At 38.6% G+C, this 71,618-nt stretch overlaps 5 protein-coding genes across 8 annotated transcripts; 3 read left to right on the forward strand and 2 right to left on the reverse strand.

Annotated features, from left to right (window-relative positions):
* Window positions 1-1,661: 1,661 nt before the first annotated feature.
* LOC145466783 (uncharacterized) lies at window positions 1,662-12,170 on the forward strand. 2 transcript variants are annotated; one of them, XM_081450496.1, is made up of 9 exons: window positions 1,662-2,462; window positions 5,307-5,380; window positions 5,795-5,968; window positions 6,605-6,979; window positions 7,659-7,716; window positions 7,811-7,851; window positions 8,330-8,405; window positions 8,947-9,254; window positions 9,733-12,170. In XM_081450496.1, exons 1-9 carry the CDS (start codon window positions 2,126-2,128, stop codon window positions 10,039-10,041), a joined length of 1,752 nt encoding a protein of 583 aa, XP_081306622.1. In that variant the 5' UTR covers window positions 1,662-2,125; the 3' UTR covers window positions 10,042-12,170. The 2 variants fall into 2 exon arrangements, with proteins under 2 accessions (XP_081306622.1, XP_081306623.1); XM_081450497.1 differs by having other exon boundaries at window positions 5,310-5,380.
* Window positions 11,227-13,831, reverse strand: LOC145466803 (histamine H2 receptor-like). Its single transcript, XM_081450513.1, has one exon. The coding sequence runs from the start codon at window positions 13,605-13,607 to the stop codon at window positions 12,549-12,551; it is 1,059 nt and encodes a 352-aa protein (XP_081306639.1). The 5' UTR covers window positions 13,608-13,831; the 3' UTR covers window positions 11,227-12,548.
* Window positions 13,832-19,521: 5,690 nt separating this feature from the next.
* LOC145466800 (uncharacterized) lies at window positions 19,522-22,006 on the forward strand. The gene has a single exon (XM_081450509.1). It carries the CDS (start codon window positions 19,884-19,886, stop codon window positions 21,093-21,095), a length of 1,212 nt encoding a protein of 403 aa, XP_081306635.1. The 5' UTR covers window positions 19,522-19,883; the 3' UTR covers window positions 21,096-22,006.
* Window positions 22,007-35,550: 13,544 nt separating this feature from the next.
* Window positions 35,551-41,264, forward strand: LOC145466802 (trace amine-associated receptor 7d-like). Of its 2 annotated transcripts, none has more exons than XM_081450512.1 (3): window positions 35,551-35,844; window positions 36,819-37,603; window positions 38,861-41,264. In XM_081450512.1, the coding sequence occupies exons 2-3, from the start codon at window positions 36,913-36,915 to the stop codon at window positions 39,241-39,243; spliced, it is 1,074 nt and encodes a 357-aa protein (XP_081306638.1). In that variant the 5' UTR covers window positions 35,551-35,844; window positions 36,819-36,912; the 3' UTR covers window positions 39,244-41,264. The 2 variants fall into 2 exon arrangements, with proteins under 2 accessions (XP_081306638.1, XP_081306637.1); XM_081450511.1 differs by lacking the exon at window positions 35,551-35,844 and adding an exon at window positions 35,859-36,705.
* An 8,381-nt stretch (window positions 41,265-49,645) lies between these two features.
* On the reverse strand, window positions 49,646-56,557 carry LOC145466815 (uncharacterized). Of its 2 annotated transcripts, XM_081450525.1 has the most exons (4): window positions 56,102-56,557; window positions 54,231-54,554; window positions 52,877-53,163; window positions 49,646-49,954 (listed from the first exon to the last, which is right to left on the reverse strand). In XM_081450525.1, exons 2-3 carry the CDS (start codon window positions 54,527-54,529, stop codon window positions 52,884-52,886), a joined length of 579 nt encoding a protein of 192 aa, XP_081306651.1. In that variant the 5' UTR covers window positions 54,530-54,554; window positions 56,102-56,557; the 3' UTR covers window positions 49,646-49,954; window positions 52,877-52,883. The 2 variants fall into 2 exon arrangements, with proteins under 2 accessions (XP_081306651.1, XP_081306652.1); XM_081450526.1 differs by lacking the exon at window positions 56,102-56,557 and having other exon boundaries at window positions 54,231-54,788.
* Between the last annotated feature and the right edge of the window lie 15,061 nt (window positions 56,558-71,618).

Here is a 71,618-nt window from a genome sequence, read left to right on the forward strand (position 1 = left end):
AGCATTCAAATGACTGACTCGTTTTTGTTCTTTGATCCTAATGCATTAAGCTTTTACCCGCCAGGAGTGCCAAGAAACAAATTTGTTCTATTTTAGTAAGATGTCCCCTGAGAACAATTCCAAAACTGAGCAGAATGCATGAAAGCATGAAAAAAAAAAAAAAAAAAAAAAGAAAGCACAGCTCAACAACGTTTGTTTGAATAGTCAGGCATAAAATTGTGAACATGTTCGGACATGGTAGCGAAACTTTTTGAACACAATAAACACTTGAAGTTAAGTGCTTCTCATTTCGGAGTAGTCACACCCCATGCAACACCCATGAAATTAAGAGCTTCTCATTTGTTCCAATGCAGTGTTTCACAGACTAAAAAAAGAACCACCCTGTTTAGCATAACGAGGGGTCAACAAACGTATTTACACATGAATACTGTCCATTACTTTTACTTTAAGGTTACTCTTCATTATTTATACCGTATTTCATCCTTATCATTAATAGACTCGAAATTTGGAACCTTTCAGTCCTATAATAATTTAAATTGTCCATAAAGCGCTGAAGCAGCACCTTTCCCAGTTTTGTTCGTTTGTACGCTAGGTGAACAAGGAGTGGCCCTTGTGACGTCGTGGGCTGTCACCATGGTAATTTGATTTTATTTTAAAAAGCTAAGAAAAACATGGTACACTCATCAATCGCCCCTGAGGGTGACATCAACAGAAGAGTTCGACCGATTTTCTTAGCGAAAATACGCGAGTGAGATAATGACATCTACACAAAGTATTATTACGATATCAATTGTAGAGAGCCACCTTGAGTGGCAAGGAAAATGTTCACGGTTTCTATTCCCCTTCCGGTTGAAGGCATAATATAAAGATGGTGACTGAAGTGATTGGGCGGTTCAAGGCCAGAGCTAGCCGTAACATGGCCAGAGAAAAATCTTGACGGTCGAAAATGGTGTAATTTAGTCAGCAATTTATCTTTTCCTGCAGTCACTCTGAGTCACTATGAATTGCTCTATGGATGTTGTGCATTACAAAATGTTTGTTTGACCATTGAAAAGAATAAAGGAAAAACTAAGATTGACGAAGAGTCAGTATTTTCGACAAGGGATCAAGTAAAGTAAACTCTATAGTTTTCTTTGTTTAGAAACCTGCTTACACATTCCGTTTAGTTTTCGACCCTGTCTTGTTTTGTGTCTTGAATAGAGCCGCAATAGGTCATGCTCTGTTTATGACGCCGATATAATTTGTCACGCAATCCACCATATAAATATGACCTCCTATCATTCAGCATCGAGTTTTGATCATTTTTCATCACACTTTAACGTACAAAGTGACCAGTGTTTCCAGTTTCAATAGCTTATCTTGAAATTGTGTGTCACTGATTTGGTTGTCAATATCTAAAATCCATAGTTGTCATATACACTTCCTTGACACTTGTTTACAATTCGTAACTTCAACAATGAGTGCAAAATGCTGTCGTCTATTTTCTTTCCTTTGATTTGTGATCAAGTGAATACCTCTAGCAGTCAACAATGCAAATAGCCAAACTGGGTTTAAAGATCTATTCGTTGAGTAAACGCCGAAATCAGTTTCTTGCGTGACGACTGAACTCATCGGCACGGCGATTTCCTAATTTATTCATCGTTTTATTTTTCTTCGTTTTTCAATTTTTATTTTCTGTTTCTAAGAAATCGATTAAATGTGGTTTGCTATTGAAAATTTCTGCCTAATATCAAAATACTAAAAGTAACTTAATTTCTATTCTCAAGTTCTTTTTGTTTTGCTCCGGAGCTTGAAATTAACATATATGCAACACGTGTAAATTTCAGGAGCGGAAGTCTCACGCTTCGCTGGGCTGAGCCAATGGGCCAAGAGAACTTCGACCGGGAAAAACCCTTTCGAATTACACATCTTTGGTTAAATAGGGTAACATTACAAGCTGGCTTTTGAGACGGACTTTACATTACCGCATGGACGTTAGAAAGCGAAAGACGTGTTCTTCGTGCTAGACTTCGAAGAAAGCGTTCCCGTAGGCCTTCCCACCGACCGCAGGATAGACCACTTGAATTTTCTGGGGAAGTAGATTCAAGGAAAGTGCAAGCAAGCTTTGCGGCTATTACCGACCGAGATGTCTGAACGACAGCGGCTGAGACCATGGTTGGAAGACAAAATCAACAGCGGAAAAGTGCCTGGGTTGAGTTGGCGAAACAAAGATCTCAAAGAGTTCCGAGTCTCGTGGAAGCACGCTGGCAAACCCGATTTTGTCGTCGAAAAGGACGCGATGCTGTTTAAGCTGTGGGCTGAACACACGGGCAAATATAGAGAAGGAGAGTCAGCCGATCCGTCCACTTGGAAAACGCGGTTCCGCTGCGCTCTGCACAAGATGCCGGACGTGGAAGAAGTGAGGGTGCCTCATAGCTTGGATGAGAAGGAGCCTTATCGAGTTTTCCGATTTAAGGATAAAGGTAAGATGAATTACAAGAGGTAAAATAAATAATATGCTGCCTTTCTGTAAACATTATTCATGAGGGCTTCGCAATTTTAGAGCGGTTGCAGTCGCATGTTCACTCGTGGATATAAATAGTTTCTGACATTAACATTTTAGACCGGCGAACTGATAAAAACAAGTTTGAATGTTATGAAACATTTCAGATGACATAAAATCACTTAAGCGGTGCAATTAACAAGTTTCGAGGGAATTGAATTGTTGTGTGACCCGCTTCCAGCAGTACCTAACCAGTGTATTCCTTTTCTACAGCGTAATATAAGCAGCGGCTTGAAAAACCTTCAAGTTCAGTTAGAACGCGTCCTACAAAAAGATAAAGATTTTTTCTAAGGAATTTTATGTGTCATGTTAAAGAGAGAGCGCCAAATACCTAGTTTAAAAAATTTTCCAACATTTTATTGTCCTTACTTGTGCCAAAAGGCATCACTTCGAAAAAAGTTAAAAGTATATATATATAATCTAGTCGAAAAAAAAATTTTTTTTTTCCTGTTAAGAGTAATTGAAGATTGCATTTCCTCCTAAGAACTAAAATGGGTATTGCTCAAAACAATTTTAGAGCTTTAACAATCGTACAGATATTGTGGGGGTTTTCAGAACAATATTCAGTGAAAGGACCCGAACTGTCAATCATCAACAGCGGAAGTTGTAGAAAAAGTCTCAAAAAGAATGGAGCCAGAAGAACAGTGACTGCAGGTAGCACGAGATATGAAAAACAAAACTCATACCATCTTTGAGGGCTTTACAAGAGTTAAAAACTCCATGGATGTAAAGTTTAAAGTAAGTTTCAGTGCGAAGCGCGAAATAAGGGGATTCCCGGATTCCAGAATGAGCGTCATATCCCATAGGTGGGGAATGATCTCAGCACTTATCTTAAAATTTTCCAGACGACTGTGACAAGTAAATTCAGGCGACAGCAATAAAAGGATCTCTTTACGAATTGTTTGCGTGTCTTTGTATATAGCTTATGATAAATAATGACAACATTGAATAAAATTAAACGCCGTTGTTCGTAATCTGGGCGTATTAAGGGGCGAGTCATTTTCTTCTTATATGGGCAAGAATAAAATTACTTTCGATTTTAACCCATAGAAAAAAATTCCCTTTTCAATATCAGGGATCTGCTTACCAGATTGTGAAATAAAATTATGCGCCTTTGCCTTTTTGTGTCCAGCGCCAAAGGACGTTAAACTGATTGTTTCGAACCTTCGTTTGAGCAGTTGAAACGAAACTCTTTACTATCGCAGCTAAATTACGCAAAACTACACAAAAAATTGAGACTACGTTCGAACCATCGTTATGAATTATTTTAAAAAGCGAATAATTAAGTTTTACAGTCACTGACTGCAAGAAACGCTTTCGAAAGCTAACTCCGAGTTTTTGTCGAATTTGCTGGAAATAAAAATAGCTGAACTTTTCTGTCTTTTTGTGATCGTGAAATAATATCGATCTACTAAGGAAGGAAACCCTTCAATTACTTTTTGTTACCTGAATAAATTTGTAATGGTAATGATTTTCTCCGTGTTCCACACTGCCATGAATATTAAACAGACAATCTTTCAAAACATTAAAGTTGTTCGTGACCGTGTGTCTTTTCTGCCGTTCCTTTGCATAAGACATATGTCAAAAGCAAAGTCTAGCCGTATGCAGAACTGAACATGTTTATATCAGAACGCCTGGCTGGAGACAGAACAATACAAGCTTTCATTATCTCTCACACTATACACAGTTGTGACCTTTAGCCACACCGCAAACTGCTTTAAGTGTGAACAAAACAATACCGAAAGTAAAGAGGGCGAGATTCGATAACAGAAAAGGCCGACACCATAAAGTCACATGAAACGCCTTCGTTTGTAGCTTTCTTCGAATGAACATTGAATTAAAACCCCGCCTCACACACCCCATCTTGTTTTTAATGGCACCTCCCCGTCGTTTTTACTGAGTTCATCCCAGTTGCTAGAGTTGACGAGTCATTTGCCAGTGGAACTAGCTCAGACCGGGAAAACACTAGTTACCAGTAACTTCTTTTCACGTGAAACAACTTCCCTAGGTAACGAACATATCTGAGCACGTGCAAAGAAGGAAGTCTTAGTATTAATAATAGTTTTAAAGTTCTCAGTTACTAGTTTCCCTAAGTTCTCGAATTGTTTACTTTTTAGTGTATGTAAATGAAAGAACGAAAGCAAATAACTTAAAAGACGTTTTGAATTCATGTTATTCGGGAAGTTAATGTATCCGTGACTGAAAGTGGTTCGATAGTTAACTGAGTGTCTGAGACATTCTTAAACGCATCTTAAATTTGCTTTACCACAGTATTTCCTGATACAAATATATGTATATGCTGCTCATTAATTTTGGCAAGACTCCCAGAGAGTTGTTAGGAGGTTAATTAAACAAGTTTTTAAAGTTTATATAGTACAATGCAAGCCAAAGATGTTATCAAGATACCGGAAGACTTGAGTTGTATTTGATAAACAAACTACTTTTTACAAACTAGCTTACAAATTAACTTACACTTACTGGTAGATAAATTTTCCTCTTCTAAATAAAAATGCATACAAAGTAAGTCACAGAGAGCCGCACAGCCGTTAACGAGAAACCACCGAAAGGAAAACTATGATTTATATCACACTGGACAAGGCAACGCAATGGAACGGAGAAAAAAATAAAACTAAAAATCTCAACTAGTCAGTTCACGAGTGGTTAGCACATGTCTGCCAACTCGTTAATTGTTTTATATCGTTTTAGCATACTAAATGATACTTTCACTGAAAAACAAAAACCTAAAAATTGTCACTTTCCACAGTAGGTAGTCCAACAAAACAAACCTCAAGCTTACCGAGGTCGGCGGACGCAAATCAAAACGGAAAACGTCAGTTGGTGAGTAAATTCTCCATTGCAAAATACCATTTAGCCCCAGATTTGTTCGCAAGAGTGACTACTTCTTACTTGTAAGGGACTAATCACTATTGCAGCTAAGAAATGAGCGACCTCCGCTCAGAAGTTAATATCTTGGTTACTTTGAGGGTTTTCGGCTTTGCGAGATTCGAGTTTTTGTTATACTTCAGCATAGAAGTACCTATTGTAAAGTTTGTTCCCATAGTGTGAACAGCGTACAAAACGAAACGGGGAGCTTCTTTAAGCCTACTTGCGGTTGTTTCAGGGTTTCTATTAGAGCAACACAAAGTGGCCTCTCTTGATTTTAAAGAGGTACTTTACAAAACAGCGTTCAACTTGTTTAGCTTTTCTGACTGATTCATCTTCATTTTACTTCTTTTTTGGTGCTGTCCAAAGAACGACTCTGTCATACGCGCCGCTCCGCCATCTAAAGAGAACTACTTCTTCAATAACTACCCTGTACTATCATCAGGGACACAGAGCTATGGCGGCCATCAACACGATTCTCCACAGCACGATAGCAGCGACAGTTCTCTTGAGGACGACATCGATCTTGACAATATCACTCCGGTAAGACGCGGCGGAGCTATGTTACAGTCCCGCCGGGACTTCCATAAGAAAAGGTCCTGGATGTTCGTCGTCTCGCGTAGGCGCGTAAATCAAGGATTTTGGTCAATGTATTTTCTGGGGTGCGCTCGAAGAAATAAAAAAAGTGATATCTTCTAGGGGGAAAATTAAGCTCGAGCCAGGTCCAGAATAGTCCCTTTTAGGAGTTAAATTCCAATTTTCCGACGAGCATCCTTGACCTTTTAGCATGGAGTCCCTGCCCGGGTTATTTTGATGTCTAGATTAACGACTGGAGTGGTTTAATTTAGATCTGCTTCATACATCTTTGGCAAGGAAGCTCAAACTTGATGGTTTGATCCTGTGCACTTTGGCTAGCTAAAGGACATGGATAGAAACCGGTATGATGTACTACATCAAAATAATGGTCAATAGCTTTAAGTCGATTGGTCACCACATAAAAATGGCTACCTAAAAAAAGTCTTGTTGACAATTTTTTTTATAGTCACAAAGCATGGCGCTATCTAGAATTTTCGTAAAAAAAAATGTTAGAACCACCTTACACGGCATAGTTAATCAGTGACACATGACAGTAGTGCCTTAATTGACGCAATATGACCTCCATTCATGGCTTGTTTGCAGACGATTCCTCCATACCCGAGTCACGCGTATGAACCAATGCTGACAGACGAACCGGCATGCGCAAATCAAGCCACTCTCCTTCCCTATACCACTTCACCCACTTTCCTTCCCTACACCAACGGCCACGGGGGCGTCTCCAATGGCAATTTCATGAACAATGGCTATATCCGACAGATCCCTTCTACCTGCGATAATTTGGACCTGAACAACATCAGGAAAGAAATCTGTGACGCGATATTCGCGGCCAATAGGCAAATGGGTAATGGGTCGGTCTTCGGTGAAAGCGGACAAGCCTTCCTTCAACATGTTATGACAACTAATCCTGCCTTGATGAACATGAAACTGTGGCTGCAAGAGGTTGTTTTGCCGGATGAGGTACGCTTAAAATTCTCTTTTTGATCTGGTACTTAAGACAAACTGTTGGGCAACCAAAAGACTGTGCAAAGACTAACTGAAATCGCTCATTTTTAACAGCTCCAGATTATTGGGAACGGGAAAGAATGCGATAAGGTCAATGCTAAATTTTCCCTTAAAGTTTACAAATTTTGTCGGCGATATATAGCACAGTTCTAGCGGATAACTTCGAGTGTCGAAAGACGAAAATTTATTTCAAAAACTAGATTAACTCCACGATTTCAAATGTTTCACAAAACTGAATTCACAACCAGCAGCACAATCAGCTCGATCAGCTAAATGTGCTGTAATTGCTGGCCCTTTAAATGAGCTTCTTATTGGATGAACGAGGATCTTTCACAATTGGTTAGAAGCCGTGCACGTTTCTCATGGACATATCACATTACGATTCAAAAAGGCAGCAAACAAGGAAATGCTTTGGAAAAATAATACCAGCTTTGAACACAGGAAAACCTTTTAAATTCTCATGACGTCGGCGGGTGTGCTCTTGTAAGATTTTGTTTAGCGTAACTCTATGACTTCAGTTGCAAATGCAGGAGCGTGGAATGGACTTGCGACCAAGGAGAGCTCTTGTACATTAAGTTGTTCTTCATCTATTATATTTCTTACCCTTCACATCACCCTACCATTTTGTTCCCAGGCCTCTGATGTCACCTCCTCTGTCAGCACTCACCTAAACATGGACAACGGATTAATAGGTAAGACTGGAACAGTTATTATTCAAATAGATGTAGAGATGTGCTTTGTTTTAGGGGTAATTACCTGACTTTTCTTGTGCAATTTTCTCTGTAGAACCAGCTGGTATGGACATGGAAGATGCCATAGGACGGCCGGTATGTATAAAACATGATGTACGGCTCTGTTCGCGACACACGTGTACACGTGCAGCGACAGTTGGACACTCAGGAACCGTCCAAACTAAGACGGAGAAAATCAGAAACGGCGTTTTAACTCCGAAAACGAATCAAATGTTTTCCGTCCACACTACGATGGAGGAATAAAACGCAACAATCACCGGTCATTTTGGATTCATGTTCCAAGGAAAACTCGGTCAGGAAAATCGCATGATCATGGTGACGTCATCGATTTCGAAAAGCTCCGTTTTTCAAAGTTTTTCCCTCCACACTAAAACGCAAAGCCGGCGTTTTCAAATTCCTTCAGTTGTTTTGAAGAACTTTTTCTTCAAACTCCGTTTTCGTCACGGTTTATTATTGACGGTAGGCCTAACCGTAGAAATAAAGCTGCGTTTTTAACTTTCTCCGGCGTAGTGTGAACCAGGCCTCAGATCTTTGTTTCCCCACTTTCTTCTAGGTCACCATTCCTCATTTGAATGAAAATGCAGCGCCTATGTTCTCGAGAAGTGGAAAATCAACTGGGGAGAACTGTGGTAGGCATCCTCAATTACAATCACCAGCGACTGATTGTTATGTGTTAAATGTTCAGTTGTGTCCTAAAATGTAGTAACTGACATTGGTGTGTCAATGAGCCATAGTTTCTTGTTCATGTATGTTTTCCTTCACACCCGTTTCCTGATTTCATGTTTTGGGAAACTCGGTAAACTAAGGTTTTAAAGAAATTGTAAGAACGTCGAAAATCTCGTATTCACGTGACGGGTGCTTCGTCTGTAAAGAATATTATAAATAACTCTTGTAAATCATTCTTCTTTAGTATATAGCCGAGATTGTGCCAATAAGACTCTGACTCGGCCCATGTGATGTTTAGAACTCACAGCTGACAAAAATAAACAGACTTAGCTACGCGGCGCGGTTAAGATACTGTGATCCGAGCGCCTATAATCATCACTTCTTAGAGTTTAGTAACCTTTTTTAAATTTTCGGTCAGTTTGAAAGTAATGTTGTAAATCCTTGTGCACTGAGCAAAAGGAAAGGTCCAGTCCTTTAAACCTTTTTTTTTTCCTTTTTATTTAGATTCCACCGCTATGCACATCCGGGTATTCTATGGCAACTGCGAAGTTTATTCCACAGACACCAGGCTGACAGAAAGCGAACGAGTCATCAGGATATTCCACGGAAGCCACCTGGGGGAGTCCCGTCCGTATGAATTGGCACTGCTCAGCAAAATTTACGGACCTCCCACAGCAAGACAGATAGAGCTACCGCTGGTCAACAACTACTCCAAAGAAACCATCAAAGTCATGGATTTCTTGAAACGCGGGATACTGTTGGAGATAAATGAGGCCCAGGATATCTTTGTTACACGGCTGTGTCTTACCAGGGTAAGGCAGCTGTGATATTTTTTTCTTAGTTTCTACAACTGTGATTGGCTGAAAGCTGTTTTTTTTTTTTTCTTTCTTTGGAACCAATCGGCAAGCATTTGGATTTGAGTTTTGTCTGAGGTCATTGTTATGTGCATTTAGTAGACAATTGGCCTTTGTGATGGTTGCTCTAATTTTCGCTGCTAGCTAGACCCAGCCAGGTCGAAACAGCTGTCGACGGTTGCAATTCTTGGTTTTCAGTTTGGACTCTATCATGTCGTTGTCGCGTTAAGTTTTATACATAGTAACGAGAGTCTCAAAGTCATAGTGAGAGTCTCTTGGTAGCAATCAGCCTTGCTCTGTTGTTATTCTCTCTCTGAAAGTCCTGTTTTCATTCATATGCTTTCAACCATTCCTTTTTGAGGACAGTGATATTCTTGTGATCTGTTGTCTATTGTCAATATAAACTCGTCATTTTTACCTTTCTTGTCCCATTCAGGTTTTCTTTTCTAACGGAAGGAAGGCCGCCAAAAAGCTTGAAAGGGAAGAACGCACGAAAGTGTTTGACTACCAAGGAAAATTTCTTCCGACTCTCAGAGAAAGCCGAAATGGAAATCGAGAGTATCCTTCGTATGAAGTCACTCTCTACCTGGGAAGAGCTGATGGGAGCCTGGTATCCATTGTTATCACCCACGTGATGGCTAAGATGAGCCTGCACAACGCAAACACAGCGGGTGAGAACTTTTGGTCTGAGCCAAATCTGAACGATCAGTTAGCTACAAATCTGGAAGAGGATTGCATGTATTAAAGTGAGCACCGTAAACACTGCTTCATAAAGTTTAAGAAATCATTTTTTTTGTAGTAGATTAGTGTAACACCACTTTTGTACTAAAATTGAGCAAAAATATTCAGAAAAGCAGGCACTGAAAAGTCTTTAAAACCGAAGTAGTAGTAGTAGTCTTTGCATCAGCATGTCACCTGCATGGGTCGTATTTATCTAGGAAGACATAACATGTTTCACCATTTTCCCAACTCAGCAAGTCGTTTATTACGTCTTCCTAGGTAAAAAGGCGACTTACATAAGATCTGTTAGCAAACAAAAATGTCTCTACAAGCCATGTTTAGCTGAAGCAAACGGATACCATTGAAATCAACTTGATAATGGTTTGTGTCAAACCGAAGTAAAGTTTGGAATTTTACAAGTCTTTTATTTTGTAACATCAAGAGTATTTAATTTATTATTTGTCTTAACACCTCTTGTGTCTAGCTTCCTCGAAGCTGCTTTTATTATGTCTTGCTTAAGGTGGCGAAAGTCGCTACAAAGTGCTTGCGAGCAATTCTATACAGATAGCATATAAAAAGAGGATTATTTGGGTAGTATCGAGTTTAGAAAGGCTGCACATGTCGAAAAACAGTAGAAGACCTCTCGCTATGCAACAAAAATGACAAAACGAAAAGGGCTTAAGCAGAGAAACCACGTGAATGTTGAGATAGCCATTGTAAGGCTTACGTTTTCCGTAGTTAATAGTCTCAATGTGATTTATTTTAAGAATCTAATTGCCCTGTGAATTCTGGCAGATTTGTTTGCATTTTTGCAGTTTCCCAGGCAACTATAGAGCAAGGCTCACAGAACTGAAAATAATTCTAAAGACATGTCAAATTTACTTGTAAACCACAAGCCAAAAACTTCACAAGTCATATCACTGACTGAGATTTAAATTTTCCCGAAAATTTTTCGATCGCTGGTAACATCAAAAATTTGTGCTATTGATAGTTCGGTTTCTTGTATGAAATTAAACCAAGGAGATTAAATGGACAGTGATTTCAATACTCCGGAAGGATTTGTAGAATAAAGTACATAGTTCAAGGCTCATATGATTGCTTCGAATATGTCAAGACAATAGGCCATATTCGTATTCCCCGTATTGGACTGGAACTAGCTTGCAATTGAGGCTAATACGGGGAGTCTTTTCAAATGCAGATGTCATTAATCTCTTTTTAATGATATTCCCCCGCGTAAGCCTCCATTGCAAGCTAGTCCCAGTCCAATACCGAGAATACGAAAATGATCAAGTCAACTCTTCATACTTGTCTCGCATAGCCATGTAAACTCTGCGAGACTCTGGTAAAATATATATACAGAAGCTGTCATTGACGTAGGAGGGGCCGGAGAGGAACCATATACTGGGAGAGATAATTGTTTCAATTTCAGTAATTTTGTATCGTTAGTTTTTAGATGGTAAGTTATTGTTACCATGGAAATATTGTAATGTTAGGACGTTTAGCTGAAAATCTTATAAGCATTGCTTGAACCCAGACGTTGAGTCCATTCTGTGTTGCATGGTCCCTTACCTATGTGCTCGTGTACATATGCCAGAATTGTGAAAGAAGATATTTTATTACAAAACAGCACTGTAGTGCGTTTATCTCAAGAACACAAGTACGAGTTTGTATCAAACTTTGGTAATGTAGATCACCGTAATTGTAACAATCACAATCAGAAGTGTCCTTAGAGCGATTTTCAGAAGACAACCGTTCAACTAAGAAACGTGATCAAATCTAGCCCAGTTTTTCAAAGGGTGAACAACGCTGTACACCGGATAAATCACTCTCCATTACGGTTTGCTTTGTCAACACTTATCCAGTGGATGGTTATTTACCGATCCGGTGGATAACATTATCAACCCTTTAAACAACTGTGGGTAATCCATTACAACAAACGTGAAACCTGATCATAGCTAAAACGTGTCACCATCAAAAACCATCGAAAAGTAGAAAGGGTTTTCATAATAAGTTTTGGCGCACTGAGAGCTAGCGGTTTTAAACAGTAACAACAACAGCAACAAAAACTGCAAAAGCACATTTAGTCAATCGAAAATCGCTCTAAAGGGCGATTGTATAAAGTGTAACGTTGTTTTCAACTATAAGCAATGTTTATATTAGACGTTTCTTTGTAACTGTTTTATTTCAATAAAAATAATACTTTTATAGCACATTGAAGTGTGGTTCCTGCTATCAATCGCGATTTGTTAGCATTGCGTAGAAACACTGAATTCCTAGCGATAACCCAATAGTATATATTATGTAATCTTTATCTATATTTTATGTACTCTTTATATCTATACTCTGAAGCTCTGCAAAGGATATCATAGAGAAAATAATTAACCGCACTCTGCTGCTTTAAAAAATATTTCTCAAAAATTAGTGCGAATCTAAACCGTCACAACCGTGTTAACATTGTCCAGGCTCATGTGAACACACCTATCGATCAATGAGAGCGCGCGTAGTAGCTCAGTTATTTTATAAACAGTAACATCACAAAGTTATCGATCGTGTGCTTATTTGTGTTTGCTCCCTTTCGGCCTTGAAGAAATATTTGAAGCAGTCATTCTTCCTTACAAATATGCGCTTCACAGTTTCTCGAAACGCTCTGTATCTAATGCAATATATGATTGGATTACACGCACTGTTTGCAAAGCCAATGAACATCGTTATTATATCTGCAGTCGACCCCCCTGCGGTTTTTCCACAGGCCATTTGCACAAACAGAAGAATACAAAATGGCGACCAACACACTACGTAAGTTCCAATAACAATGAGTACAGTTGTAACACCCTTCCTTGTGGAAGCGTTCCTCCTCGCTGCCAAGCTATTCCTTCGAACTTGTTCTACCGTAACAGAAATTCTTTTCAACTGTTTAAAAATGGCGATGAAAATCTTGAAGTAAACGTAGCACATTACTATAACCGCTGCCCCATATGTTCCGCAAACCACCGAAACGGTGAAAGCAATGGCAACTTTAGTTTGTAGCCAATCTTCTGGGAGACATTTTCCGATATAGGGAATAAAGCATTCGTAAGAACTTACGCCGAATAATGGTGGCAGGGCCCACAGTGTCGAATATATCCATAGCAATAAACACGCACTTCGAGCTCTTGCTTTAGTGACAACAGATAAATAAACTAGCGGACGAGAAATTGCGATGTAGCGATCAACAGACAACAACGCTAGATGCATGATAGACGAAATACAGAAGGCGAAGTTCCCAACGGCATTCAGTTTACCCCACAGATTCCCACAGCGCCATTTTCCCGCCAACAGAGCGTCAATTGCACACGGCATTACAAGTAAACCCACTAACAGATCAGCGACCGCTAACGAAATAACAACTTGATTGTTTGCCATATATTTCAGTGCGTCTATCTTTGTCAGTGCCACAATCACAAAAGCGTTTCCTACCAGTGTCACCACGTTAACTATAATCATGAAAACTGTTGTTAAAATCACAACGCTTGTAGGCCATGTGGAAGTCACCAAGTAGAATTCTTCCTCCACGGGTTCGTCACAACACTGGTTTGTAAAATTTCCTGACATTGCAAACTTCAAGGCTTGATAATCACACACGACGCTCGTACCAGTAGGGGGTTTGCGCTTTTTCCGTGTCTAAATCTTGAAATGCAATAGAAGAAAACGGAGTTTCACAGCTGAAAAGCCACAATTACCAAAGGAAAAACCTTTGTGTTGAAATGTTTGGCCAATTGTTCAAAAGACCAACCTTGAGAGAGTTACGCGAAGTATTTGCTCGACGTGGCCGCACAGAATCGACGATAAGTCTATTCTTCAAGTCTTCACAGACACGTTTGCCGTCAAAATGAGCAGCTCACTATTTCTGAATCTTCTAAAGAATGGTAGGCAAACATCACGAAAGTTCTTTAAAATATCTGCCAAACCACATCCAGTAATATACCACAAGAACAACGTAAAAGCCACATCTTTAGAAGCTAAATAAAGTTCCAATATACGTAGCCAAAACAAACCTCACTTGTAATTTAAATAACCACTTCTTCCTTAATGACTCAGCTAATATCAAAACTAATCAAAACGAAAATTTAAAGAAAATCCGCCTTTCATTGAAAGAACATTTTGCCAACAATACAGCCGTTACACCGGAGTTTGAAAACTTCTTCCCATCTTTCCTTATGCCTTTCCATCACTTCAGGGTTAAATGCTTTGATCAAGAGATTTCTGGAGCCACTCGGCTGAATGACACAATACCGCCATTTATTGGCATTGTTTTGTTTCCATTGTTACGAGCCAGTGATTATTTCAGATAATAGCCTATGTTTTCATCTTAAAATAGAAAACAGCACTTCAATAAGGTCGAGGTTATGTTTATTTTTAGCAGTGTTTTGCACGCTATTAGTTTCTGCCAATAATGAGCTCTGAGGTTTACTTCTAGGTAATTAGTCGATAAAAAGGATCAGAGACTCTTTGCGCATTGAATGAACTCAGTCAATTTGGCATGCTCCTTTGACGTTATAGGCTTATTAATAAAATTGTGCTGTTTTGTGGTTGAACAAGTCATTCGAAGGACCTGAACGCCTTTTACTAACCTTTAATTCTCGTAATGTATATGCTATTTAACTCAGCGTGCGGTCCCTATATTCGCCAATATTCTCCGATTCGTGCAGAGCAAGCCATTTCAATAAAGTATTAATACTAGCCTTTTTTTTAATCTGCTGACAAACTGATGCGTCCCCAAGATCCATTCTCGTCAAATGCGCGCTGGAAATGAAAGCATATCTAATATTTACGCGGACCAGTTCAGCCATATTAAAAATGTTTTCTTTCTAATTAGCAAACATTAACAAATCAAAGTTTCGTTTAAAGTATAAATAAAATAAACGACGAACAGGAGAACATAAGGAAGGCTGGGAGTTTTTTTTAAACAAGCAATGTGTTATTTCGGCTTCAATACATAATAGCAATTGTTTACTGTTCCTGAACATTTGTTCCAGTCAAACTTAACACTTCCCTTGTTAAGAGTACTACAACAATACTGATAATGTTTTTTTGAGATAAGGTTTAATTTTTCACAATCACATAAAATGCAATCGTAAGGTCTATGGCGACGCTGCATGATCGTGGGATTAAACCTAAAACAAACTAAAGCGTGTTTTGTTTTGTTAACCATCTTGAAGCACCTGTTGCATAACAATTACCACATAATATTGATCGAATGGGAAATCAAACCAACCAAATATAAAGAGTTTTAGAATTACTCAAATATTTCTCACGTGTGAGTAGTCTCACCAAGTTAACAAATGGAGTAGTCATTAGAGGTGCCGCAAAGTTTCAAATGCTGAGAGTTCTGAACTTAAAGGTAGAATTTCTCCCTGTCAATAACACCTAAAACCTTGTGGTCTACCGAAAACAAAGCACACAAAACAATGACTCTCCTGAACCGCCCGGCGACCTTCAATTGTTCCCGAGCTATCTGTGAGTATGATGGAAAACACCTAAAGTGAACTTGAACTTAATAAAAGGCTCACAATATCAGCAATATAATGGCAACTGAAACAACTGCTGCATCGACTGCCTACGGAGGATATATACTTGGACAGATGCCTTCGTATTTTTATTCAACACACTACCCTTGTTCAATTCCGTTGTGTCTGTATTTTTGTTCAGATTGAAAACTTTTTATCTACTTGGAGTGATCCATCTATGGTACGTGTTCAAACTAGCTACAACCCAAGATAAAGGCAGCGTTAGGAAAATGCTACCATTGCAAAATGATTCCGCGAAAGCAGGCCCTGGGATGGTCGTACTGCAACGAAATCATATAGCAGATTTTCAGATTTCAGATTTTTATTATTTGAACTATTAGCAAGTCTTAGACTAATAAAATTATAATATCAAGAAGGAAATATCGAAAAGGAAAAAAAAAAAAAGAATTAAAAATCTACAACCACATGTGCTCAGTGACCAAATTAGCCCAATCTTACAAACAACTAAAAGAAAAAGTGCTCTATTGCTTTTATAAAAATAATTCTCAAAAATACGCCGAATGTAAAACGTCACAACGGTGTTTACATACTCTTATCAAAACACACCTATCGACCAATGAGAGCGCGCGTAGTAGCTCAGTTATTTTATAAAAGCCTTTGAAACACTGTATATATCTATTGTCATGCAATAAAACTAGTGGCTGTTGTTCGTTAGAAACTGCATTCTCCCACAATTTCTCTCTCTCCACCCAGGTGTATAAATCGTTATCGCACTGCCGGATTAAATACTTGGAGGTGAACTTGCGATAGACTTCTCCTTCAGTTGATCATCGTCGCTTCAAGATTCTACAACCAGAGATAAGAACTGAAGAGAAGGCCCTTCTCGAATGTAGACTTGGGCTCGACCTTTATTAATCATTCATATACTGTAAAAAATATTTCAGGTTTTCGGCAGGTGTTCACTCCTCTGATGAAGTGCTGTTCAACTTACTTGGTAGCTTTTAAATTGGTTGACTTACCTTCCAAATTACCTCCGATCGAATGCAATACAGGTAAGTAATAGAGTGGAATCCTTTAAATGACTTGTCCACTAGGACCAACTGGCCTGCCTGACGTTTCAGTTTTTCGTGTCTTTGCTCTTTTTGGAAAAAAATGGAATTTATATTTGGAAGGAATATCTGGTTAATAGTAATGATTCTTTGTCACCGATTGATCTTTATCTTTCATTAGAAGGCTTGGAACTCCATCAGTACTGATAATTGATCATGGATCTATTATATTCCATTGAGGATAGTCCTTTTTGCTAGTATTTTAAGAAGCGACGACACCGCTAATAAGCTTTTGAAAGCTATTTCAGTGTCAGAAATAATGAACGTTTTCTATATATTACACTATCTATTTTGAGTTCTCAGTTCAATCTTACTGTGGACAATTAAGGATATTTGCTGAGCGCGTGCAGAGGAAGTTTCAGTTTCTAAGACCTGGAGTATACATAACTGGATGGCTACAAATCACTAAGGTGTCTTTAAATCCAAAGATAAGATCAAATTTTTCATTTTTATCCGGGTAAGAATGTAACTTTTAGATTACTGGTCATGTGAAGAATTGAGACAGTTTTCTAAAGTTACGTAACGATCGACATACCTTTCTACCGATATTCCTACTACGATAATGAGGTTAGTCTAAATAGTCCGTAAAAAATGTGCTCAAGGTAAAACCTACGCTTTGGAACAGTTCGGCATTTTCAGTCATTAGCTAGGAAAATTTATTCCTGTACATGTGTTGGTTCTAAGAATGTAGTGACACAATAAGCGGCTCAATATCCATTGTTTCTTCTCGTCAGCTGAACTGTGGCGCATTCACTGATATTGTATAAACAAAATTTGATTTTGAGAGAGAGAAAGAGAAAAAATATTTTCCTGAAATGAGCTGAGTCTAATTAAATGGAATACGAAATAGTAGAAGCCTTGCGGGTAAACTTGTGAACTAGGGCGGTATTTCCTGTTTGAAATTTATATTTAACTTCTTCGTTTCATATTATTATCTTTTTCCTCTGTGAACTTAACAGATGTCACTAAGGTAAGAGAACAGAAATGCTTTTGGGAGATGTGCATGCATAAAAATGTTTTGTACAAAGAAAATGGAGACAGTGTAGAATGAGTTACGTCAATCCGTAATCGCGTGATCCCATACAACCACACTGACTGAAACAGCCATTTCAACAGTAACCCTAATCAAATATCAAATTATAAAATTGCCTTGGATAATTTCAGCCTATGGCGTAACAACGAACAGAACATTTTTGCTTTGCTTCACTCATGCACTAACCGATGACTTCATTCCCTGGACTGTACATTACCTCAATCATTAATAGCTAACAATAGCAAACGAAACGTAAGTGGTCTCCATATTCAATCAAACCATAGTGGCTATTTGCAGTTTTTACCGGTAATGGTGGCTAATAATAGAAACGTTGTTTCATTGTTTAAGTTACAAACCAAAGGAAGGTAGAGGTTTAAGATATTCAGATCGAAATGGAATTTCAGTGGACACTATTAAGCGCCGGTTCCTGTAAATACCGAGAATGAGATGACAGTCGCGAAATTTTCGATTTCGTCATATTTTGCCCAAATAACCTCTGTAGTAAGTTGTTTTCGAAAATACCATTTAAAGGTCCTGAAGCGCTTTAGTTTTTTCGAAATCGAGGAAAGTTTGAAAATCGCCATTTTAACTGCCTGACGCCGCCGAAGATGGCCGAAAATTGTGCATTTTCTTTTCGCTCGTACAAATCAACGCGATGATATCTACCAATATACTTTGGGTAGCTCATAGTCCATGTCTTGCTGTTTCTAAAGCATTAATTTGATTAGTAAAAGCTCCAAGTTTAATAATATTTTAGGCCGATAAAAGTACCTTCATCGAAGCTCGTGAGCGAAATGGCTAATTTTAGCTAATTTCAATACCATCAAAAGCCCACTGGTACATTGAATTTGAAGTCGAAACTAAACTTTTCTGAAAGCCCATACTCTATATTATGTTGTGTGAAAGTCTCTTCCACGGCCCGAAAAAACTAACCCGTCGAGAGACATAAACGTGTGGTACATTTTTGTAAATTCGTCATTCGCGAAACCAACATGGAACTTGGCCAGCTACCTTCATCAAGAACAAAAATAAGCGAATGGAAACCTTTTTCTTCAATAAGGATACTTGTAATCTGTTTTTTTTTTTTCCTTTTAGATTGACCACATGATTAACTTTTGCAAACATTTGCAGTTAAATCAAAATAGACGCTGCTTTTGGTACATTTTAATGTTATGCAAATATATTTCGATCACCGGCACGTGCATATCGCCCGAACCTGATTTTCCTTCCGCCTTCTGTATGTTTCATTTTGAAGGTTACAACTGTAGCACACATTATTCGTTCAATATCGGCAGTTTTAACTTTTGTGGAACACCCATAGCCACAACCAAACTTGACTTCAAGTAAAAAAAAACATTTTGAAACGTGAAGTTTGAGTAAACAATCGATTACAGTTGCATCCGTCATGTTTGGCGTAAATATTCGAACACAACCATTTCATGTAAACAGGTACACTCCACTTTAAAAACAACCGTCTCATCGCAGCATTTCTTGAAATCCTGGTCTGAGACCAGGTAATGCCGATAACAAAGCGCGAGCAGTTGACGAAACTTCATGATCAACTGTCGAAACGTTGTACTTGTGGAATAAGCAAGATGATTCAAGCTTTGTATTTCTTACGGCCGTGTGCTTGCAATTCTTATGGATACAGTTCCCCTATCTTTTACCACCAGATTTATAGATGAATCGTTCGTTTCCTATCACTTAATATGGCACATACCTCTGAATAAAACATATACTGTGACATCATTTTTCTTGGAGTGTTCCAACAGGCGTCCGCCAATTGCAAAACGTACGATGGCCCAGAAGGTTCACAGTTCAGTTGTGAATTTTCACAGTTCAGTTGTGATTTTTCACAGTTCAGTTGTGAATTTTCACAGTTCAGTTGTGAATTTTCACAGTTCAGTTGTGATTTTTGAAACAGTTCAGTTGTGATTTTTCACAGTTCAGTTGTGATTTTTGAAACAGTTCAGTTGTGATTTTTCACAGTTCAGTTGTGATTTTTTGAAACAGTTCAGTTGTGATTTTTGAAAAACGTTCAGTTGTGATTCTCCGTACAGTTCAATTCTGACCTTTTGGAACAAAAGCTCCGCCCTTGGCACTTCATTCATCATATCCGGGCTTCTACGTCTAGAAAAGGCGGGAGTTTTCGAACTTAGCATAACAGCCATCTTTGAGACGTGGTTATATTTAACGGTGCTCTAGAAGAAGTTACAAAATGCCGCTACCAGTTTATTCACCATGTATGAATGTGAATGGTGTTTTAGAGGATGACCAGTTGGAATTGATATCGAGCTATTTTAAACAGGGATACAGCAACTTGGAAATGCTGGAATTTTTAAAACTTCACGGAATAACGATAAGTATATCAACGCTGAAAAGACGACTTCGAACCTTAGGCTTGTCAAGACGTCCCGCGAATATGCCTCTTGATGAGCTAAAGGGGATCATAGAGAGAGAGCTCGGTGGCAGTGGCTGCTTCGTAGGCTACCGCAGGATATGGGCCAGACTGAGAAGGAAAGGATATATGGTAAAGAGAATAACAGTCATGAAACTTTTAAGAGAGCTGGATCCAGAGGGAGTCGAGAGCAGAAAAAGGAAGAGACTTCGCCGAAGAATATACCATGCAAAAGGGCCCAACTTTGTCTGGCACATCGATGGCTATGACAAACTGAAACCTTATGGATTCTGTGTGCATGGAGCCATCGATGGATTTTCAAGGAGGCTAATTTGGCTCGAGGTTGGTCCCACAAATAACAACCCTGAAGTTATCACTAAATTTTACCTTGATGCTGTAAAACAAATCGGTGGTTTACCGAGAAAAGTGAGATCAGACGACGGAACTGAGAACAGCATGGTTGCTGCAGTACATACATTTCTGAGGTCGAGCCACAGTGACGAGGATGCAGGTCTTGGGTGTTTTCTCACTGGCAGGTCCACAGCAAATCAGAGGATTGAAGCCTATTGGTCACATCTAGCTAAGGATGGTCCTGGTTGGTGGATTAATTTTTTTAAAGATCTGCGTGACTTGGGTCTATTTATTGACTCAGATCCAGTTCATGTTGACTGCATTCGATTTTGCTTCATGTCTATTCTAAGAAATGAGCTACATCAAGTTGCGGAATTGTGGAATCAACACAGAATATCGTCAAGCAAATTTGGAAACAGCAGTGGTCCTCGGGGACGACCTGATTGCATGTTTTTTCTACCTCACCTTTACAATACAGATGACTATACAACGGATGTAGACGAAGATGACCTTCAGGAGTTCTATGATCACTCCACAATGTGCCCGCCTGACTACAGTGAGGATTTCAAGGAATTTGCTCTGACTATTATGAATGAACATGACTTTCCAGAGCCACACGATGTTAGCTCTGCTCTTGATCTCTATATGAGACTCCTCAAAGAGGTGGAAAAGTTAACATAATTTTTCTCAAAGCATATCCTTCGAACGTGTTCTTCCACAGTTTTGTAACCAAAAGCACGAGCTATTGCCATATTTCAAATTGCACCTGTATGTATGAACATTGATTTTCATTACCCCACCCTCTCACTGACAATGTAGAGTCTTTAATGGGATATCTCAGAAGGGAAGACAAGGCAACATCAAAAATTGTCTTCCATCTTACGCTGCAGGGATGGTATTTGATACACTTTTTTAAACTGAGACCTAGATGTGTTTAGTGTCGTGGTTTTCACAAAAACAAGAAGAAAACCAATACTAGTAAAATAATCTTCTAGCAGTTTGCCTGGTCTTTAAGCAGCCAACCTGTAATAAGCACTGGGGGGAAATGAGGACACAAATTCTATATAATAATAACCATTTATTTAGCAAATGACAAGTGTGTTTTTGTCTACATGTAAGCCACTCTAAATGTTAAGAACCAGAAACGCTAAATACGTACATAACTGGGTTGGTGTGTGAACTGGAATTGACAAACGCTAGAACTCAAACACTTATTATGTCAACAACTTAAAGTAAACTTTGACAATTAATTAAACAAATTGTCTGGGATCTTAACAAAATGTTGAGTGCATGCTACTTTCCCTAGCCTGAAATCTCAGCATTTTAAAATTTTTCTTGCACAGTCACCTCCTCCCAAGACCTCTTATGGTCTACCCTGAAATCAGAACTTCATACCTAAAATACAACAGACTAACACAACATTCTGCCCAGCTTGAAAACACGGCTGACACAGACCTCTGGTTCTGAGGCTGCCTTAGTTAAAACTACAACAGTACATAGTTGAGAACACACAAAAATAATGGAGATTTTAGGTCATTTCAGACACCAATTTTGTGCATTCCAATTAAATAGCCTGTTATTTACAGGGCATGATTCAACCCTGCGACAGTTAGTTTGTGACAGAAAAACATCGATCAAAAACCTAGGCCAGTAGAGTTTCTTTCATATAATATCCATTTCCCAGTTGTCCCGATTAAGAATGTTCATGAAGTCTTCCCTTAATTCCACAAAGTTAGCATATGTGGATGGAATTTCCAAAAGGGGTCCACAGGTGTGGGCAATGGGTCTTACACTCAAGCCCTCGCACTTAATGAAAGTAACTTCTATCTTCTTGTCAATCATAATATCCATAGCTGTTGTAAATCGCAAAAATTGTAGGAGTTTTGGCATCTCCAGACCTCTTACAAATCGCTGCAAAAATTTAAATGCATCTCTCTCTCCTTCACTTTGTGGATTTGAGGTGAGACAAGATAGCACCTTTTTCGTTGTAGGTTTAAGACTATCATAGAAGCCCTCAACGGCTGAAATAGTTTGGAACTGGGGATACTGCTTCAACTGCTGTACAAAAGGTTGCAAAGATGAAATCATGAGATGTGGTTTCTGAACTAGTTCCTGCTTGGAAATTTCAAGAATGACTTGGCTAAGGTTTTCAATGGTAACCACCCTTCTACACTTGAACCTTTCAAGAAAATCAGTAAATTCATCTTCATCATCTGGAAGCTGATTCTTCCTCATAATATCTACAATGAACTCTTCCTCTACTGGGGATAGGTATTTTGTAAATGAATCAACAAACATGGAATCTGGAACTTGGTTGCCAAAGAGGCAGTAGCATAAAAAAGCTTTTGACAAAAAGGTGGGAAAATAGGAGACAGACACAAACCCTTTAACTAAAATTCTCCCCACAGCCTCCCACTCCTCAACAAAGTGGTCATGTCTAACAAAGGGAACCCTTTCTCTCTCTCCTATGGTCATGGAGATGGAAAATTCACTCCAGAATAAAGTGTACACTTCACAAATTACCCCAACACCCACACCTTGTTCAAACTCTCCCTTTTCATTAATCACTTTAAAATCAATATTACAGTTCATTACATTTGGGTCTTTAAAATGTTCAATCAATTCAGTTCTTATGCATGATCTGTGAACTGTGAGAACTCTCTCTGGAAGATCTCTTGATGAAGAGGGACATGGAGAATCCTGCTCTACAGAGCCTTCATCACGACTACAATTCTCTTCATTTGTAAGCCTTGGGTAACTGGTTTCATCAGCCACATTGCTATGCGATCCTTCTGCCTCGATTTCAGCCACACCATTTGAAAGAAGTGCTACCCGCCTAGATCTTATTTCATCCATAGTTAGTAAAACTGGGTTTTCTGGTGTTTCTGGGGTTTCTGTAGTACATGAATTCCCCCCATCGGCGATCCTAGAAAACTCATATTCTCTGTTCTGCTCACATCGAATGCATTCTTCACCTTCCAAATACGTACAGCTACATACTGAACAAACAACGCGCTTACCAGCACCTGATGCTACCTGCGAAGTATTCAGGTTGACTGACCGTTCAAAATTTTCCTCCTCTGCTTCAAGTTGTGGAAAGAATGTGTCTTGGTGCTGTGATCTTAGATAGAGGTAAGTTGTCGACGGATAGAGACCATTTTCCTTTAAATAACTTTCAATAGTTCCTTCACCAGGAAATCGAATAATGGCCGTTTGGGTTGTGTCGCAGATATCTAGGAGCATGTCGTCAACAGAGCCAGCGAAAGCACTTTTCCCGTCAGGGAAAAACAAAGTAGTGGCTTTTTGCTTAAGTTCTTCAACTGTGGGAGGTTCCGACGCAGTATAAGCAACGAACCGGTTTCCGCCACCGTTCTTCTGACGAACTGGAACAAAAACTTCTGACTTCTTGTCGTAATGAATCCAGCGAACTTGGATTCGATGTTCTTTATCGGTCTTTCTTTTCTTCCCTCTTGACTGACCTCTGATGCGGTCGAGCAATCCAGACAGTCGGCTTACTGTTCGTTGGTTTGGTTCACTGGTCGCTGCTTTAGAACTCGTAGAGGCAGATTCACCCTGACGTCTTATTTCCTCTCGGACAGTCTGCCTTATTATAGCATCCATCGTTTAAAAACGCCAAGCACTGCAAAACACAAACTAGAGGACAACTTTGCCGCCTTCCAAAATGGCGGGAGAAAAACACTCGCCTGTCTCAGTTCCCGTATGTTAAGTTCCAGTCTTTTTCGTCCAACCGAAAAATCACAACTGAACTGTGAAAAATCACAACTGAACTGTTTCAAAATCACAACTGAACTGTGAAAAATCACAACTGAACTGTTTCAAAAATCACAACTGAACTGTTTCAAAATCACAACTGAACTGTGAAAAATCACAACTGAACTGTTTCAAAAATCACAACTGAACTGTGAAAAATCATAACTGAACTGTTTCAAAAATCACAACTGAACTGTGAAAAATCACAACTGAACTGTTTCAAAAATCACAACTGAACTGTGAAAAATCACAACTGAACTGTTTCAAAAATCACAACTGAACTGTGAAAATTCACAACTGAACTGTGAAAATTCACAACTGAACTGTGAGCCTTCTGGGCCATCGTAAAAACGTAAGCAGCAAGACTGATAAAACCACAGAGGCTTCTTCGTCAATCGCACTACGCTGTCCAGATTTCTTTCTTACAAAGTTTACAGACTTCGGTTTTTTGTTTTAAATTCCAAGACGTCGCCGTTCTGTTGGCCAATCCGAATAATTGTCATGGTGTTAGCTGAGTAAATTCTTGACTTCGTTTGGTGGTCCCAGTTCAGACCATATGGCAAATGTGGATTGCGTGACAAACGGCCACTTGCAAAGTGTACAAAGTGGGTGAAGATGGCGGCGAGTGAAACTGTTTGCTCGTGCAAGTAACGTGGTTCGCACTGTCAGCCTAAATAAACATTTTTGGACGAAATTGAAGGATGTAGGAGGAAGGGGGTGTTGTTTAATTCTGCAAGAGGACAGAACTCGACGAACTGACAGAGCCGTGCGCGGGTCCTGCTATCATGGCATGTCTATGTAGATTAATGGAAAGTATTACCGCGTTCACAAAAGTTGTGCAAACACCTTTCCTCTTTACCTTTAAAATACATGTTTGTCGTTCGTACTTTTTGAATAGAAATGCACCGGTGATAGAGCTGGAATACAAAAAGGACAAAGGAGGCCTAGAGGGCATCAGATCTGAGATACGCGGTGTGAGTTTACATACGTATACACTCCTGTTGCCCTCTGCTAAACTATATAGACAATAAGATGGGCGCTTTCCAAAAATCGGACACTCAGAAGAGCTAAAATTTTCCTATATTTTACCTTGAGAATTCACAATTATTGACCTAGCGAACTTCCCATCAATAATTAGGCGGTATAAAATAGTTAGGCATTACGTATTGTAGCCTTATTTTGCGCATTTCAGAGGCAAAAATAAGAGCGAAGGTATGGACTGTCCACCGGGACAAAAAAAACTGTGTCTGTTGTAGAGAGAGGAGTTCACTGTGGATAGGTGACCGTTAGTGGACGTTCGACTGTAGAGTTAATATAGGTTTAAAAAAGAACCGGTAACAGGAGTGAATATGTACGTAAATTCTCAACACGTACCCATTTAAGACTAGTGCCTCCGAGACCTTCCTTTTCCATCCCAGTCACGTCCCTGGTGCATTTCTACACCAAAAACCTGGAGCAATATACCTGTATTTTAAAGTTCAGTAGGAAGGGTGTGTTTTTTTATTAACGGTGATAAAGTCGAAACTTTCTACAACAGCCACTTTGGGGACAGAGGAAAGTCGCCGTTATGGAGCGGTATCAGTAGGGGTGAAATATGACACCGATATTCTCTTGGGTTTCAACATTTTTATCTTAGTGTAACATGTAAATTCGTAACACGATCAAAAGATATGATCAATAAGACAGAAACCAAACAGAAATAGAGACCAAAGACCTGCGGCATGGATCAAGTTTCGTGACCATGTCCAATAAAAAATGGGGTTTTATAGACAGCGTTCGTCAGTCGTTGATTAACTGGCCGTTGTGAAGAGGTTTTTTTGGCAGTTGGGACGTGTTTTAGTGGCTGTTGCTGTTGTCGAGAGGTGGCCGTTCTAGAGAGATTAAAATAAGAGTGACCGTCCGCCGGAGTGAAAAAAAGTCGCCGTTGCAGAGAGGTGGTCCTTTGTGGAGAGATGGTTGTGCAGGATCGACTGTCGTTTCCATTTTTTCAACCAGAAATAGAGAAAACACCCTGCCTACACGAGGCGAGCAAGGCGCAGTTTGGATTCCCTGTCCACGCCCCCCCCCCCCCCCCGGGGGCGGGGGAGCTCGTCGTACCTTTTAGGGCTTAAAAAGGAAGTTTTAGTAGCCCTCAGGGTGTTCAGTCTCAAAAGGTCCAGAGCAGGAGCTTATGCTATGCCTTTTAGGGTATTGAGCCGAAAAAAATATGACGCGGGGAGATAATGTGTTATGTAAGAATTGGTATCTTTTAGAGGAGAAAAAACAGGATCTTGGTACCTCTTAGGGGATTTTAGGGGATCAAAATTTTTCAGGAGCACCCCCGTCCTTCTTATATGGATGTGTCCCTCCCCTCGAGGTCCACGTCGCCACCTTCACTCACTTTGCAAAACGTCAGATATCGACTTGTTTGGTACAGTGGCCGATTGTCACGCAATCCACATTTGCCTAATTGTCCTTACTGGGACCACCAAGTACTTACTCAACTAAGGCCATAGCAGTTATTCGGACTGGCCAACAGAACGGCGAAGTCTTGGAATTTTAAAAGAGTGCGAAGTCTGGAAACTTTGTAAGAAAGAAATCTGGACAGCGTAGTGCGATTGACGATGAAGCCTCTGTGGTTTTATCAGTCTTGCTGCTTACGTTTTGCAATTGGCGGACGCCTGTTGGAACACTCCAAGAAAAATGATGTCACAGTATATGTTTTATTCAGAGGTATGTGCCATATTAAGTGATAGGAAACGAACGATTCATCTATAAATCTGGTGGTAAAAGACAGGGGAACTGTATCCATAAGAATTGCAAGCACACGGCCGTAAGAAATACAAAGCTTGAATCATCTTGCTTATTCCACAAGTACAACGTTTCGACAGTTGATCATGAAGTTTCGTCAACTGCTCGCGCTTTGTTATCGGCATTACCTGGTCTCAGACCAGGATTTCAAGAAATGCTGCGATGAGACGGTTGTTTTTAAAGTGGAGTGTACCTGTTTACATGAAATGGTTGTGTTCGAATATTTACGCCAAACATGACGGATGCAACTGTAATCGATTGTTTACTCAAACTTCACGTTTCAAAATGTTTTTTTTTACTTGAAGTCAAGTTTGGTTGTGGCTATGGGTGTTCCACAAAAGTTAAAACTGCCGATATTGAACGAATAATGTGTGCTACAGTTGTAACCTTCAAAATGAAACATACAGAAGGCGGAAGGAAAATCAGGTTCGGGCGATATGCACGTGCCGGTGATCGAAATATATTTGCATAACATTAAAATGTACCAAAAGCAGCGTCTATTTTGATTTAACTGCAAATGTTTGCAAAAGTTAATCATGTGGTCAATCTAAAAGGAAAAAAAAAAAAACAGATTACAAGTATCCTTATTGAAGAAAAAGGTTTCCATTCGCTTATTTTTGTTCTTGATGAAGGTAGCTGGCCAAGTTCCATGTTGGTTTCGCGAATGACGAATTTACAAAAATGTACCACACGTTTATGTCTCTCGACGGGTTAGTTTTTTCGGGCCGTGGAAGAGACTTTCACACAACATAATATAGAGTATGGGCTTTCAGAAAAGTTTAGTTTCGACTTCAAATTCAATGTACCAGTGGGCTTTTGATGGTATTGAAATTAGCTAAAATTAGCCATTTCGCTCACGAGCTTCGATGAAGGTACTTTTATCGGCCTAAAATATTATTAAACTTGGAGCTTTTACTAATCAAATTAATGCTTTAGAAACAGCAAGACATGGACTATGAGCTACCCAAAGTATATTGGTAGATATCATCGCGTTGATCTGTACGAGCGAAAAGAAAATGCACAATTTTCGGCCATCTTCGGCGGCGTCAGGCAGCTAAAATGGCGATTTTCAAACTTTCCTCGATTTCGAAAAAACTAAAGCGCTTCAGGACCTTTAAATGGTATTTTCGAAAACAACTTACTACAGAGGTTATTTGGGCAAAATATGAAGAAATCGAAAATTTCGCGACTGTCATCTCATTCTCGGTATTTACAGGAACTGGCTCTTAGAAGGAAAGCTAACTTCCCAATCAGTATGTCTGTAATCAAGTAGTCTTAACCAAAACTGCAGGATTTTCCATGCACTGTTTGGTCAATATAGAGCTATTGACAGTTGATCCAATAAACCTCCCACTTGTAGTAAAAAACACTTAAAATACAGGAAATTCTTTATGCCTTGCCGGCGAAATATACTGCGAACATCGGAAGAACAGTCAAAAGCTAGAAGCACACACGTACACAACGATATGCGATTCTTCCAGTCGAGAGCCAACATCTTTCATAGCTATATTGGGCTAGTAACGTAAGGAAACGCGTTGTATACCCCCCAAAACCAAACAAACAAATATTGATGGATATAGCTATAGTGGGCGACAAAAGAAGTTGAGACACAAAATGACGCTTTTCGATATTTAACCTCTTATTCGATTTCGATCATTTACATCTAGCATAATTCTCTGATAGTCCCGTCCCCCCAACTCAATGTTGTGTAGATGCTGTGGTCTGTGAAGTCTGTGAAATAGAAAAATCAACATTGTTTGGGGGGGGGGGGAGAAGGCGGGGGGGGAGGGAGGAATGTTTCCAAGACGCCAGAAAATTACAGTTTCTAATCAAAGGAAGAGAAATACTGAGTATAGTGGGGTCTACGAAACTCCGACGTACCCTCGCTTAGCAACACTGACTCACTGGAAAAACAATCTCAAAGACCCACAAATGTTCGTTCATACTCATTCGTTATTCGTTATCTTTCTCTTGCAAATTTGTCTTTCCTGTGCCAAAATTACTCATTTTTCGTTCCAATTTTTGTTACGGAAATGTCAAGATTTCAAGATTTTAATTTTTTTCCCAAGTAGCGCTTTATAAATTTCAGAAATAAACATTTGGGAATAAAGTTCAATAAAACAATCCTAGAACAAAGTCATCTTTATGTCTGGGAGGAAGCCCGTCGGCAATTTTCAGTCATTTATTTAAGATTTCGAAACATTATTGAATACATCTCAGTTTACTCCAAACATAATATAAGAGATAAGAATGATGGATTCGCTAACTGCAAACCCTTCGCTAACTGCGAACCCTTCGCTAACTGCAAACCCTTCGCTAAATCTGTCAGTTTATCGTTGGTGGAGCCAGATCAGATCTCTTCATTTCTGGAAAACGCAACGCTGAACTAGACTTAATTCGTAATTTTGTTACTCGGTAAGTGTAATCTTAAAGTGTTTCTGTATTTTTGTAATAAACAGGATACACGTTGTCCATATATTGTTGTAACAAGCAGTTGAGGTTTTTTTAATGCTAACGGTGTTAATTGATGCATTGAAGAACTAAAAATACATTTTTTACGGTCTCTTTTTAATTCTTTGCAAGAAGTTGAAGGAGGAGAGGAAGGAGATTTTTCCCGTAGTCATTTCCATTCGTAATTAACTGTTTCCTTTGTGATGAAATTGCAGGAAATCAGAAAGGAAACTAATTGGTGGAAAAAAAGGCCGGAACATCCGAGAGCCAAAAAAATTACAATGGCTCTAATCTTGTTAAAAGCCCGATCCGAGAGAAATTCTAAATTCAATTAATTACTAGGCTGTCAAATTGATTCTTGCTGTTAGAGAGGGTTTTGCATAATGGTAGTTCACATATATTGTGATGAAAACACTTAACGTAGATTGAATGGACTTCAGTACATGGCTGATCGCAGCCTGATTAAAGTATTACTTTATTCATAAAGCAGCCGAATATACCTCGGTATTTCTCTGTCGCAATGCGCTTTAAAATTCACAGTTCGCAGCGGCGACTGAGAAGTGTTGAAGGTTTAGAGATTTGATTTTAAAAAATTTCAACAAAACAATTTTCAGGAAGAATTTGGAATGTACTTGAAAATGAAGCATTCAGGCCGTGTTGGAAGTAAAACTGAAGTTATGCTAATGAACTGAATGGAACACTCTGAAAAGGTAAGGAAATTCTCTTATTGATCGATCTCAGTTGGCCACTTTATGGCAAACATGTTAAAACCAGGAAAAAAAAAATGAAATACGACGTTCCCCGTTTGCGAACGAATCCTACAAGTTAATTTTGTTCTCGAGTTCAAAAACGTGCAGAAATTCGAGACATCACCAACGTCATTAATCAGAAACCGTAATTTCAAATGATACTGGTAACAGTAGCTAACAGTAGCCACCAAACTGCCAAGAAAAACAGAATGAACTGTATATATATATACCTGCTTTTTACAAATAAATTTGCTAGTTATTTGTTCTCCTGTACAGAAAAGTTAACATTGCCATAACAAAATTACAGTATTCCACCTGTAAAAGTCTCAAGAGCTTTGATTCACTGACCAATGAGAATGGAATAGACATATTACTGCGTTACGTCGGGCCAGCTGTTTTTCGCTGTTGCAAAATCATTATTGTTGTGACAAATGGATGTTCTGAAAAGCTTTGGGTAGAATAAATCTCTGCGTCTATCTACAGGATATCTCTCTATATATAACACTGTAAAATGGATTCGTTCGTAGCTTTATTTCGAGTTGTTAGTCAATGTCGAAGTGGTAGTCTCTTTAAGAAGCAATCAAATGAATTAAAATTTTGTTTCAGGTTTGAAACAGAATTCAAGATGGCATCTCTGTGGAATTGTGGTGTACTGAAAAAAAAAACCATTTAATTACTGCCCCTTTGACATTGACTGGCAGTTTTTCTAGACCACTTCCCTGAAAAAAAAAAATTAAAAACGGTGTTAATTTTAAAAATGAGAATTCACTTTAATATGATGCAAAATTTCATTCGGTCTAGTACAGTAAATTAAGAAGCATTTTCGACATCTTGATAGGGTCTTGATACGATCAGTGTATCCAGACGTTTCTAATTAAGATGTCTTAATATCAGTGATGCGGAGAGTGGCAAATCTCCAAATGAGAACTATTTTGCGATTTATTTCTATAGAAGCTTTGAGAGGCATTATGCCAACGTCTAAGTGAACTGTTTCGTAGCGGAGGAACACGCATTTCATTTTCTGACAGTTATCCAATAATCTCTCTAAGAATCGGACGAAACCCGCCTTGAACTCAGCAGTATAAAAAAAAAAAGAAAAAAAAAAAAAACTCGAAAGTCATTTTAATTTCCTTTTAGGTTTGCAGGAGTATTTTTCACGACTCTTAGCCTCCCATCTTAATTAAATATAATCAAAGTTATATTGTGCCGTCAAAAAACCGTTACTGTCAACTAATCAAGAAATGAAATCACACATGGTTTGACAGAACGACGGAAGTAGACGGAGTACGCTTTTGAAATTCAAGGGCTTAAAGATTTCATTGCAATTAAAGAAAGGAAAGAGACATGTTTCATGGAATGGTCGGCTCAACTAATAACAGGCCTCGGCCGCAGAGAAAGATAGTCTTATCGGGAGTAAATGGTGTGACGAAACTATTTTGCGTACATGTTCTCAATGGCAGTTATTCCAAGGTAAGTGGCACGTCTTCTGATTCAGGCCTGTGTTTCTACAGTAGCTTGATATTGCAAAGAGAAGTTACTTTTTGATTAATTTTAGGAGAAAAAGGTCACGATTAAAACAGAAAGAGCTGATATTTCAATTCTATCTGCTCATCATTATTCGTTGTGGCTGGTTACCACACCGATGCCCTGATTTCCAGAGGGTCGTTGTTGTTGTTTTTATTTGCATTACCTGACAGAGAGTAAGCCGCAATACCGAACCTCTGACTGCAAGGACATACTCGTCCTCCGCTCAGTTCACCGCTACTCGCCAAAAAAAAAATAATAATAAAATTCTTGACATCTCGGGCACTATCTGCACGTACTGTTTTGTGAAAACGTTACACATCAACAGGCCTACACAAAAGTTTATCGATCCTGTGGAAGTCCTCTTGCTTGCAGCGGCGAAATGATAGGCCAAATATAGCAGATCACAGGCTTTCGGAGAAAAAAAACCTACTCTTTTAAATTGCAGTCGCTTTTCAGGGGCAGAATAAAAAGAAACTCACAATTTCCCTTGTCGAAAATTACTTTGTGAATAAAGTGGAAACTTAAGTTAGTGACCGATAAACCTTCCGTCACAATTTCAAAATACTGAGTCCGATTCCAAACATTTTTCCTGATTAAATTTTCACCAAAAAAATCTGCTCTCTAATTTTTTTATATATCTTGTCTTGGCTGTTGGTTTGAATTTGAAATTTTTCTCAGGTTTAGGTCGTTTGACAGACTTTCAACCGCCGACGAGTCGAAACACGGCCCCCAGCAATTAGAAGATTTCGAGTTAGCTCAAGAGCCCAATATTCTTTGGGCATGTACTTCACAACTAATGTATATTCAGCTTGGTTTACGACTAGTCGACTAACCCTGCGAGCGTTTAATGAAGCCCTTTATGTAAACTTTCTTTTAATGCATAAACATTGTTCACCAGATACTAAACTAAATGGTCCAGTATGATGGCAACGTAGCATGGTATGAAATTACGAATGTGCGTGTAAGGTCCAGACTATTAGTTTCTGAGGCGATTTCACTCGAACTGGCATTTTATTCACGCGTGGGTTTCGTTTTCTTTATTTTCGCACATCCGGAGTTAAAAGTTCACACAAATTAATCCCCGGAGAGGAAATATTACGATATTTCTCACCCTCTTGCCAGAGGCGACGGACAAATAAGTATTTGCGCCTGTTGTTTCCCCTACTTAGCGAAAATAACACTGAACGTTTTAATTTTGACTACAAGGTCCGTACTTGCCCGTGTTTGTACCTGGTCGGACTTAATAAAATATAGCGACAATTTAGTTTATCAGCGAAAATTTATATAGTTATAAAGCCCTCCAAAATAACTGGGCAGTAGGAATTTTTATCGTTTTGATGACTAAACCGCCATGCTAAGATATATCTGCTGAATATTTGAAGTCATTCTTTAGATCGATATTTATTCCGTTTGGAGAGGTTTCATAGCTAGTGTACCAATAAGACCTGACGTCGCAGAAACTGCCAATGATATGTTTACGTTTCGTGGAGTAAATATTTAATGATGAATTTGGTAAAAAAGAGTCAGATCAGAGTGTCAGTTCTGAGGGTCAGTTCTGCGAAAATCTGGGCGTTCTTATGTAAAGATTACGTAATAACAATTCCCGTAGGGAACAATGTGAGGAATTGTTAAAATGATATGTGTTGTATAAGTAGAAAACCTTTGCCAATCACTGATATTCAATTTTGAAGTGGATTAGCAAGAAACCCCCTTCTCACCTGCAAGAAATTACCTATAGATAATGCTCAGCTCATTTAGATTTTTATGTACCGATAAATCAACATTAGGTCGTTGTGGTTCACGTTCGGATGAATGAATACTAACACACACACACAAATTAAGGCGCGGCTTCCGATTATATCATAAGCGGCTGCAAGTCAGAAAAGTAAAAAGAACTGTAAAAAAGAAAAATAAGACATCTTTAAGTCTTGATATCCCTTCGGTGCACTCTTTGTTCGCGAGAATAAGGTTCTGGTATTACAAGAGAGACTTCGTTTTACAAGACATTTCCGTCAGACGCCATTGTTGAACGGCTAGTGTGCTCTGGAAACGCCTTATGCAAAAAGTCACGTAACTCCATCCCACTCAGTTTCTGCCCGGTCCTCACTTGTGACGCAAGCATGCGCATAAGCATAAACATAAGACGTTTATGCGCTAGTGGGGACGACTAGGGCATAAGTATAAGCATAAGCGTGAGCCTAATGCTTATGCTTTTGTCGCTGTTATGTCCAGTAAGAACATGGTTGACATAAGCATAGTTCTCGCTGATTGGCTGAAAGTCTTTCGCTTGTGCTTATGCTTATGACAAACATGTCCCTACTGGACATAACAGCGACGTAAGCATAAGAAGAAAGCAAGGTTTTGGCATTCCTATGCTTGCGCGAGCTTATATATGCTTGTGTCCGGTCGTTTCCACTAGAGCTTCTTTTATGTTTATGCTTATGCTCATAGTTGCGTCGCAAGTGAGGACCCGGCTTTAACAGTCATAGGCCATCGTGACAGTGTCCGATTGCTCGAAAGTCAGAAAAAAAAAACTAGTATGAAAGATGAGCTTACTTTTCCTGTGAAAACTGAAATTATTAAACACGGTTGTCAACAAGTACTATGACTTGCTAGACAATTGCCTGGTAGATTAATGCTTTATCGTTCGTTTCCGGCGGCATCTCCAAATAATTTATTTCTCGCCATATAGTAACAGATAATATTATGTGGAAACCAAACTCAATAATTATTTGTTGAGAATTGTTAAGACTCTTTTGTTTTCGTGTGCCGCTTATAAATGTCTACCATGCTCGTGGATTACAGCTGCAGGGCAAATAGCGACGCTTCCGAAGTCTTTTCATTTTCCCTACACATTTTTCGTTTTCAGTTTCGATATCCTTTGTTTTTAATCTAAGAAAGATGTAGATCAAAATAAATAGTGACGTAAATAGCACTTTATTTTGATAACACTTGATTGCTCTAGATAACTTGACGGTCGAGGTCAGGCTGAGCTCATTTATGTTTTGATCGTTGAAATAAGACGCTAGCGTCGACCACTTGATGTAAATCAAGCCTCCAGTGACTCCAGTCGTGCCGAAAATCAGGCGTTTTTCAAATCAGAGTCGAAATTAGGATAATTTAAACACTAGTCCGAATATTTTTCACTCTAAGTTCTAATCACTAAACGATACTTGTAAAAATAAAGCAAAAAGTAAAATGGATTGAATGAGGCAAAATTTCATTTTGGCAAAACGTCTCTCGTTATATTTGTTGCTTTAGCTTTTCGTTGTTCTTGTGTGTTCTTTATACGACTTAGCAGAGAAAGAAATGGGAAATTGTGCGTAAAAAAAAAATCCATGAAGTAAAAAGGAACATAGCTCTTAGGTTGACATGCTGTTGTTTACTCTTTTTTTTTGGGTGTAAATTGTTTCTAACTCTGCCTCTGTGTTGTTTGGAATTCAATGCAACCTTTAATTTTTCTTATACAATGGTTCATTTATTTCTATTGTATTTCTACTGAATAATAATTGGAAATTATTTTTATGCGGCAAATTAAAATTACCTGCTTCATAGAACAACATAAGAGCCATTCTAGCCGTACGTGATACAAAGGTCATCAATTGTCAAGCATCTTAAACACGCTTAAACATTTCAATGCATTGTTCCTGCTGAGAATGGAACTTAAATTGTTTTCATTATTTATGGCCACAGTAGGCGGTGTGTTCCCACATCAGATTAAAAATCTATTATTCATTCATTTTCTAGAGATTGTTATTTGTGAAAGAAACCCTTTATTTTGCTTAAAAACCATAAGAAAATCCATTTAGTTTGCGATTACCGTTTTAAAAGTGCGTCCATGTCCGACACAGGCCCAAAAACGAGCAGATTGTAAGATGTAAGAGGAAGAGCTTAGTTCTTAAACGAGCTATGACGTAATTCACCGTTACAAAACGTCATTAAAATTCTCAGCTAAAATCAGTATTTATATTTCATGACCCTCGGGGATAAATAGTCAAAACAACACAGCAAAGTCGACCTGATTGAATTAATATTCCGTATGCTATTGTTTGCCGTTATTTTACGAGGTCGTTATCGGTAAATTGTGAATATACAATCAGGACGAAAGCATACTGTCTTGTGATTGATCGAAGAAAGATAAGGTAAGTAAGTAAGTTACTTGTTCGGTGTCAGTCAGGCACTCTTCTGAGGCGTAGCATTGGTCGTTACAATTATCTGTTGTCGAAGCCAAGCGTGAATATACATGTATGGCGGTGACATGGAATTGAATCAAACTTTAGGCTTATTGATAATCGCATTTTCACCAAGCAAGGATTTTAATTTTTTTTTTTTTTTTTTTTTGATTTATCATTTCAACAAGCACGGTACAGGCAAAGGATAGGTGTTGTCACGTCTACAGCGTTATATATGTTCGTCTTCAATGAGATCTTCAATTAGCAGTCAGACACGACCGTTTTAACAATAAATGAGTCAGTTTCAGCCTGTATTGGTGGACGTACTCCCTTGGTGCTGAAGCTAGTTGAAACTGTCATACATAATGCGAAAAACAAAGACTATATCGATCGATACAAACAATAAAGCGCAAACATGTGATCAGAATTTAGAGATCAACGATCTCGATCACGGTAGCCACTTGACTAACGAAAACAAATTCAAATAATATCTTTTGTTTCTGAACGATACTTAGCGTCAAAAATCGCATACGAGCTTCAGTCCGAGCCGCCTAAGACAAGACAAGATTACAATTGTAAGAAACTTGATATCATAAGAAACATTCAGGAAACGAAATGGACAGCAGATACCGTGCATACTCGAAATCGTTTTAATCGATATACTCTACTGCCCTTACACTGTGTGTTGTCGTCCTAAACAGCCTAATGTCTGCATTCTTTTGTAACAAATTGCGGTTTGACTAAAAAAAATTAATTATCTCCAGCAGAACTCCGGATGTTGCATGATAATCTGTGAGGAAAATGCTAACCAAACGGATAAATAGTGTACAGGTATTGACAGCTTACTGAATGGGGCTTTTATAACAATACCTCGAGCAATGTAAAACATGTTTATATCTTCGGTAGCCTAAAAGTTTATTTATATCTTTTATTTGTCTTTCCAGTGAGCCAACTGGCAAAATGCATTATCTTCCCTTGTGACCGCACCATCGAGATATCAGAACAGCCGTTCTTTAACTGGATCCATTCGAACCGCTCATGGCGTCACAAGCAAATTTTCACAGGTGGACTACAACGGAGAAATCAATTTTAGCAACGACGCTTGGAATCATAATTATCTTTGGAGTTTGCGGAAACTTGCTCGTTATTATCGCTATTCTCCGATTCAAACGACTCCGTCACTCTGTAAACAGCTATTTGATATTAAATCTGGCGATAAGTGACTTCCTAACAGCTTTCCTTCTCATGCCGTACCATATGGCTACCGTGCTAGACCTTAGCATCATCGCAGACGATGGATTACTTTGCAAAGTCGGAGGAATCTTATCATATCCGTTCTACATTTCTTCCACTGTAACACTGGTCATGTTGGCCATCGAAAGACACATTGCTGTGAGCGATCCACTAAGGTACATAAGTCGTGTCACCGCGAAAACGATCGCCATCATGGTTGCTTACTCTTGGCTTCAGAGCGTCTTGTTCGTCTTACTCTTCGCCTTCTTGGGCAATATAGAGTTTTCTACACAAAGTTTAGACTGTGGTGTGGTCTGGGAAGGCACTCCGTTGTGGCTCAGTGTTTTTGCGTTATTTATGATCATTATTTTGCCATTTTTAATTCTGCTGATAATGAGTCTGCGAGTTATGGTCATCGCTTTGAGGCAGAAGAGAAGAATAGACATCGAAAGATTTGGTGTTAACCGAACAAACAGAAAAAAGAGCATATTTCCAGGTTAGTCTTTTCTTTTCCAATGAATAAATATCGCTTATAAATAATCTCTCGGGCGGGATAGTTTGTTTGATAAACATCGTGTGTATGTTTGCCATTTCCTGTAAATTGTCCCTGAGTGAAACCGTTACGTCTGTTAAACAATCATGTGTGCTTACGGAGATAGAAGTGTGCAACCAAATTAACCTTTGTGTACATTTTGCCCAGTAAAATGTACAAAAATGTAAGTTAAAAAGCTGTTAAAACTATATAGTATTACACTGAACGTTCTGAACTGAACTGGGTGTCCTTACAGCTAAGGCGTGAATGATACGTAACGCCAACCCATAGGGAACAATGTGAGTTGAAATGATTGAACTTGTTTACTTAGTTCATGATGGAAGCGTGCTTTCATCCCCATCACGCTTGCAAGCCGAACTTCAAGTTCAAACAATTTCAGTCATCATTATTTATCTTATGTTAGTGTAGGAAAAGGTAGTTAAAATTTTGAAAATGACGAAAACAAATTTAGAATAACATTCTCGTGATTTGCTTTCATTGTTTTCAGTTGTGCACATTAATTATGATAATGTGTATGAACTTTGTATCATATTCCACGTTGAAGTGCATTTGCTTAGACCTGTTTAGTATTAGATCGCAGAAGACGTCAAAATGTGGTAAGAATACCAGTGACACACTCAGCTTAAGGTTCGTGTGCCGCTTTTCTCTTAACCTCCTTGACTTCACTAAATTTGTGATCTATTGCACAGACAGACGCACAGCAGCATGCATGGAATCTATTAGTTTTGTTGATCTAAAAAGCAATGTCGGGCCATGAAGTGCCCCATGAAATGCCTGCCTGTGGTGCATCATGGTAGTTGCATTCAATGTGACATGCCTTTGGCCTAGGGAAAGCCGTTACCATGACAACATGGAGGGAACATTTTGAAACACAAATAACAATATTTTTCGATTATCATTAGGCGGGTTTTGCATTTTGGAGTGTCAAACTCATCCCGAATATCTCAGTAATCCCGGCGATTTCTGAAGATTTCAATTCTGATCCGAAGTTTTACGAATATAGGACCCGAAGACGTTCCAAGAAACATAACATAGCGATAAGAGTTCCGACGACAATCGAAGATCTCCCAATGTCTTGGTAGTCAGTTTTATTTCTCTATGTATATTTATGTAGAAAGTGAAAGAGCAATCTGTAAATTTCTGCAAATCCCTGAATAGAACTCATACAGTAGCTCACACTATTTCCTCGTTGTCTTGCAGGTCTCGAGGGCAAGGCTACCGTCGCCATATTAGTTGTGATTTTTGTTTTCCTCATTCTATGGATACCATTCCTAATCACTCGTGGACTTATGGCGGTTACCCAGATTAGCATGCCGCCAATAGTGACCACTCTAGTTGTATGGATTTTGCATTTAAACTCTGTCCTAAACGTCGTCATCTACACACTGCGCAGGTCTGACTACAGACGAGCATTTGTGGCCGTCATGCGCTGTATATCGTTATCAAGATCACGTGACATTGAGCGTACTGCGACGTTAGGAACCGATTTCGAGCTCAGTGTTCGAGGGGTCAATTCAGAACGCAAATCTGTGGTGATAGCAGATATAAAGAGCTCTGCTTCTACAATAGCGGACGTTGGGTAAAGGAACATACCTACAATTCTGTGAAGTATGACCACGGGCTCCTTTCTTGAAAGTCCCGGTAAATAACGTTAACAGTCACGAAAAGCTGTTTTTTGTTTGCCGCGTTTACGTTCAAGATCTAGATATTAATAGTTTTGAAATTGAAACGATAAAAATATCAGAAAACGAAACAGAATGGACTGGTTTTAGCTAAAACCCGCACCACTATTCCGTTTTTTCAGTCAATGCAAATTAGAAAGAAATTGTTTTACTTTCCAAGATTAACACTTTGACACTGTTTAAGCAAGTAGGTCGTTAGATTATAAGACGACGACTCTAAGATGTCTAATAAAAAAAAAGTGAATGAACATTTTACTTCCTGTCAATGTGCTATCAATTTTCTCTCTTGTAAACTCCTCCAGCCTCTTTCGTAGACTCCCTCTTTAAGTTTAATATTTAATTAACCCGATCCCTTTCTATTACATGTACGTCCACTCACTTTGTCTCTTTCACTCTAATTTCGTGCGGTGAGGTGTAAAAATCATCCCGTTAAAGTGATAGTCTCTCAGCTAGCTTTTTTGAAATAATAACCTTTTCTTCCGTTTTTTCCTCATGTCACCTCATCCAGGAGAGTGGGCTCGATACCCCTCCTAACACAGCCGTTGTTAAAAGACGAAGACACACTATATGTGAGTTTGTTTAGGGAAGGTGAAAAAGAAATTGTTAAAGAAATACTAAAATGTAGTTTAGTTAACTGCGAAGATATTTTCAAAGATGGCTTTTAAAAAAATCGATACGTACATCTGAAAAACTTCCGTCAGATCAGATGGAATAACGTCTAAATTGAATCATGAAGAGTTTCATACGTCATCACACAGGGCTGGATCCAGTATTTTTCAAAAGTGGGGGGTGGCTTGTACCTTGAGGGCTCCCAAAACGACCAAAATGTTGCAATTTGAGATTTAGAACCTAATTGAAAACTGCCAACAATAATGGAACTCTACGATGTTAATTAATTGCTTCCCTTCCCCCGTTAAAATCCTTACCCTCCATGAGAGGTGATGACTGGGACTACTAAAAATGTCTTACCTGATCAAAGTACCTAGCTCCAGAAGACCTTTTTTTCAATAAAATGTCATCCGATGGTAATAATAATGTCCTTTGTTGAGAAGAGAGTGGCAAATGACCTAACTTTGTTAAATACATTACTGCGCTCATGCTGTCGTGAGTCCATCACTAGCAGCGTGCAACTCCCATACTAAGCTTATGTTACGGCATTTTTACAGACCGGTCTATTTTCAGGCTTCTTTTCCTGCGAAATAGGTCAATTCCGGTCTACCTGAGTCTTTGTCGTCCTTCTCTTTCCAGGTGCATTCTTTCCAGTTCATGTGCGAGGAAAGCTGAGGTGATCCTGAAGTTCCACTGTCACCTTTCTCTCCTCGCTGTCCTTTTAGACCGGCAGGACCCTGGGCTCCAGACTGTCCCTTATCTCCTTTCTATTTTGCCTCCACTACACATCCGGACACACTAGACAGTGATTAAATTGGGTGCGTTGGCCAGCCAAGCCATCGTCCCGTTTATTCCATCTCAGCATATAATACAAGCTATGAATAAAAAGACAATTGGTAAGTGCACCAAAGCCGGACACGAAAACCCTAAAACCAGCAAGTGGAGAAAATTGGGAACGTGTGCCCCCGACCAAGGCAGTGGTACAACCCTCGGGGTTTTAGGGTATCCTTGGTTAACATCAGTACCGTAGAATAATAAACCTAAGGCTCTATACAGCGATATAATAGCAATAAGAGAACTAAATAAACGTACAACAGTGGATTACAACTGATGATATTATTAAAAGAAAACCAAACTTAACCTAAACACGGCAAAGGCTGGCCATAGAATGTCTCACCTCGCCAACTGTCACCGATTACAAACTCAAATCCCACTATAGACTGCGCACCTCAAACTCGTACCCAGCCCTCTGGTCCGTGCCGGCAAAATAGTAATTTATGCTAATTTAAGATCATCACAAATTACATTTTCTTCTGCACCAGTTGGACCCTGGGATCCAGTCTTTCCCGGGCTGCCCTGGTCTCCTTTCGCTCCGTCACGTCCATCACGGCCAGGTGCCCCAGGGGAACCCGGCATGCCATGCATACCGGGGATACCATTTGTTCCTGGTTGTCCACCGTAGCACACTGAGACCTGTGTCAGAAGAAAAACTCATCACAGTAAGTTCTGTGAAGGTGCAAGCTATAATAAAGTGACAGGAAAAGTCTTGATGTACTTTAAATCCTCAAATTAGCGCCTGGGGTGCTTATTTCAAGTTTAGGAGAAGGCGGAGGGCGCTTATTCGAGGGGGGCGCTTAATCGACTGAGGGCGCTCGTTTCATTTTTCCCAAATCGTAACCTGGCACTGCGCGTAACTGAACAACATAAGCTGTTTATCGACACAAAAAGCTGATCCTAAAGTTTACATCGCGGCACCGATAGTATTTGAAATTTTTTTTTTCTATATAAGCTTAACGTGTTCGCAAACTGACACAAGAAATTGTAGGATGCAACTTCGAAGAAAACTGAAAAACTTGTTTCCTGTGTTGTTAAGTTGAAAATTACTAATGACTGTATAAAAAAGGCTGGACGAGAGTGATTAAACACGACGAAAACTATACAAAAATGTACCTCCTTTGTTTTCTAATTACTCGTCCACAAAATGGGGCCATGGGAACGGCGCGCTAGGTCTTCGTCAATTTATCAGAGAACAATTTCCAGAACAATTATTTTTAGCAGCGATAATAATCATCTGTACTATATCTCGTTCATTTTTTCTTTCCTTTTTCTTCTTTCTTTACGCACACACTATATAGGGAGCTAGGCACTTTGATATCACATGGTTTGCTGCTGACATTTTTGACGGTCCCAGAAGCCAGGGTTATCAGGACAAAAATCAGTGCAAAAAAGATGATCAGCGAGCTCAGTAGTAAACAACGCGATCCTTTTGATATCGTTTAACTTGCAGCCGATAAAAAGGTAAGAGAAGTGTCAAAAAAAAATAATAGTAATAAATGGTCAGCAGCATTTAACGGTGCCATTGCGATATTGGTTTCTTTTGATGGCTTTACTCTGTTGGAGGCTACAGAAATGTATTAAGTTGTTGATTTAACCGCCAATAACAAAATAAAACTGTGACGTAACACATACATTGTTCTATAAGTTCCATTTAAGCTTTCGTTATTTTTTCATGTAGTAGTACAGAAAGAGATGCTGAGTACTAGTGGCTGTCGAGAGCTGTTGTAAGGGTTAAGAGCGATCATATGTGTTTCCGCGTTGCTTTTCTTTGAGCATGAATTGGAGTATCGGGCAAGTCTATTAGAGACTTAACAAGATTAAACGTAGAACTTGTGAAACTTACCAGAGAATGTCGAGGAAAAGGTTGTTGTTATTCATCGTGGTAGATGCATTAATAAAGTGTATTATCGTTTGTCTCACGATGTAGTCACTTGAGATGTAGATCGCGACGTTTCGACTGCTTACTGCTAGTCTTCTTCAGGCGATAAGGTCGACTGATTGCACGGTATCATTTATATCACAAAGGTCGGCTGTGATTGGGGCATTTCGATCCTCCTATTGTTCCATTGTTCCGGCGAGTAGCTGTTCCCTCAGTGGTCCGCTGTTGTACCGTTCTCCTGTTGTTGTGTTTCTTGATCGTGGGTATCCATGCTTCAGGAATTTCAATTCCACTGTCCCTGTTGATGTTGTTAGGGTGAAGTCTTATGTGAATAGCTTCCTTGACCCTACGTGTGTACCAGTGAGGATCTCGATCAATAAACTTGACCTCATTCCAGATAGGATAGTGGCCGGTCCCGTGGGTGTGTTCAGAAACGGCGGAGGTCTGGGTACGGGCGAGTCGTATATCCCTGTCGTGTTCTTTGATCCTCTCCTGCATAGATCTCCCTGTTTCCCCGATGTAGACTTTGCCGCACTCACAGGGAATCCTGTAGACAACACCATCTTGTTTAGCCGGGTTGACGGTGTCCTTTGGTCGCACTAAGTGTGACCGAAGTGTCGTGTCGGACTTAAAGACGGTGCGAATGCCTTGTTGTTCTAGGCAGCGGCGGAGAGGTAAAAGGTAAAACGGCGGTGGATTTAAATTCCGCGACAGGCTCTCTTCTTGGGGTTGTTCGTGCCTTTGTGATCTTCTGTACAAAAGAGGAGGGATATCCGTTAGAAACAGGTACAGATGACAGATGTTTCTTCTCTCCAGCGATTACTGATGGTTTGGTGACGAGACGTTTAGCCCGGTCGTACAGACACTTCACAATACCGCGCTTTACTGACTGAGGGTGGTGTGAATCATACGCTAGGTACTGATCAGTATGTGTTGGTTTCCTGTAGACGCTGGTGGTAAGGCGGCCATCCGGTTCTCTGTAAACTGACGTGTCGAGAAAGGCGATCTTGTTGTTGTTCTCGATCTCCATGGTGAAACGGATTGATGGTTGGAGGATCGAAATGCACCAATCACAGCCGACCTTTGTGATATAAATGATACCGTGCAATCAGTCGACCTTATCGCCTGAAGAAGACTAGCAGTAAGCAGTCGAAACGTCGCGATCTACATCTTAAGTGACTACATCGTGAGACAAACGATAATACACTTTATTATTACCAGAGAATGAGGATTAGGCGAGAAAGAAATATTGCTTCCTTAAATCTTTTCAGTTTCAACTTGACTAACCCAAGCAAGAGAAAATAATGCCTTTGCAGTTAGTAAAGTTGGTCGATAAAGTGCTTACCTTCCTTAAGTGTGGCAATATATCAGAACTTTTACAAGTTTTACTGTTGATGAAGCTGCATGTGAAAACACGTTTACTAGCTAACTACGTCATGCAAGGGTGGAACGTCGAGCACTCTCATTGGTCAGAACATTTTCTAAATTGATTACTGACGTAAGTGTGACATTAATGTAAATTTGTTCTGTTTTCACAAGTTTCACGTTAAATCGAGTTTTAGAACCGTCTACGTGTTGTCAACCAAAATAACACATTTGAAAAATGCGCAATGACGATGAGCCAACCTTCTCTACTTTTTGAGTTACAGGCGCCTTGAGAAGGCATCTAAAAATGATGTAGACTATTACCTAAAACCTTTTAAAATAATGATAACGATCCCTTTTCTTGGATTGTTGTTATTTTAAGGCTCAGTTTCCTAAAAAACTTACATTTTTATCCATTTAAAGTTTATTTTCTTAATAATAAGAACGCGTTTTAAGTTATAAACTCAAGCCGTCAATCTGAACCTATTATTCAGACAATTATTGGTACTAACATAACTTAGTTTCTAAATTATATTCTTTCTTTCTGCCAAAAATGCAGATACAACATCTTGAAATCACTTTAGAACAAAAAACCCTGTAATCAGTAAGCAAAGTGTTTTAAAAAGAACGAGTAGGATAGGAAAATGACAACACAAAAATTAATCTGGTTGAGACAGTTCCGATTCTCCGATGATTATAACTCTATTTCTGTTTTCGTGTCTTCTTTGGTCGCATACAAAGCATCCAAATTCAACAATGAAGAGGAAGGTTTTCTTTGAAGCGCAAAGAAGAATCGATTTTTAAACACTTGCACCAATCTTTCTTTTTACACATGGGCAGTTACTCTCCTTCAGAGCCATGAAAACTGTAGATTAGATTTTAGTACGTCCAAGGGCTTCTCCTGGACGCAATTGGAACGCCTGGCTCAGTGGGGGCAGAAGGGACTGGAGGAATTTTGTTATTGGCCTGCGCTCTAAAATGGACTAGACAGGCTTCAGATCAGATCAGATTTAGAGCGAAAAAAGCGAGTTCAGTGGGATAATTTTGCTTTTCACAAAAAGTATATCGTTCACCAAACATATTACCGCCAAATCATCGGATAACATCAATAGAACTGATCTCGTTTTACCTTGAAATATAACGAGAGTACGATTTTAATCCCACTTTGTATTAAGCCTTGCTGCTTGAAATAATAAAAGCAACTTTTAAAGAAGCGTTGATGCTTAGCTGATGAGCGCAAAATGTAGTTTTATTTGAAACCTTTGATTCTTTTAGTATTATTTTTTTGGTTGTTTGTTCCACAAAGACAAAAGCTTAAAGACACTGATATATTATGCCGTTTTGGGGAAAATAAAAGCTTAAAAATTAAAAACTCTAGCTAGACATGCAGTTAATTAAATCACTTACCTTTGAAGCAACTAAGCGTCTGTGTCGTCTGAATGGAATAAAAAGCTAAACAAGGAAAAGAAGAACGAGTGTTAGATTTCGCAATTTTAAAACAAGGAAAGAATCTAAAATATTACTATCAATTTACATCTCACACTTATACAGTCCTTTCTCCTCGACGTTCAGAACTAAAATGATTTCCTTGTTTGTTAGTCAGGCAAACTATTTTGCTTTGTTTATTGGTGTAAGGTTCGCTTAAGAACAAGTTTGTGGAACGGCAAACATAGTTCAATTATAATTTTCATTTTCACAAGCAATGCTATTCGCTAAAACTGTTTGCTTCTTGCCATTTGTCCAATGAGAAGACGTGTTATGTTTTCACATTTGCTCAGTCTGTTTACTTGTTCATATTCTTTTACGAATGAGTGCGAGTCGCAATTGTTCCTGTTTTATTTTTTTGTTGCAACTCCACGTAGTTTTTTCAGCCCAAAGGCAACATTTACTTACTTTTACTGTTGTGTTTACACTCCGAAACGAGTCCTTAGTAATATAATGGTTCTAGCACATGTACCTGTGATGGAACAAGGTCCAAATTCAGACTCTGAACAATGCAACTTCCATCTGTTTTAATTAATCTCTAAAATAAAATAAAGTCAAGCTGCGCAGAGTGTGAAGCTACTTTTATGCCTAGGCATCAGTTAATACAATTAATACGCAAAGTTTGTTAAATGAAATTAGGAAAATTGAAGGAAGGTGACTTCTTGTCGCAAAGTTTAAATCAAGACGAGTGTGTTATTATAGAGGTAGAACTACTTTGCCTTAAATCTCGGCTCAAGTGTGTGCACTGTTTACCGGAAAAGTTGAGTTTAGTGTACTTAACTGATAAATTGTTTTCCACCTGTTGAATGAGTTAAAATAAGACTAAGCTTGGTAGGTGAATCGTAGACTTATATAGTTTGCGCAATTTTGAAGTCTTGGATAAGAGTTCTGGAAAGTCAGTCAGTTATCAACTTATTTTTCGACGATTTCTCAGCTATCGGTTAAAATTTCAGCTTATTTCTCAGCCATATATGAATAAATTTTTAAAGATTACTAATCGAAGCTATTAATTAATGAGCGGGTCCTTTCTTTAGTAGTTGTTACAGACCTACTCAATAATGTGAACGATAAGTATATTTGACAAAATTAAAGTTAATTACGTCGGAAGCATACGTTTCAATTCTGCAGCAAAAATAACTTTAACACTCTGAAGACGTTGAAGGAGAATCCTTAACATGTAAAATAAATACATACATGTATGTGAACATAACTTTACTCTTTTTGAAATATTAGAAATCTATAGCTGACGGCCGCTAAATCATGTAGCATAAAAGTGCACTCGTCGCCTGTTTTCGCAAAATGCTGTCTGCAAATCAATTTATTTATATTTTCAGAATCGTTAGCACGAATTTAGAGTGTTTTTTCCCCCCTTTTCTGGTGACGTACTATTTTAGCGACATGCAGGCTTCTCAGTTAACACTAGATCATTTACCTTTGGGTTGATTTAGTCTCTGGGTCTCGTCTTATGAGCGTGCACAGAAAGCTAAACAGTAGAACAAAATAACTGACGTTAGGTTTATCGTTAACACCAGTAAAAAAAAAATTAAATCAAAAAATAGTAATAGAATTGAAACTTAGATCGCTGATTTCTCCGAGCTAGGAAACTAAGTTCTAAATCAATTAACACTCAGCGAATTTTCCAACCACACTTTTTCTCTCTTCCTCGGTTTGTTTAGCGTGGTTCTCGTCAGAACAAGTCTGTGAAACACCCAATGTGTTAGGTACATTTTTAGTTATTTTTCTAACACGCAATGCTATTAGCCATCTATGCACGACGGTTTGTTTAGCCGTGGATTTGTCCAATAGGATGAAGCTTTTTATTCTGTCAATTGCTGTAAGGCAATTTCAAACAAACCAAAGGCGTGAATCACTCTTTATCTTTTTTTGACGATAAACAAAAAATAATTGAGTCGCTGTTTAAAATAAATCGCTGCCCAAAAGTTAACGCCAGCTCAGTTGATATTTACTCAGAAATACAATGCATTAATTCCATCCGTAGGAATACTTCTTCTACAAAATCCGAGTCCAAAAACTTGATATTATGGAGGTAATCTAATTATCCGCTCACCTTCAAGTGTGTTAATATTGGGTCTTTAACGGCATAAAAATATATTCCTGGCATAGTTGTACTAGAATTAGATTTGAAAACAGATCTGCTGACCAAAAACAAACACAAACACAGTCACCTCATTGCACTGTGGATGAGGAACAGTTACCCACCACACAGTTCTGTTCCATTTTTCTTGTAGATTGATATTTCTTCAAAGAAATAATAGAGATCCAGAATATTCTCACAAATTTGATCGCAACAATCTAGCAAACACAGATACTCGCTAGTGCAGTCACTGGTGACTGTAAACATTTTTTCACAAATTTCTGTTCCGTCGCGATCAGTATTTCGGTTCTGGTGCTTCGCGTCTTGTTCGATACCAATGGAAATAGAACAGAAAACACTAAAAGCTTCGCTACTAAAAAATCAGTTCCCCTACTTAACTGGATTTGATGATAGAAATCACTTGCAGATCTATGTTATCATTGAAGAATTATATTTTTTTGCATTGCAAAGTGAATGAATTCAAGCAAATCTCGATTAATAGTGTGTGCATTCGTGTAAACATACACTTAAGATATGCTGTGGAATGGTGTAAGAACTTTTTCACTTTATTTGAATTCGAAGCGGGTGACATCGAGAAGGCGAAATATAATTGCTTGAACGCGACCGTACCTGTATCTGCTACCTGAAGTTTTGGACACATCGAACCGCCCACCTGAAATGGTGATCTTCATATCCAAACCTTAAAGAAGAATCTGATCTTGTCTCTACCTTTTCACCGTTGAACACAAACCCATCGTTTTGAATAACTTAAGTTCACTACTGACATTTCTGGCAAAATTGTTTGCGATAACTCTGTCCATAATCCAATGAAAGATGGGTTTTTTTCGTTTTGTGTACTTTTTTCACACCAAAACGTCAAGTTACTTGAAAATCGAAACTAGTAGTGAACAATGGACAACAATAAAATGCGTTTAGACCCTATTTTAGCCATTTCCTTGCTCCTTATGATTAAACAACTTTTTGTTTTGTGCGTTTGTCATCGTCAAGAATGAGATGTTATCATAAAAGTAATAATCGATACAACTGAGCAAACATTCGTCGGATCAGACGGAATAACGTCAGAATTGAACCATGAAGAGTTTCATACTTCATCAAAGCAAGTACTGACCAAAATAAATACTACCCTCTTACTAACCGAACTCGAGGGCCCCCCTGGGGAGGACGTGGTAGAAAGGACCGAGCGCAGCGAGTTCCGTACAAAAACGACCGGGGCCAATATTCCACAGTACGGCTCGAGCAAGCTAGGTTAGTAAGTCGAGATTGAATAATCGATTTTCGCCTTTGGAACGCGAGTTTTAATGAAAATAACTGCCTTTCACAGGCTAACATTGTTATCCTTTCATTGAATATCACATTTCGAGCAAAACAAATTCGAGCGTCGAGTTTAGCAGAAATATGGCGCTACGAACCTCTACGATCTCCCACCGCTGACCGCTACGAAGTCAAAACGTAGGACATGCAGATTCGTTTTCCCACGGGCTTCGACATGATGTGACATCGTTTGGATATGTTTTTGAGTATCTATCTTTCTTTCTCATACAACCAGGCACAGTTTTCAACGAATGTGCCAAAGGGTTGTTTTCGAAGAATCTTGCAGGATTTTGAACGGTTTCCGAAAGGTTTTAAGCCAATAAAATGCACATGAGACTCCCATATGTAAAGGACGGGGGTGCTCGTGGCACCTTGTAGGGTTTAAAAACGCGGTTTTGGTACCTCTTAGCGTGTTCAGCTTAAAAATATTAACATTTGCAGTACCTTCTAGGGTATTTGAGCCGACAAAATGCGACGAGAGATAGTGTGTTGTTTCAGAATTGGTACCTTTTAGGGGTGAAAAAATTTCAAGCTACGCCCACAAAACAGGATTTTGGTACTTCTTAGGTTTTTTTCTTTTTTTGTTTTTTTTCAAAATTTCCAACAAGCGCCCCCGTCCTTTTTATATGGGAGTCTCTCCCCGGGAGACAACTGCAGAAAGGCAATTGCCTCGGTGAGATTAGTTTCAAGAAGATCACCTCCAGGCCCAGTTCAGAGGGATGTAGCTGGTTGACAATCAAGTTATCGGTTATCGAATTAGAACACAGAATGGTCGTAGTCGTAGTCACGTGGCAAATGCGTTCGAGAAGTTGAAGAAACTTTAACAAGAATAAAACGTTGGACAAATGAATGTTATTATTTTCGGTTTTATTCAGTAACCTGAACTAACTTATGCACCAGCTCAAGTGTGCTTGTTTCAAATTGTAATTCTTATCTCAAACTATAATTAGCCCTTATTTTCACAGCCAAGTAAATGTGGTCCCCATCTGTTTCCAGGCTTTTTTGTAGATCTGCAAGAGGAACAGTAAGTAGCATTAATTTTGCATTTTATAAGGCGCCGCGCATTACAATGGCTCAGAGTAACACATCGGTTTATTGATTAAGATATTTGGGTATATATAGGTAGTTGCTAAGACACGAGACAATGTGACGATATGGATGCCAGAATAACGACCGCTCAACTCAACAACGGCTGGGAATTTATGCCGTACCAATGTTGTAGCATTACTTGATAAACGCTAATACTATTGATCCGTTAAAGCTTAGCTGATGGAAAAGTGCTGAAAACTATTTCCAGCCTCCTTAAGTAGCCGTTCCTTTGATCTACGTGAACGTTACATCAGAATATCGATTTCGGATAACAATTTTGCCTTTGAAAATCGACATTGTCATGACAAAAATAAACAAAAACTTGAAATCAGAAAACCTTCAATTTTGGGAGATCCAGTATTACACTGTGATAAAACACTCCGGACATATGAGAACACTCGAGAAATGTAGAAATGTTTTCTACATTACCCTCGCGTTCTCAAATGCCCGTCGTGGTTTATCACAGTGTAATACACGGCTTAGGCTTCTTTATTTGTTTTAAAATGAAGTAAATTTTGAGCCGGACATGCTGGCAATAAAGCCTCGTAAAACACACATAACTTCTTGCAGAAATATTATTGGATCGAACATACAACTAGTGTTGTTTTTGTTGTGTTTTGGCTGGTTTTGCCATTTAGGGAAGGAATAATTTTTATACAGTTTAGTTCAAAACATATAATTGTATTGTATTTACAACACAAAAACTTATATTCTTTTCATAATCTCGGCCTTGAGTTTATTCTTAAAATATTCATAAAATGTAACAACTTTTAGTGTCTTATCATGCCACACGGCAAAAACTGTTGAGGCTGATAGTTACTCATGCCCACTCCCGAGACAATAAAACATTCTTTTAAACAAACTTTAATTTTAGCACTTTTAGCATTCTTTTGAACATTCTTGATAAGTGCGGTAATTTTTAATTTATGCGAATTTCTCTCTATACAGGAGCCATAATCGGGGACGGAGACCGTAAGCGCGCGCCATTTCTAGTATTGGGGTTGTCCCCATGATATGGGACAATAATTCTATTTTCAGAACAAATTGCGCCATCGCCTGCGGCACACGCGCGTACATGCTGCGAGGATTTTTGCGGATGTCGCGCGGGGGAAATGGCGTCCGAAATTCCCGAAATTTTTCATGTTTTTCGCTCACAACTCAACGCGTTTACGTCTGTTGGAATTTTGCTTAAGTATTTTCGTCGTAAGCTGCTCCAGTTTGAGTAAAGTAAGAGAGTGTCGAATTTAGGTATGTTCCGCTGTAAGCTTATATATATCGCTGACCAAGTTGTGTTCCGACGGATGCTTCTTTTGCATGAGCTGTACATTCCTCCACTTTAAATTTCACATATGTTGAAGATTAACAGCTTTTCCATTACATAGCAAAAACTAGCTGGATATATTTAGATATAGCAGAGCTTCAGGGCTTCATAGTTTCCTAGCTCCTCTTGCCACACGCTTGCGAGGAATTTGTCAGTCTATCGCGACCGAAAAGTAAAACAAAATAATTGCTAGTTTGAGTTTCGCCTGAATTATAAGCAATGCTTGATGTTTCATCAAGGCCCAATAACTTTACGCCCGTAGATACTGCTCAGTTTTATTCGTGTAAAAATCCAGTAAATTCTCTGTTGTCGATGAATGAGAGAGCCCGCCGATGCGTGTTTTTGTACAGTCAGTAAACATCACAAATTGTACTTCCACCGCACTTTCGTGTGAAAGCGTACATCGAACTCAAACAATAACTCTATAGTTTTTAAATATGTTTAAGATTGATAAATGTTTGAGAGCATATTAAAAGCTAAGCTGAAAATATGTGAATAAAGCAGAAATAATCAGCAAATTTACTATGACGCTCTCTTTAATCGACTTTGAATAACGATTCCGATTTTGTTGATCGAGTTATCAAAACTCCTTGTCTATTTTCATTTTCGCAGCGTAAAACTTCACTATGCTTATGTTGAAGAAACACTCATGATGTTAGTAGCCTTTTTCGCGTTCGTGAAATTTGTTACAGCATCTCAGCACAAAAGATAACGAAAGAAATCTTTGTCAAGATTTGTTGACAATTGAAAACACCGACTCGGACTTGAAAGTGCGCGAGCTGCACTATGCAAATGAGCTAATTGTACGCGTCAGACTTTCCTTTCAAAAACTTTTGCAAACTCACCAAACAAGCAGAAACAATAAGAAACCGTCAAAATAGGTTTTGGTTATGATGAACCATTGTCTGAGTAACTCACAAATTAACTCGATACCAGAGTAGAGAGTTTTTCTTGCTATACTGTTAAGTCAGAACAAACGCAAAAACATACGCGTAAGCTTACAACTAGCGCGAGCAGATCTTATTATTCATTCCCAGCGCGAGATTGAAGTCTTGTTTTCGACCCTGAAAAACCCACCTTTTCCGTTAGCTCAGAGCATAAAACTACATATAAGCGCCCTGGTTCGTATTCCCTGCCTTATTCCCTGCCATCGCTGTGAAAAATACGCAAGAGAATCTCTCAACTCTCACCATTTGATCATTGTCCCGTATCATGGGTGCGCGCGAATCCCGAGACTTACGGTCTCCGTCCCCGATTATGGCCCCTGCTCTATATCATTCTTTTAAACAAGATTAATTCAATAATAATTCGAATCAACAAATTTTTAGAAACGGATTTGACTAAAAAAGTTAACGTTAAAAAACAACTTAGTCAAATAATAATAAAACTAATAATACTACTAATAATAATAACGTGCGAAAAACAATTGTCGTTGACTTTATTTACCTATTTTATCATGATCAATCCTGGTAACAGATCCGCGATATTTTTTTAAAAAGGAAAGAGTGTCGAAATAACTTACCAGTAGTTTATATCATGCGGCAGCATCTAAATTTTTCAATACAATGAAGGAAGTCACAATTGCCCTTGTAGAAACCAGTCATCAAATAGCCTGCCCTAGCACATTCGCTCCAGCCCTTACTGTCGAACGATGTAGAAACATCTTCGTCGTAACAATCTCCATATCTGTCGGGGTGCTGCTGTGGACGACAGCATCTTGCCCGTTCAATATCCATCAGCATAACCCCCATGCTGATATAGAGGCCAGACAAGTAATAACCACTGGGACATAGCGCCCAGACATTATCGCTGGAAAAAGAAAACAATAAAGTACCAAATTGCGTATCACAGAGGCGCGATTCATACTGTTTTTAACCAAATATGATAAAAATAATATCATATAGGATGAGTAAAAGCACACTCAAAAACATGTTTTTCGGTAAACAATTGAAAGTCAAGCAGAACACTGCCAAGATTGAAGCGGAGATTTACTTTGATTTCAGGTTGAGGTGAATTTTTTTCAAAGTGAGAAAACTAGTGTCCAGGTCCCTTTAATCAACCTAAACTCATGATCAACCCAATCTACGGTATTTCTTGACTGCCAAAAATTTTAACAGCGTTAACACCTCAGCATAACATCGCTCTTAATCTAATTGCTACAGAATCGGGATTGAGGCCTAATATGACACTTAATTAGTCACCAAAGAGATATGTAAAGTTAAATAGAATCAGGGAAATAATTATATGGTATATTCAACCAAACTTTTATGTTTTGAGACGACGAAACAAAATGATTACAAATCATTCCACCCACCCCTTCAACTATATCAAATTGTAAAAAATGAGTTAGCGACATTCAATGACTATGATTGGTACCAAAGCAGAGATTCTGTAAACCTCTGTGTTGAAAATTAATGTATCATTCTAATAGAAATAAAGTCATGGCCTGTATTGCCCCTGCGTGGTCCTTTGCCGGACATGCAGCAGAAATCTAAAACGCGGAACTGCGAGCTGTTGTTGATTTCAAGTTGTCTTCCGAGAACAAAAAATACGTTTCTCAGGCTATTATTTCTGTAAACATCTGAGAAGCTGTTGGGAGGCGAGCGGTCATGTCAGGTTAGGATGACAGGATACGAGAGAACATCGCAGATGTTTCCAGGTCATTTCAATGTCATTTAGAATACGTCTGATATTTATATCCTCAAGAGGTAAAAACGAGATAAATTAAGGATAAAAACGCATGCACGCTGCACTTATTCTTGAGACTCCTACTTAGCTTTCAGGAATGTTCATAACACGTATCAGTTCAAATCCAGTGTAGGGTTTCAATCAAGCACTTTCTTTAAATAATAACAAAAGCTTCCTTAAATACTCACCCATCCAACGTGTATTGCCAATTTGCAGTTAAGCAGGTCACAGTGTAAGGTGCCGAGTTGTACCTTGGTATAGTGGCTGGGCAGCATTCTGCTTCTTCAAGGAGCAAAATGGGATCATAGTCTGGTTGTTGTTCACTCCTGTTAAATGCTTTTATGAATCTGTCATATCGACAGACAGACCAACCTTGCACGTCCATGCTGTGCAACCAGTTGGCAACTTCACAACCCGTGGTTAGCGTGCTGACAGTCTGGGGCATCAATAGCATGCTGACAAGTTGAAGAACGAACACAAACTGCATATTTTAATCGCTTTCTTAGACGTTTCTGCAACACCAAACAAAGAACACGACTGGTAGTAAATTCTGAAGAAAAAAAATAAAATTGTTTACTAGTTGAATTAAGGGTCTTCTCTTGCATTTTGAGAAGCCCGGTTGCCGATTGTGAAGCATTGAATACGCTTGTTACGATTCCATTTTTATTTATGCTGGAAATGCATCGCAGGCTGAATGCTTCCCAAAGACAAGAATACATAAATGATTCCTATTTGAGAAAGGTCCTAAGCTCTAATACATCATCAGATCCGGCTGAGAAAAACATAGTGGATTAAGAACTGTTTAAGTACAAGTTCTGTTGCCAGTTTAATAAATATGCCTTCGCGTGGAAATGAAAGGTGCTTTAATTATTCTCTTTAAAGTTTGTGATTCTTAATTAAAAATTGTACTAACTACAGGGATTTCTTTGTTACACAAAGTGACTGACAGCAGGGAGAACCTTGCCTTGAAGGAAGCGTACGTGGCACAAGTACAAAGTTCAGTACAAGCGAATAAAGAACAAAGAAATTGTCTGAGAGCAACTGTACACGGAGGTACAATTATCATATATTATAAATTACCAAAAATTATTATAGAAGGACAGACCAAGCAAAATTCGGAAATTAAAACTTGAAGAAAAAGGGCAAAAAAACTCCGAAGTTGGCTTGTAGAAAGATCTCAAAATCTTAAAATATATACGTTTAAAAGTAGAATGACTGATAAAGGGTAAATCTTCCCGTAACAAGTTGTTTCAGCTGCCTAGCTAACACCTATACATAAGCTGTGCGTCGAAAACATTTTCCATGGTGAAAAGCCGATATCTTCACTGTTATCCCTCGGCCTTTGTTTTTTGTTTATTTTCTCTTGGAAAATCTTTGTTTTTAGAGAATTCCCGACCCTCAATCATCGAGAATTTATACTGCTGTTGACCTCAAAGGACTCGACAGAATTACGACTGACGACTTCTCAATATTAGGTTCGTTAAAATCTTCTCTGTCTTTATGTACAACAAAAGTTGTACTTTGTCAAAGGAATCGATCTGACGATCGGATTTCGATAGGAGCGCTCTCTTCCTCTTATGGTCGGCGTTTGGTTCAAGGAATCATTTACAAGTACAAGTACGTGTAAGCTAACGTGCATAAGGGGCGGGAAAACGTGTGCGAAGAAGTGGATCGATTTTATTAAAACAGTCATTAAGCGTAATTGCATAGAAATGAAAAAAACAGTACATATGCAGATTTCTTTCGAAAGCCAACTGAAAACCGCTCTTTGAAAAGGCCAGTTCCTTTCTTTCCTGATGTAAAAACTTTGTGTTGAGAGAATTCCTGACTCTCAATCAGCGAGAAATTGCGAGGTTGTTTACCCTAAAGTATTCGATTGACAGAATTGCGAAAACTTCTCACTGTTGCCGGGTTCGTCTTTCTAGGAAACGATCGGGTTTTAATAAGAGCTACTCTCTTCCTCTCATCGCTGGCGTTTGACTCACGGAATCATGGGCAGATGTATCAACTAGCTAACTGTTATGAAAAAATGCAAAATACGGCTACTAAGGTAACTTACCCACCAAAGTTCGCCTGTTCAATTCCGTTGAAGTCACTGCTCGAAGTATGATAATCTTAGGTTCGCTCTCCTTGAAGAAATGAAAGTGATGAATCCTTTATATCCTTTTAAGACGTCTTCAACATTTACCTTAACCACTGAATTTAATTGCCAGCTGTCATAAAATGAGAACAAATAATTTTTCAGTAACGCCTGAGGCTGCAGCTGTCTACGTAGCACTGGAGCTCAAATTAGCGCATGGGTAGCTGCATTGTCTATAGGGTAGGCTGCTCAATATTTACTGAATGAAACATGGCTGTCGAAAGACAAAAACTGGAAATTTGAACCCATAATGTAAATTTTCACGAAAGTAACACTATCCAGAAAACAGAGCAAAGACCAAATCTAATTCGTGAATCTCTTAGCTCCCGTTTAGGTTACTAGAGTGTATGAAAGTAATGCTTAAAGCTCATCATCTTAAACAAAGGACTACTACAAAATACTACGAAGTGGGGTCACCAGGCAGATTTGTCAGCTTTTACCTAGGAAATTAACCATTTGATTCGGAATTTTCTGGATCAGACAGGACTTTGAAGCAGACAAGACATGGCTGTTTAAATGAACATTAAAAAAATATTTTCTATATATCGAGATAACCTCTTTTTAAGCAGCATTTAAAATGAGTACTTTTTGGTGGGAAAGTTGTGACAAATTGGTTTTCCTCGTTTCAATCGCAGATTGTATCTTATCTTTGAAATAATTACTTTGCGCAAAGTGATTGTCATAATTACACTAAACACTAGTTTGTCTAGCCAGGAATTTTAGATATCCTTATTTACATGAAAACGCTCCCTTTTACATGAAAATGCTCCCTTCTCGAGTTGTAGAAGATTGAAGGGTCTTTTATTACATAACAGTGTAGTACTGAGGAAACTGGCTATAATACTCTGAGCTGTACTAATTTTGCAAAGTGGACCGTCAATATCAGGGTATTTCTTAATAGCTGGGCAAAATAACTAACTAAAACAACAGCTGTAACCTGATCTTTGTCAACGTCATTCTCACAACCGGTGATGTTAAAAGTAATGATATGTATGAAAATGGTATAACTCCTGGGTAGAATGTTCCCAACGAAGCTATTAACAAAAGCTCGACTAATATCTATTGTAAGCTAGCGTAGGCTTCTTAATATTCACTGACTGAAATATGTTTGTCGAAAGACAAAAATTGAATATTTACTACCCATAACATAAATTTTAAAGAAAGTAAGACTAGCCAGAAAAGGCTACAACCATTCCTGAATATTTCAAGTTAGTATTGTGCATGAAAATCACGAGTAAAGCTCACCATTTGAACTCAAAGAATTACAAAATACTACGAAGTGGAATCACCAGGCTTTTACCTAGGGAATTACCCATTTAACTTGGAATTTTGTGGATTAGACAGGAGTTTTGAGGATACAAAACGTGATTGTTTAACTAAATACTAAGATATATTCTCCATGTATCGAAAATAACCTTTTTTTGTGAATCTCAATCCCAGACATCAGTCCGATGTGTGAGATAACTACTGTAATTTTTGTTTTTCGTTTCTGTTGTATAATTGTATCTATAAAACAATTATTTTGCGCAAAGTGATTGTCATTATCAAATCAAACACCAGTTTGTCTAGCTAAGTATTTAGATAACCTGCTACTGCCCAGTGGCTGTCTGACTAAAAAGGTTCTTATTAGCTTAACAAAATACGAAGTTGACAGCCGCAAAAACTGAGAGAAAAACGTTGACAAAGATTAGATTACAGTTATAGCTAAATTTTTCTAGAGTGGGGACAGAAAAATGTATTTTTTTGCTAAGCTATTTAGAAATACCGTTATATTGCCGATTCGTCTTGCAAAAATAGGGCAGCTCAAGTTGTTACAACCAGTTTGCTACAATTTATTATTATAGATGGCTCTTCAATTCTTCTGCAACTCATAATCCATCAATAATTCTGAATGGGCGTGTAAAATTCAGACTTGCAGTTTCTGGCGCGACTTCACAAAAATGCTTTGTATTTGCACGTGGGTTTCGTTTTCGTTATTTTCGCTCATCGTTAAAGTTTGCAAAAATTTAAAATATACAGAAAGAAATATAAAAACGTTTCACATATGCTTACCATTATATAAATTTAGGATGTCGACAGGAGCGAGGCGCAAATAAGTACTTGTGTTTGTTGTTTTCAATGTTTAGTGACAATAAAACTATTTTTTTCCAATTAAGAGCGCTGGGCGTGTCTCAGTTCAATAAATGTGTTCTTCAAATGTTGTTATAGAAATGCTTTATTGGTTCCAGAACTTTGAATGCGAATCGTCCAAGTTAGAACGTAACATGATCATGAAATCTGACTCAAAATATGCGGTTGTTCTACAGGATCTATAGCCATAATTTATCAACTAGTTGATATTGAATAGCCTGTCTTAAAGTCAGTTGTTCTTAGTGATCACGCCTTGGAACAGTAGCGAAGCCAGAGGTTACTAAGTTATGATACAAAGCTTACCAGTTTTTAAAGATTAATTATTCAGTTGCCATGCCAATCTTTACCATCACAAGGACTGTAAAATGATCTAACCTCTCATTATTCTCACAACAAAATGTTAAAAATAATGTATTAAAATGGTCTAGCTCCTGTGTGGGATGCTCCCACAGGAAGGTATTAGGGACTTTAAGCAATGACGACGGCGACAACAGGGACGACGCTTCGTAAAAATATAGATTTATGTTTTACCCTCGAATTTCGTAACTATCTGAATCTGCTTATAGTATACGCCAATCGGTCTAAAACCTGCTCAAACTAAATATGTATTGCCAGCGATCAAGTCCAAAAAGAAATACGAAAACTTTGCCGTCGTGGCCTACGTTATCCAAAATACGCAGAACTTGGTCATTTCACGTTGTTATTTTGCAGAAGACGACTACGAAAGGTACAAAGATTGATCAGCGCGCATGTATACCCCTTGTTCTGCTCATTAAACCTTTTGTTTGTTGACGTTTTCGTTGCCGTCGCAGTCGTGGTTTGCTTAATCTCCCTGTTAACAAAACGCTGGATTAAAATCTACTGAAATTTTTAATAGAGCGGTTTCAATTAAGTATTACATCGCTTTAACCAGTCACAAAGGACTCTGAAAATCCAGTTAGCCAATGGAAACTCGAGGCCATTACGTAAAAGTGGCCAGACACGAGGGGTCATGTTGCAGGGGCATGATGCAGCGACATGTTGCAGCGACAAAAAACTTGTGTAGTGCAAACTAAGGCGACATGTAGCAGGGACATGTGGCGGCCACCCAACGGATCGTTTCTGTAGTTTTTGGATTAATACAGGAGCCATAATCGGGGACGGAGACCGTAAGCGCGCGCCATTTCAAGTATTGGGGTTGTCCCCATGATATGGGACAATAATTCTATTTTCAGAACAAATTGCGCCATCACCTGCGGCACACGCGCGTACATGCTGCGAGGATTTTTGCGGATGTCGCGCGGGGGAAATGGCGTCCGAAATTCCCGAAATTTTTCATGTTTTTCGCCCACAACTCAACGCGCTTACGTCGAATTTTGCTTAAGTATTTTCGTCGTAAGCTGCTCCAGTTTGAGTGAAGTAAGACAGTATCGAATTTAGGTATGTTCCGCTGTAAGCTTATATATATCGCTGACCAAATTGTGTTCCGACGGATACCTCTTTTACATGAGCTGTACATTACTCCACTTTAAATTTCACATATGTTGAAGATTAACAGCTTTTCCATTACACAGTAAAAGACTAGCTGGATATATTTAGATATAGCAGAGCTTCAGGACTTCATAGTTTCCTAGCTCCTCTTGCCACACGCTTGCAAGGAATTTGTCAGTCTATCGCGACCGAAAAGTAAAACAAAATAATTGCTAGTTTGAGTTTCGCTTGAATTGTAAGCAGCGCTTGATGTTTCATCAAGGCTCAATAACTTTACGTCCGTAGATACTGTTCAGTTTTATTCGTGCAAAAATCCAGTAAATTCTCTGTTGTCGATGAATGAGAGCGCCCGCCGATGCGTATTTTGTGCAGCCAGTAAACATGACAAATTGCACCGAAGTTCCACCGCACTTTCGTGTGAAAGCGTACATCGAACTCAAACAATAGCTCTATAGTTTTTAAATGTGTTTAAGATTGATAAATGTTTGAGAACATATTAAGCTTAGCTGAAAATATGTGAATAAAGCAGAAATAATCACCAAAGTTACGATGACGCTTTCTTTAATCAACTTGGAATAATGATTTCGATTTTGTTGATCGAGTTATCAAAACTCCTTGTCTATTTTCATTTTTGCAGTGTAAAACTTCACTATGCTTATGTTGAAGAAACGCACATGATGTTAGCAGCCTTTTTTGCGTTCGTGAAATTTGTTGCAGCATCTCAGCACAAAAGATAACGAAAGAAATCTTTGTCAAGATTTGTTGACAATTGGAAACACCGACTCGGACTTGAAAGTGCGCGAGCTGCACTATGCAAATGAGCTAATTGTACGCGTCAGACTTTCCTTTCACTGAACTTTTGCAAACTCACCAAACAAGCAGAAACAATAGGAAACCATCAAAACAGGTTTTGGTTATGATTAACCATTGTCTGAGTAACTCACAAATTAACTCGATACCAGAGTAGAGAGTTTTCTTGCTATATTCTTAAGTCAGAACAAACGCAAAAACATACGCGTAAGCTTACAACTAGCGTGAGCAGATCTTATTATTCATTCCCAGCGCGAGATTGAAGTCTTGTTTTCTACCCTGAAAAACCCACCTTTTCCGTTAGTTCAGAGCATAAAACTACCTATAAGCGCCCTGGTTCGTATTCCCTGCCTTATTCCCTGCCATCGCTGTGAAAAATACGCAAGAGAATCTCTCAGCTCTCACCATTTGATCACGCAACGTGACAACATCCACGCGAGCTAGAGCCCCGGACATGTGCGTGAATCCGCGCGGATATATGACGTCAGGATGGCGCAATTTGTTCTAAAAATAGAAAAATTGTCCCATATCATAGGTGCGCGCGGATCCCAAGACTTACGGTCTCCGTCCCCGATTATGGCTCCTGATTAATAATAATGTCTTTTTTGGTACCAAAAATGGTCAGCTATGATTTTCGGAAACACAATAAGACCTAATTAAGGCTTTGGGAACTTTAGGAAAATGGACAAATATATTTTGAGAAGACTCAAGTTCCCCTAGAATGACCGAGCACATCACTATTTTGTAGCCCAGCCTAGAATTAACCTACAGAGCCCTTCAAGTACTCCTGACGGCGTTTTAAAGCATTTGCGAGAGAACCATCGTCGGGGTCCTCTGACAACATGACAAAACGTTGTCTTTAAGGGCCCATTAACTGATCTTTTCGACCCGTTGCTAAGGGAAATTTATTCTCATATAACCTCGTCATTTGTAGTTAGTTCTGAGTTATTTCATGTGTTTTAACTTTTTCATGACCAGTAACACCAGTGATGACGTCATCAGGCCACGCCCTTGGTTATGTGACTAATACAAAAAAATGCAAAGGCTCCCAGGCAAATTACTTTATCGGGATTTTTTTCATTAATTTAATATTTTAATTTTAATACTCATTATGCTATGCATAGCTTTTGTTTTATTTCTAAAGGGTCAGATTTTGAGAGAGTTTCAAAATCTTGAAAAACTCGTAATTTTCCGATAAAAGCATCATTTTGAAAAAGGAATGCATAGCTATGTTTCCAACGTTGGCTTCAATCGAAAATCTCGGAAAAGGCTCGATTTAATGAAAAACCGCGTTTCCTTTAGCATTTAAAGAAACCGGAAGTGCGTCCGATATATATTGGAAGTTACCCTATTAGCGCGTGCGCAATTTACACTACCAGCGTACTTCGGTAAGATCAAGCAAAGACACGCGGAGTTCATTTTTCTCTTTCTTTTGCTCTTGTTTTTTCTGTTTTTCTCTTATTTTGTCTTTGCTTGTACTTTTTTTTTTATTTTGCATCTTGTGAAACACAAAGAAGCACAAAGTCTTTTTTTGTCCGCGCGCAGGCTGACGTAAGTAACTGGAAGTAAAATTGCACCTCCTTAGCAACGTGCGCGAGCGCCCGCATGAATCGGTTAATGGGCCCTCAAACATACAAAGCGTATACGTCCATACAGGTCTTTCCTCCATTATCTTGTTCAGATATATCTTTCAGATCCTCAGTGTACCACACCCTGAACTCTAGACCAGGCGCCACACTCATCGGAACAGTGAGATTATTGAATATCAGCTCGGGCGAATCAGAACGCATCCCGGGAAGTTGATATCTCTTCTCTATATGAGACAACTGCGGAAAGACAATTGCGTTGTCCTCATTGGTGAGAACTGTTTCAAGATCATCTCCTTCATCGCAGGCCCACTTATTGTACCGAGAAGCTACAGTGCGGCATGAGATTTGGCCTCTTAAGTGAACGAGCTTAAAAGACAGGATCTTGCCACTTTGCTGCATTGTAATTGAACCGTATGAATCGTCCCGAGCTCCAAAACAGACTTCCTCGGTGTTCACTTTCAACCACAGGGGAACTGAAATGAAACAATTTAAACAGCACTTATTACATCATGCAATATGAAGCCGGAAATTAAAAGCAATTTATGCATAAAATAAGCAATATTTCAAAACTAATCTGGATTTACTTTTGGCATGGATACACTGAGGTGTTTTCGATATTGGTTTTAGTGTATGAAAGAACTCCTCAATTTTCGGGCTTCAAAGTTTAAACCACCTTACTGCTTAATACCTTTCTTTTGAACAGTCACACTTAGATGCACATGCTTGTCAAACATAAACTGCTCAGTGGCTTTCATTTGAATGGTCACACACTGGGGTTTCATTCACTAAAAAAGGTAAACCGGAAAAATGACTTTTCAGCACATAGAACAGAGGTAATCAAGCATGTTATCCGTGGAAGGTACGTGTTCCACTAAATAGTTTACTAGGTGCCGGGTGGAATTTTTGAGATCCCTGAAGTGAAGATGCGTTTAACGTTGCAAAGAATAAAGAATCAAATGAAAAATAGCACCTTTTTTGTCGCAGAAAATCCCGTAATATCCGAGAACACAGTTGCACACAAAACCATGGGTCGCGTACAATGGAAGGCACGTGGACCCATGCTGGCACAATCCGTACTCACAAGGGCTCTAATCAAAAAACAAAGCAAATAAGATTAGTGCCTCGGCAGAGAATTCGGTTTGAAAAAAAAATTGAAAATTCCCAAGTTGACGTGCTACTTTTGAGCTTCCGAAAAGGAAAAGAGGACCTCGAAGCGTGCTTGGTCGTCATCGACTTTGGTTCCTGTGAAGTTCTCAGTAGGGAGACCGGATGGGGCAGTGGTGGGGGCGCCCGGGTTCGACCCCGGTCCGGTGACATACGTGGATTGAGTTTGTTGTTGGTTCTCTCCTTGCTCCAAGGGTTTTTCCCCGGGTTCTCCGGTTTTCCTACCTCCAAAACAAAAACCAGTATCTCCAAATTCCAAATTAAACAGGATTATTTATTTTATAAAAACCTGAGTATATATATTCTCGAATCTCTTTTATTGCCGTATTTATCTTCCTTGTCACAGTGTTACAAAAAGTCAATTTAGAAATGTGTTCCAGCTTGAAGTGACTAGTTACGAGGAGCTGTTGATTGTACAATTGGGAGAACATCGTTCGACAAAGCCAGATACAAAATAATCGTATCTGGAACACAAATCAGTAACCGTTGAACAAGCCCGAAATGTAAGTAAAATCTGACCAACCAATTCCAAGGGCGAGGAAACTGGGCATTGAAAGAGAGTCGCGATTCGTTTTACATAGATTGGTTATCAAAAAAAAAAAAAAAAGTGCACTTACAACGCGAATGTTTTTCTTGGAGCAAATATGAATACTCACTGAACTCCAAACAAGAGAAGCACGTGTGCACAGCCTTTCGAAACACATATGCCATTGACAGCTTAATATAATAACAATCATGTAAATATTTTTTGTTATTTTTCATTAGACTCTTTTTCCTTCGTCTCTTCTTTGACAGTGCTAAAGATCTCTTAAAACTGAAAAGATTTAAAAACCTTGAAAACATCGTAGTTGTCAACAATACCTGGGACATGTAATTATTGCACGCATTGCTTATTTCTAAAGATAATGGTGATGTTAAAGATGAAAATATAATAATAATTTACTTTAATTACATGTTACTTGAATCTACTATCACCTTTTATCAATTTGACACTCGTGCCAAATTGCAACATTAATATTTTACGATAACTGTCTAATTTCTCGCGCGCTGATTTTAATATGGGTTTTTTAGGCAGCCAATCAAAAAGCGAGAAAAGCTATTGACAATATTCGCGTCATTTTCAATAAAATTTACTTATCTTTGTTTGCGGCAAATTTACGGCGATTTTTCTCCTCATTTATTACCGGCGTTTGACCTTTGTAAAAAACAAATTGACGTATGTTTTTTCATGCGCCTGTCCTCTTATTGATTATTAAATTTCGCCATAACATTGTCCAAGTTTACTGCGGAACCACTCGCCTGCGGCTTGTGGTTCCACACACACTTTGGCAATGTTATGACGCAATTTATCATAAATAAGAGAACAGACGCATAAAAAACTGACGTCAGTTTGTTAAAATGAGAAACAGCATTTTTCACTTTTCTAAAAGGCCTCACGTTTACCTGGAAAACATGCGCACAAAATTGCAGGTGCTAATAATTCATTCATCGTCAATTTGAGTAAGGCTAGTTTCCTACTTGTGGTGTTTTTCAAAAATCCATCAAATACAAAAATTCTTGTTTTCTTTTTTTTTTCTTTTGCCTGTAAGGGGTCTAAGCAATAGATCACAGTTACTTTTATCGCATCAAGCAAGTATACTTTTTGTTCGGCTTTTAACCACCGCCTAACCATTAGGGAAGGTGTTACATTGAATTACAGCTGCTAAAAGCATCACAAAATGGTTTTCTTGTATAATTAAGAATGATAGCTCACCCAACTACTGTAGTGATGAAATTCTGCACTGGGTTCTAAGTAGGCAGAGCTTGCAATCTTGTCCGAGGCCAGTAATTCACACAAGTGTTTCCCTCCAAAGTGTGCTTGTAGCTTAAAATTGAACGAGATACATTCCACATTGACGAGACAATTCAAAGCGCACTGAAAAGTGTCATAAACGAAGTCGGTCTGTAGTATTTGCTCTGTTCTCAGATAGTGGCGAAGGGTTTCTGTGAAAGTCGCTGAGTTTCTTTCTAAGTTGCCGTTGAAAGAGTTATGACCTCCGGTGCAAGAACTACGTGTTAACAACATTAAACAACAAATAGGCCCCCAAAAGGCTTGTTGCACCGAGCATAGCCTCGTAAGCTTCATTTTAGACAACGAAATGTAATATTATTCTTTGCATGTTAGCGTTAGCAACCTTCAAGGAAGTGACGGCAACGATATAAGACGGGATGTAAATCTGCGTCGTTACAGAGCAGAGAAGCATATGCCGGAATAGGACGAGTGAAATGGGTGGAAGACAATTGTGGCACCTTTGTCAATATAACGGCTTTACTACAGATCTTTTCTGTATCCATCGTGGTGTACGACAAGGTGACCCTCTATCACCTTTATTATTCATCTTAGCTTTGGAAGTTCCCGCATGTCAAATCAGGCAGGATAAAACCATACAAGGAATAATGGTCAAAAACGTGGAGATCAAACTCACGCTTTTTGCAGATGACATGACTTGTTTTCTAAAAGACATAAATGCATATTCGCGACTTTGTACAACTTTAAAGGTTTTTTCATTGCATTCTGGTCTCCGAATTAACGACGATAAAACAGAAGTTTTTGGTATCGGCCCACATAAACTAGTACAAAATGACTTTACTCACAAAGTGCGAAAATCAATCAAGATATTAGGTACCGTTTTTGACTATCACAAACCATCACGAGACAAAGCAAACTTCGACTCAATATTCAAATCTATTAAAAAAACGCTGAGTATGTGGAAGTGGAGGGGTCTTACCCTGATTGGTAAGATTCAAATAGTTAAGACCTTCATTATTCCAAAATTTTTGAGTAAAGCGACTGCAATTTCAATATCAAACGATCTTGTCAAGGAGATAAACAGACTGATTTTCGGTTTCATTTGGAAAGGTAACGATAAAATTAAACGGACCGCGCTTATCAATGATATTGAAAATGGAGGACTAAAAATGCTTGATATTGAATCCATGATATCGGCTCAAAGAGTGATGATCTTTAAAAAGTATCTAGGAGAGAGCAACAGCACTTGGAAAACTATTTTAGATGATTTCTTTTTTGGAAATATAGGTGGAAAACTCATCCTGTTCTGTGATTTTGAAACTAGTAAACTACCGGTTCATCTTCCAATATTCTACAAAGAGTGTCTAGAGGCATTTCGTAATTTAAAAAAATTCAAGGTAGCCACCTATGAGGATGTTGTAGACCAAATTATTTGGAATAATAGGAATATTGTGATACACGGAAAATCTCTTTTTGAAAAACATTTGTTTACTAAAGGAATTGTTAAAATTGGTGACTTGTTATCCGATACGGGTAAATTTCTTGAAAGCCCTAAAGTGTTGGAAGCGAATCTATCTCCAATCCAGTACTTCAAATTAATAGGAATTGTAGATGCCATACCAAAAGAATGGAGATTAATTATCAAAGAATCACATATTCAACATCAGCAACTATATCCTCAACAGCATTTGGATACAGTGTATATTTATATCGACGAAACCAAATCGGATCTGTTAAAAGCCTCTTCAAAACTTTTGTATAAAGGATTTAAAACAAAGAAACAAACTCCTCCAACCGCCAAAAGGAAGTTGAAGGACAAATATCCAGAGGTTATAGAAGACTGGAAAAAAATTTATTCTTTACCATTCACTGTCACACTTGAAACAAAAATTAGAGAGTTCCAATATAAATTATTAAACGATATAATTTTCACAAATGAGAGGTTATTCCGTTTTAAAATGATTGAATCACCAATGTGCACCTTTTGTTTGAAAGAGGTCGAGTCCCTCGAACATTTGCTCTTTTATTGTGATACAACAAAAGACTTCTGGCGGGCTTTTTCTTCTTGGCTTTCAAACCAGAATGTATCTTTGGACACTTTGACATTTGAAAATATATTGTTTGGAGTGTTCAACAACAACGAAGACTTTATTATCCTGAATCACTTGATACTGCTAGGAAAGTTTTTTATTTATAAATGTAAATTAAATAAAATTAAACCAACATTAACAATATTTTTAGCAAAGACAAAAACCGTTTATTACATTGAAAAAAAAATAGCTACCAAAAATAACCAACTTTATAAACATTACAAAAAGTGGGAAAAACTAATGCCATCTCTTAATAATAGTTGAGCTTAATTTGTAATTTCTCCTTCTCAGCATGTCACTAACTTACTTTTTTTTTTTTTTTTTTTTTTTTTTTTTTTCTCTCTCTGTATTTGGGTAGCTGCACTATTGTAAACAACGCATTGTATATTCTTTAGGTATAATTAGGCTACGATTAGTAATTATAATTTGTTGTATGTAATCTATTGTAGTTATGACGTATTGTAAGTATTGTAACTAGTGTTATGTCTTGTGTTGTATTGTATGTATTATAACCCAAAATGTTGAAAAAAAAAAATAAAAATTACAAAAAAAAAAAAACCTTTGTCAATATGTCAAGAGCAGCTGCAGCAACTATATGAATAATGGGCCGTCATTTCATTCTAGTTGAAGATTAAACAGTTGAATAGCTCTTTTCATGGTTGACTTTTCTTATTAGCATTACAATATGTATTTAATGTCTGGAGTTATGAAAACATTGATAACGAAATCGCGCACTGCTCAAGCTTTTCTTCCTAATGTGGACGATATAAAAATAAACAGGTCAGTCTTTTTTTTTTCCTCTGCTCCACTCTCTTATCTTCCTTTTCTTGCTCTTCTCTATTTTTGTTTCATCGCTTGGAGTGATTTCAAGGCCTCTAGGAGTCGTGAAATCAAAGTGCATAAGGGTGATTTGGTGCAAATTATCGACACGGTTTTCATAAATCCAGTCATATAGAATAAGCAACAAAACACTAAGTAATCATACTTTATTTTCTCACAATGTACACTAAAAACCCGCTTTCTCGAGATTTTCGCAATTAGACTAGAAGTATCAGATCAAGTCTGGTTCTTAGGCCATCGTAGCTTGATTAAAAATTTAACCCAAACCCCTTAATTTTGCAATTAAAGCTAGTGGTAGTAAGTTTACATTCACTGTTATTGTGCGACAAGCGTCAGGTTGATTGATTTCGTCTCTTTTGTCTCCAGTGTTGCTAGGTTATGTGAGCCTGACAATGTTCAAAGTGCTCGTGAACGCTCTTGTATTTCGGGTGATAAGAAATAAGATCATCCTTGCGCTATCTGATTATTCCATAGCTTGGTCTTTTTTAAGGTGGGGGATGAGGAGGGGGAAAGGAGGGTGCAGGTGAGGACTTACTGACTGAAGGGTACCACGTGCACGTGGTAGAACTCTTAAATCAGAACGATACAAAACACATAACAGGTCCAGAATCTCCTATCGTTAAATGAACTTTACAAATCTCTGAGCATGCCCCAACAACATAGCATACCAAATGAGTTTTGAGTTGCATCCTTCTTTAAACCTTTTAAGAGCTAAATCTAAATCTGAACTCATTGGTTTTTTTCTTCCATGGGTTCATCGCGAGAATGATTTTGCATCTGAAATTGGGAGGGGGAGGGAGGAGCTTCAAAAAATAAAATGTTCAAATGTTGTTTCTTATAGCGGACAATGCGCTTAGCTACACTTAACTTTCAAATAAACATAATAGACTTAAAGGAGGCAATCCAGTTGGCTATTAACAAGCATGACCGAGCATTTGAACTAGGGTCCACCGAGAACCCGCAACCTCCGGATTTCAAGTCAGGTGCCCTAACCACTCGGCAATGCTGCCCCCTCGAAGGGGTTGGGGAGGCTTATCGGAATTTTACGGTATATGTTTTTTTTTATCCTGCAGGGTATCTTAATTATTTAGCTTGATCAAGTAGACTTAGAGTCACGTGTGAGGATTAAGTGTAACCCCGTGGGGGAGGCAGTGGGATGATCACGGTTGCCTCCATGCTCTGTGTACCATTGTTAGGAACTATCGAGGACAATTATTGGTGTGAAAACGATGAAGGAAACATATCACAGGTTGGAGTTAGATGTAAACCTATGTAAGAGCGGGTTTGTGCCGCCGTCTCTTTGAACAAGAGACGTTTAGGGTTTGTGATGTACTCTCCGGATACGGAAGTAAAAAACCCTCATAGACATAACAGAAGCATTACGGTTTTCATAATGTTGTTATCAAAATAGAAATACCGCAAGCGGCACCCAAGGCACATGTGCCGTTGGAGCCAACACTGTCAATGTGAAGACAAATACTTAACTGCAACGAGAAAGCTAAGAATTGGGAAATAGCACAAGCAAAGAACTAGCAAAGTTTACGTAATTGCGCTCCACCAGCGTTATCCTGTCGTGTTGAGTATTTTTTGGCTGAAGATTTTGATTCTTTAAACTTTGACTGAAGTCATGACGGCAAAGAGCGGAATTACGTATGGCCGCTGTTTGAACACCAGCACTACAAAAAATCTCACGTGAGTTATCAAGTAGGCAGACGTCATGTTTCATTTAAGCAACGAAGGCTAATGCCGTGTTTTCACGAGAGAGGTTTACTACGGTTACTGCTTACCGAGGTTTCGTAACTAAACCGCAGTTATTAGAAAAGCTGTTTACACGAAACTAATTAACTATTAAAAGTAGACCGCATACAACCGACGGTTTGAGGTTTTCTCGGAAAGCAAGTGCTGCAATGTTGCTCAGAAACTATTGGAAAATTATAAAATTTGATTTTACTCCAATGCCGAAGGCAGATCGTTGTCAATTTGCTTACAGTGATGTCGAGCCAAACTCTCCTTAATGTAAAGCTTTGTAGATGAATAGTGGAAAGAAACTTTTGATACCTCGCTGAGGCACTTCCGCAAAAAACCTGAAGTGGCATCTGCCACGGAGCCCGGGCTACGTAAATGTTTACCAGCACTTCTTCTTATTCGGGGCCGCTTTCAATTCTAATATTTGCTTTTCTTCTCCACAGACCTCAATTATCTTTTTTCTCTCTATTTATGGTATGTCGTCTTCTAGTTGCGCCTGCCTGTACACTGCTACTTAGCTACTGAGCTTCTAACAGAAAGGAAACGCTTACGGGATTTAACGATGAACGGGAAACAGCAGTCCGGGATTTCTTCGCCTAAACATGAGTTTATTTAGCTTTTTCTGCCCGTTGACTTGAAACCTACTAACATTAGGAGGAATCTTTGTCTATTTTTCTCTTCTTTACGCGCTGAACGCGTGAACACTTGCTGCCAAGATATCGCGACAACGTCTGCTTTTCCTCGGTTACCGTCGGTTACTAAGCTAAACCATGCCTGATGAGGCGTTCAACTGTCGAAAAACCCAGGTTGGCTTACTTTTGATTTTGCCGCCATTTATTGAGGTTTGCTGCTGTGTTTACACGATTAAAAATTTCACTTCAGTAAAGTAAAAACAAAACCAAGGTAAACATCTCTCGTGAAAACACGGGCCAAGTCAGTTATACAAGATTCTAATCACCGGCGAAAGAATTATGACGGGATCATGATACTCGGTGGTTCTACCACTAGCTAATCACAATAAATACAACAAGGTAGTGAACCAAACCAAAAACGAAACAAAAAAAACGCAACTGAAGCGAAGGGCGGGAAAATACACTTGTCTTTGTTGGCTTAGTTGTTTCAAAATAAACGAATGAGATGAGAGAAAAGCAAATAAACAAACAAACAATAAGTTTCGTGTCATTGGTGGAGCACGTTAAAATTTTTTCGATAGAAAATGAAAGCAAGCAGAACCGAAAAATTATGATCTTTAATAACATAATTGAAGTACACTCTTAATTAAAAGTTAATGTCCTGTGCACTCACTTCCATGGCGAATACTCCTAACTTTCTTGAACTTTTACGATATGGGTGGCTATTGAATGGTAAAAGACCATGAGCCCTCTACAATACCACTCTCAGTTTAAAATCTAAAACAGTTACTCAAATAAAATTAATAAAGCATACGCCTTTTTGGGGGTGTGTCGTTTTCCTGTGAAAGCTTAATATCCACATTCTTAAAATAAATCGTTGGCCATGTAAAGAACAAGAGTAATTCAAAAAACAGCTAGTTGCTCTAGTAGTTACCTTACATGCAAGCGCCACTGAGGAAGAAAAAAACAACCTTCCCGTTGTTAGCTATCGTGAATCTTGCTGATAATGTGGAATCGAGCTTTTTAAGGTACCTTGGTTTCTCTGCGCCGAATTGTAGTTTTATTTTTCGTTTCCTACGCATGTATTGCGTGCTCAATGTGCTATCTAGAACTCTATTGGCTGTTGAAATAATCTAGTTCTTTCTGACAAATTTGCGAAAATTAATTGCAAAAAGA

This window comes from Orbicella franksi, chromosome 13, assembly GCF_964199315.1.
Source record: "Orbicella franksi chromosome 13, jaOrbFran1.1, whole genome shotgun sequence".
NCBI classification, from domain to species: Eukaryota; Metazoa; Cnidaria; class Anthozoa; order Scleractinia; family Merulinidae; genus Orbicella; species Orbicella franksi.

What these genes read in the sequence shown, in the direction of transcription:
- LOC145466802 (XM_081450512.1), top strand. Translation starts at nt 36,913, where the DNA reads ATGGCGTCACAAGCAAATTTTCACAGGTGGACTACAACGGAGAAATCA. An exon ending in AAAAAAGAGCATATTTCCAG is followed by an intron (nt 37,604 to 38,860) that starts GTTAGTCTTTTC and finishes GTTGTCTTGCAG; the next exon opens with GTCTCGAGGGCAAGGCTACC.
- LOC145466783 (XM_081450496.1), top strand. Translation starts at nt 2,126, where the DNA reads ATGTCTGAACGACAGCGGCTGAGACCATGGTTGGAAGACAAAATCAAC. An exon ending in TTTCCGATTTAAGGATAAAG is followed by an intron (nt 2,463 to 5,306) that starts GTAAGATGAATT and finishes CACTTTCCACAG; the next exon opens with TAGGTAGTCCAACAAAACAA. An exon ending in AGGTTGTTTTGCCGGATGAG is followed by an intron (nt 6,980 to 7,658) that starts GTACGCTTAAAA and finishes TTTTGTTCCCAG; the next exon opens with GCCTCTGATGTCACCTCCTC.
- LOC145466815 (XM_081450525.1), bottom strand. Translation starts at nt 54,529, where the DNA reads ATGCAGTTTGTGTTCGTTCTTCAACTTGTCAGCATGCTATTGATGCCC. An exon ending in TGGCAATACACGTTGGATGG is followed by an intron (nt 53,164 to 54,230) that starts GTGAGTATTTAA and finishes TTCTTTTTCCAG; the next exon opens with CGATAATGTCTGGGCGCTAT.
- LOC145466803 (XM_081450513.1), bottom strand. Translation starts at nt 13,607, where the DNA reads ATGTCAGGAAATTTTACAAACCAGTGTTGTGACGAACCCGTGGAGGAA.
- LOC145466800 (XM_081450509.1), top strand. Translation starts at nt 19,884, where the DNA reads ATGCCGCTACCAGTTTATTCACCATGTATGAATGTGAATGGTGTTTTA.